The following is a 56,970-nucleotide window of genomic DNA, read 5'->3' on the forward strand; positions in this document are numbered from 1 at the left end:
TGAAGGGCCGGTATTGATGCCCAACCACAACTGGGAGCTTGATGAAATTCTTGAGGGAACGGTTGCCTGGGTTTTTATGATATCTGATTCGACTGAAGCTTCAGTTAGAAAGAAGAAGATGAGACATTCTTTTGAAGTCTCACCAAATTGAAGAACATTTCGAACTCTGTTAAAAAGAAAAAAGAAAAGAAAAAGAACCAAAACAGGCCCCAATAGAGAATTTGGGAAGCTGTGTATCATAAGAATTTGAGTAATCACATTTTTTTTTTCATAACGCTTCAAAGAAATTTCATCACTGTTTTTGTTTTGTCTATGTGGAAAGTGTATAGTAATATGATTGTTTTGTTCTTTTTAATTAGACTCTATATCTCAATATAAAATCAAATGACGCAAAATGTAGGAGAGATAAAGAACGTCATTTTTGTTATTCAAATTACGTTCAAAAGTGTCAGGTTACATAAAGAACACTACTAATCAAGTCATCTTTACTTGGGGTTAATTTTTAGATTTCTAGAGTCTCTAGGCAGTAATTCGATTATATCGGGTCCACTACGAGTGGGTTACTGTGTATTGTTTGCCTCTTTCTACTAATTTATTAAAAAAAAAAAAAAAAATCCTTATAAGTGTGGACATTTACCAATATTCATTTTCTTAGATATTTTTCATATATGGACTGCCAACATATAAAACCTTAACTGAAACTTCAAGCCTCATATCGACTAAAAGCAGTTGGAATCAAATCAAAGGGACAAAGGAAAACCAGGAAATCTAAACGCAAGGATAAAGCTAGAAGTGTGCTGGGAGCACATGCTACTGCTTGCCTTATATATATATATTAATTCCTGGCTTCTTGCTTTAACATAATATTTTGGCAGTATGATTCCTCCTTTTTTCGTTATTAAGTTCTACTTGTCTGGATTAGAAAAGTGAGGTACACCGTAGTAAAAGAGATTCCTTCTCCAAGCTCTGTTAGGTTATGGAAGAAAAAGAGAAGCATGTGTTACACAAGGAAAAGAACTTGTTTTACAATTTTCTTTCAGCATGGATTATTATATATATATATATATATATATATATATATATTGACCAAAACAGAATGGTGTGATTACATTAGGATAAATGCTTAAAAGGAATCTGTGTAAGTTCTTCTCAATTTATATCATGGTTAACAAGATCCTGTGTAACTTTTTCAAAGTTCATCTCAGTGAAACCCCCGAACAAACACAACATAGTTTAGGTGCGTTCTTATGCGATATTGATGTTAAGGGAAAACTTGCTAGCCGCGTTAAATATGTAGAACTAATTACGTAAAATAGGCCGATGTAGCTCTCTTCCACCGTTATTTTAGATACCATCCAGTTGTTCTATAAAGAAGTGTGCTTTTGTTTCTTTATTTTCATGTCTGCATTAAGGATTGTCATTTTTTGGCTATTTGACGTACTTCTTTCATCTCTAAATTTTTATTATTTTTTTTTAGAAGAAACGATGAAAATGCATTAATCATAAAAGTTGGTTACAATCTTGAAACGAAACATCCTCTAGAAGAGACGGGAGAATGATCAACAACAGTAATGGGAAAATAAGATGAACCCCCAACGAGACAACCGTTGCGCCGGTTTGTTGCCTTCACAGAAGTTGCGGGAGTAAGAACAACCATATAGCTTTGAAAAGAGGAGAGAAACATCCGAGCCCGTAGACAAACCGAAGATGAACAGCAAAATCCGGGTTGGACACCCACTTGAACAAGCTGGAAACACTCCAAAAGAGAGGTATTCCAGGAACAAGTAATCGGGTCAATCAATTATGAAACATACCTCAAAGTTGTAGGAGACCACATGGAAACAACGGTCTGGAATTATGAGGTCTTGGGCTCTAGGCATCCAGACCTCAATCTAGATCCACCCGACGAGATTGGATCGAGTGGATCGCGAAACGACCAGAATGTGAACATTCTCGAAAAGATGAAGATGGAGAAGGAACTCGCTCAGCTGCGAAAAAAAAACAAAAAAAAGGTGCTCTGAGAAACCTGTAAACAAAAGTGGTAGGAAAGTGAACAAGAACCAATTGAAGATTCAAGCGATGAAGAAATAGAAGAGGAGGGCATCAAGAAATCTACTCGTGGAGGCTCCGAAAATTCAGCATGAGGAAGTTCAGGATCCGCGCCAGAGAACGACCAAAAGAAAACCAAAAGAGTTAAAGATGAGCTGGAGGTCTCAGATAGAGAAAATGCTGAAAGAAGTACGAAATGCTATTCCCGGAGAATTGACCGCGGCCGCTACAAGGAAATAGGGAAGTTCTCATTCATCGAGGAGATTCTCAGCGTGGAAAAACAACGCAAGTTCATGACGCCCGTTTTCTAACAATACGACAGAACCACTGCCTCGGTAGTTCACTGAAGGAATTGTGTCCTAAAACAATCATTTTGATGTAATGATCATTGTAATTATTATTAATCAAAAGGGCAAGTTTATTGTTCATTGCTTATATTTAATATTTGATTGAACAAGGTCCAAGGAATATGAGTTAAAGAGAAAGTAATCTAAAGAGTTAGATGTGTGAGACCTTTACTCTTTCACACTCTTATCCTAAAAGGTTCCTAGTCATAGGATTATCACTTGGACATTGATAATCCGGAAAGACTAGCACATACTATGTATGCTCAATATGGAGGATGATATGTCTCTTGTCATTTGTGTGGAGACACTAATACAAGTATGTGGGTGCTCTTAACTTAAAGAGTACACTGAACGCGATCATTAGAGTTCTTGTATGGAGTCTTACTTACATGTCAAACTTGAACTCTAAATTGCAATAATACAAATTAGTCCTTTGACCTGAGACACCATAGTTGTCTTATGAGTGAATGGATTATCTCTTGATGATGCAATAATATTGTGTCCCTTAATGGATATAATAGATGCATTCATTGGTATAATCAATTCGGTCATGGAGACATGTGAGTGTACAACAAGGAATCTCTATCCTTAAGTAAATAAGGTGTATGTTCAAAGATGTGATTCAATGAGTCTTTGGCCAAAGCAATGAATGAGATTAAAAAGGAGTTTCTAATCACATTCTAAGAATCACATAAGAATGAAAATCACATTACGGGGTTGACATATCAATTCCATACCCCAATAATGTGATTTAGAACATCGTGTTAGAGAAGGACCGTATTGTATTGTAATTCCAATTAAATAGGTTCTTTGTCATTCTACATTAACTAGGGTAGTCATGATATGTTGCAAGACGTCACTCATGACTTGTGAAGTCCCCGAGGATTAATAAACATTTATAATCCTAATAACAAGGGAGAATCAAAAATGGAGTTTTTGATTCGTAAACAAAATAGAATGGTTTCTATAAACTTCACTGCTTTGTTAATTAGAACCTAAGAGATCGCACACCATATAAGTGGATCCTTGAGATTGTATATGAAGAAGATTAAACAAGAGTTGGTTATGACCAAATAATTAATTAGATTTATTATTTGAACATAATTAGGAGTTTCGGGTAAAACCGAACCTATTGGGCCTAAACGATTGTCGGGTTTTTTGGTGTGGACTTGGGCTTCACTAAATGAGATTTAAATGAAAGCCCAAGACACATTTTTAGTGCCCAATAGAATGTATGGACCAGCCAATATATTGGCTTTATGAAAGTCAATATTTTTCTTTTAGTAATTGGATTTATTTCCTATTATATAAAAGTGAAAGCATGGATATAATAATAAGTGTGTCTCCACACTATTATTTTCAGATTTGAGAGAGAGAGAGAGAGTTCTCCCTTGGTCCATTACAAAATTAAAGGAAAGAAGAACACTTGCATAATTTCTTCTTTTCTTTCATCTTTCTTCATCTCTTGATTCACTTGGTGAAGATCCTTAGAGGCCATATCCTTTTGTGGCTCTACTTGTTACATCAAGGAGAATATTACAAGCACAAGAAGGAGTTCTTAATTCAAGGTGCTTCAAGGTGGAGGAAACACACACAAGGAGAGATCAAGGAGAGGAACTTTGGTGGTTCACTTGGATCGGATTAAAATCACGCTCTAAGGGTGAGTAGAACATAAACTACCTCTTTGTTCTTCCTTACTATGCATGCTATGTTTATATACATATCACAATAAGCCAAGATCATGGGTTAAAGGAATGGATTTTATGTTTAGTTAGTAGTTTAATGGTTAAACTAATTCCGCAGTAATTAAAAAGTTTTGAAATCCATCCATTCCTTCAATTGGTATCAGAGCCATTGGCTTAATTTTGGTATGTTATAAACATGGCTAAGTATATTGGTTGATGTGATTTTCTTAAGCTTAGAGTAATATGTAATTTAGATCATAAAATTTGCTTTATCATAAAAGTTATGAAGCATGTGATGTAAGGTAGATTTTATGATAGCAAGAAAGGTTTCTAGAAATTACATGTAAGAAGTGGTTTAAGTTTTAGGAAACTTTGATGCATATAAGATATGTATTAAGGGATTCTATATGTTTCTTAATTAAGGTGTTAATCTTAGAAACATATTAGATTATATATGCTTTAGGGTATGCATGATTTTTGGCTTCAAAGATGAAGTAAACAAATGTTCAATGGAAGAACACAAAGCTGGAATTTTATTTCCAGCTTTGGAACATGTTTAAACTAGTTATGAACTAGCTAATTTTTCATGGTGTTTGCTCTCACTTTTGATGCATAAATTCATGAATTGAAATTTATCCAATAGTTAGTGATGACATAAAATCATTTCCATGATTCCCTCACCAAATAGTTGGTAGAGTTAGTCATCTTTACTATTAGTTTCTCTAAATTACCCACCAAAAGTTGGAATGAGATAAAAGACATGTCTCCCTAAATCACTCACCAAAAGTTGGTGAATCATGATGTAAAACATCATCCCCTAAATCACTCACCAAAAGTTGGTGATGCATGATGTAAAACATCATCCCCTAAATAACTCATCAAAAGTGATGTGAGGCATCATCCCCTAAATTACTCACCAAAAGTTAGTGATGCATGATGTAAGACATCATCCCCTAAATCACTCAACTAATTTACTTGCAATAAATTAAAGTAATTTAGTGGTTAACTTATTTTGATGGAGTTAATTATGCTTGTTTAATTAACCTTATTAATCTTGGTTAATTAAAGGATGATTATGGACTATGGCCTAATATAATTGAGCATGTGATTGGCCGACTATTCATTTTGAATGAATGTGGTTATGTAATTAAAGTAGTTAATTCATTTGGGTTATGTAATTAATTTAATTAATTCATTTGGTTGTGTAACTAAGTAGTTTATTTAATTTATTCAAGTTTGATTAAATTTAAATGGGAGCTTGTATGCCCCTTATCCACTCTTGTAATCGAAGATGGATGCACATGAGGATGATCCAAAGAAGAAGTTTGAAGTCATCTAGCCTTGAAAGAAGTTCAAGTGCAAAGTGTAATAGCTTAGCTTAGTTATTTAATTTTCGTAATCATTACGCGTAATTAAAATCAACCACCCAAACATGACCTTGATCCAACATATTGGCTCATGTTGGATCAAACAACAAGTCCATAATCATCCTATGTGACCTATTATAATTGCACGTTCATTGCACTTGATCAAGTAATTTTATACTTCCCATGATTCCATTTGAAAAATGTTTTTGATGAAATCAAATTGTTTTCTGAAAAAAATTAATGGGAGTATTTTATTATAGATCAAGTATAATGAATGTGTGATTGCATTAGGATCAAAGCAAATGCAATGTGATTGTTATTAATGAGATTATTAAAGATGAGACCTTAAAATTCCCTCAAAGTGATATTAAGTTGAAAAACGAAGAAGACATTATGAATGCTTCTTTGTGGCCTTCCAACATTGTAATCTCCTATTAGATGTTCTTGCATGTGAATATCATTCCGAACGGAGGTATTTCTTGCTAGGAGGGTTAAACAGAGGTTATTCAACATTTGATGTTGTAAGGTAGGGACAAATCTTGGTCAATATTCTATTATGATGAGATTTAATTTTTGATCTCTATACTTACATGAGATGATGGGTATAGCTTAACTAGAGTAATTTATTAATATCCTATTATGGTGAGACTTACTTACTTTAGAGGCCAAAGTTATGGATATTCACATTTGATGTGATTGGATAAGAGTATCCTCTCATGGAAATTAAGTTGACCTATAGTTCCATTATGATGCGGTTGGCTTAATGAAAATGAGTCTTCCATACTCACTAGGAGTTTTAGTTTATGCTCTCGAATTCCTTGAGGGATTTGGAATTTGTTAAAATAGTGAGAGGATGCCATTTGATTCTTAAGACCCGAGTCACTTGTTTTTAAAATCAATCTCATTTATTTTATTTTATGTTATGTAGATTGCAATATGTCAGGACATCCTAGCACCAAAATTCTCAATGAAAATCGTCTTGAGGGCCCAAACTTTAATGACTGGCTCCGCAATTTGAAAATTGTATTGACATTCGATAAGATCGCTTATGTCTTACAAAATGCACCCCCTCACACTCCTTTGGCTCAAGATGCAACCGATGAGCAACGTGTTGCTTATCAAAAGCATAAGGATGATGACACTCAAGCTAAATGTGTTATGCTTGCATCCATGAACTCACAACTTCAGAAGTAACATGAGAATATGGATAGCGCCAGTTCTATATTACTCCATCTCACTGAATTGTTTGGTGAAAGAAATAGAAATGTGCACTTCACAGTAGTCAATGAGCTTGTCAAGACAAAACAAGTGAGGGGTGCACCTGTGCATCAACATGGTCTAAAAATGATAGGCCTTATTGAGCAAATTCAAGACCTTGGATTTGCACTTGATGCGGAGCTAGCTCAATATCTTCTTCTAACCTCCCTAGATGATTCATTTTCTCAGTTCATAATGAACTATAATATGCAACAAATGGATCATACCCTTTTTGATCTTCTCAATATGCTGGTAACAGCTAAGAAGCAAATCAAGAAAGAGAGTGGGAGTGTGGCCTTTGTCGCTTCTTCTTCATCCAGTAAGTCCAAAGGTAAGGGCAAAGGGAAGAAGAAACAAGTGATAAAGCCTAAGGGAGCAGTCCAAAAGAAGAAGAAGAAGGAACAAAAGGAACCAAAAGGTATTTATTTCTTTTGCAACAAAGATGGGCACTGGAAGAAGAATTGCAAAGCTTATCTTGCATCCTTGAAGAATAAGTCTTCAACAAAAGGTATGATCAATGTGATTGAATCAATATTTACAGTTAATAATACTTCCACTTGGATAATTGATTCAGGTTCATCTCACTATGTTTGCACTTCGTTGCAGGACTGAGTGGGAGCAAGGAAGCTTAAAGCTGGAGAAATCACCCTACGTGTAGGAAATGGCACAAGAGTTGACGCCAAAGCCGTGGGGACTTATATTTTGAAGTTACCATCAGGAGATACATTGGAGTTAAATAATTGTCTTTATCTTCCTATATGTATAAAGAACCTTATCTCCATCTCCATGCTTTTGAAGGATGGTTATAGAGTAGTTTTTGATAAACTAAGTGGTTTTGTATCTATTAATGAACGTGTGATATGTCATGCTAATATTATTGATGGTCTCTTTCATCTAGCTTTAGATGGTAGTATTAACTGTATGAAGGAAAATGCTTTGGGATCTAAGAGATCTCGAGAAACGGTTAACCCCATTAAGATGTGGCACCTTAAACTTGGTCATATTAGCCAAGATAGAATTCACAAATTATCCAAAAATGGATATTTAGAGTCGTTAGGATCTGATCCCATGCCTACTTGTGAATCTTGTCTAAAAGGCAAAATGACCAAGTCTCATTTTAGTGGACAAAGAACAAGAGTTAATGAACTCCTAGGCCTAATACATACAGATGTTTGCGGTCCTATGTCCACTATTAGTAGAGGTGGATTCTCATACTTCATAACCTTTACCGATGACTACTCTCGATTTGGTTATATATACCTTATGAAGCACAAATCTGAAGCCTTTGAAAAGTTCAAAGAATTTAAGAATGAAGTTGAGAAACAAACCGACAGAAGTATTAAGGCTCTAAGATCCGATCGAGGAGGTGAATACTTAAGCAATGAGTTTATTGATTATCTCAAACAAGAAGGCATTTTTTCTTCATTAGCTCCTCCTGGAACACCACAACTCAATGGTGTCTCTGAAAGGAGAAATCGAACTTTGTTAGACATGGTTCGTTCCATGATGAGCTATACTGATTTACCTATATCCTTTTGGGGATATGCACTTCAAACAGCAATTTATTTGTTGAATAGAGTGCCTACCAAGTCCGTCCCTCTTACACCATATGAGATGTGGCATGGGAAGAAACCAAGTCTCAATCATATTAAGATTTGGGGTTGTCCAGCTTATGTCAAAAGACTAGAAGCAGGCAAGCTTGAAGCTAGATCAAGCAAGTGTTTATTTGTGGGATATCCTAAAGATAGTTTAGGATATTATTTCTATCAACCTGAAGAACAAAAGGTGTTTGTTAGCAGGAATGCCACTTTCCTTGAAAGGGACTACGTCCTTGATGGAAATGTTGAGCAAATGGTAGAACTCAAGGAAGTGTCCAACAAGCCACAAACTAACACTTCATTTCCCGTTGAACAACTTCCTGAACCAACTATAACACAAACTCCAAGAATATCTAGTAGGATCCGGATACCTCCCAAGAGGTATGGTTTGTGTCATGAAAGCCTTGGGGAGTTAAATCTCCTTGGTGACAATGAAAACCTGCATGATCCTTCTAGTTATAATGAAGCAATGTCAAACATTGACTCAAAGAAATGGCAAGAAGCCATGGAATCCGAGATTGACTCTATGTATAACAATCAAGTCTGGACTCTCGTTGACCCTCCACCTGGTATTAGACCAATTGGAAACAAATGGGTCTTCAAGAAAAAGATAGGCTCAGATGGTAAAATAGAAACCTACAAAGCTAGGTTGGTGGCAAAGGGCTATAAGCAAAGAGAGGGCATTGACTATGAAGATACGTTCTCTCCTGTTGCCATGGTTAAATCCATTCGGATATTATTTGCTATAGCTGCTCACTATGATTATGAGATATGGCAAATGGACGTAAAGACTGCCTTTCTGAATGGCAACCTTGAGGAAGAGCTTTATATGGATCAACCTGAAGGCTTTGCGTTTAAAGATGACATTCATAAAGTGTGTAAGCTTCATAGGTCCATCTATGGACTCAAGCAAGCTTCAAGGAGTTGGAACATCCGTTTTGATGATGCAGTCAAATCTTTTGGTTTCACACAAAACATGGATGAACCGTGTGTTTACAAGAAGGTCAGTGGGAGTGCTCACTACTACACAGAAATAGATTAATGGCGTTTGAAAAACGTCATTAAATGTATTTCATGGCGTTGAATCCCCAGACGCCGTAAATACCGGTGCCGTCTTTTCCTAAACAGATTGATGGCGTTTTAGAAACGTCATCAAATGTATTCCATGGCGTTTTGAAAACGTCATCAAATGTACGTATTTCATGGCGTTTTAAAAACGCCATCAAATTTTATTCCATGGCGTTTTCAAAACGCCATCAAATGTATTCCATGACATTTTGAAAACGCCATCAAATGTATTCCATGGCATTTTAGAAACGCCATCAAATTTTTTTCAGTTTTTAAAAAAAAAATTATATATATTGATTTTTTGATTAATTGCAAAAAATTAATTGTCCTATTGGCAAAAAATATTACACATTACAATGACAAAATTCTAATGCTATGTACATTTGAATTAATAAAACATAAAATACCCACTCTACAATACTCCATAATGCAAATTTTATTGTTCCTCTACAAATTCACGCATATGTTAGCTAAGATAAAGAAAAGACAGAAAGATTACAGAAGGGTAGCTAAACCACAGTATATGGAAGTGATGGAGATTAGCAACTGCTGCGTTATTATCCATATCAATTCCGTCATGGCTGCAGGCAAGTCATTCTCTGAACTGCAAAAATGATAAAAGAGAAGAATTACAGAACTTGTCAATGTTAAAAGTAAAGCTAAATAAGAGGTAACATGCACTGCTATTTCATAAGTCCAAAGTATTGTCTTAAAAGTATATGTCCAGAATATTTCTAAGTGTTAATAATGAATACCAGTAACAAAAATGATCAGAGCCAACCTCAGACAATCTTCAGGAATCATATATTGTTAAAGGATGTACATCATCAACAACCTGTATCAAGAAAAATGCAGAGTTAGTCACCCAACAAAAAGATTAAATGCATTATTTCATTATACACTTCTATTCCTCGACTACACAGAATTGTATGATTTCATATCAAAATCATCATATAAGTAACAAGCAAATATGTATATCATATGGCCCATGGTTGTTGTTTTCTCTACAAACCTGCTCAAGTGTTAACAAGAAATCCAGATAAGAATGTCAACCATAAGATAAAATTTTGGTATCAAATAAACAATGACGTTTCAGTAAAAAAACGTCATTGAATGTACTTTTCATGACGTTTTTCATAAAATGCCATAAAAAAAATGTCATTAAAAGTACTCTTCCTAGTAGTGGCTGTTGTGTTCCTTGTACTTTATGTAGATGACATCCTACTCTTTGGGAATGATGTAGGAATGTTATCTTCAATTAAAGTTTGGTTGTCCAAGACCTTCCTTATGAAGGATCTTGGAGAAGCTGCTTATGTACTAGGAATAAAGATCTATAGAGACAGATCAAAAAGATTAATTGGATTATCTCAATCCTTGTACATAGACAAAGTGCTGAATAGATTTCACATGGAACAATCTAGGAGGGGTTTTCTACCTGTCAGACATGGCATTCACCTTTCTAAGAAAATGTGCCCACAAACGATTGAGGAAGTGCAAAAGATGAGCAAGATCCCATATGCATCTGCAATAGGGAGCCTCATGTATGCGATGCTATGCACAAGACCTGATATCAGTTATGGCGTAAGCATAACTAGTCGATATCAGTCCAATCCAGGTTTAGAACACTGGAATGTTGTTAAGAATATCCTTAAGTACTTGAGATGGACTAAAGATTTATTCCTCGTTTATGGAGGTGGTGATTTGCAATCAGAGTTGCAAGTGGAAGCATACACAGACTCAGATTTTCAATCTGATGTGAATGACAGAAAATCCACATCAGGGTTTGTCTTCACCTTGAATGGAGGTGCAGTAAATTGGAGAAGCTGCAAACAAAGCGTTACTGCAGATTCCACTACTGAGGTAGAATACATTGCAGCTGCAGAGGCTGCAAAGGAAGCAGTTTGGATGAAAAAGTTCATCACTGAACTTGATGTTGTTCCTACCATTGAGTCACCGATTCCACTTTATTGTGACAACAATGGGGCAATTGCTCAAGCCAAGGAACCAAGGTCTCATCAAAAATCCAAACACATCGAAAGACGTTTCCATATCATAAGGGAGATTGTTAATCGTGGAGACGTTAACATTCTCAAAGTAGCATCTGTTGATAACATATCAGATCCATTCACTAAGCCTTTATCACAAGCAAAGCTAGAACAACATCTTGAGAAGATGGGTGTACGTTTCATGGGTGATTGGGTTTAGTACAAGTGGGAGATTGAAGGAATTGTGTCCTAAAACAATCATTTTGATGTAATGATCATTGTAATTATTATTAATCAAAAGGGCAAGTTTATTGTTCATTGCTTATATTTAATATTTGATTGAATAAGGTCCAAGGAATATGATTTAAAGAGAAAGTAATCTAAAGAGTTAGATGTGTGAGACCTTTACTCTTTCACACTCTTATCCTAAAAGGTTCCTAGTCATAGGATTATCACTTGGACATTGATAATCCGGAAAGACTAGCACATACTATGTATGCTCAATATGGAGGATGATATGTCTCTTGTCATTTGTGTGGAGACACTAATACAAGTATGTGGGTGCTCTTAACTTAAAGAGTACACTGAACGCGATCATTAGAGTTCTTGTATGGAGTCTTACTTACATGTCAAACTTGAACTCTAAATTGCAATAATACAAATTAGTCCTTTGACCTGAGACACCATAGTTGTCTTATGAGTGAATGGATTATCTCTTGATGATGCAATAATATTGTGTCCCTTAATGGATATAATAGATGCATTCATTGGTATAATCAATTCGGTCATGGAGACATGTGAGTGTACAACAAGGAATCTCTATCCTTAAGTAAATAAGGTGTATGTTCAAAGATGTGATTCAATGAGTCTTTGGCCAAAGCAATGAATGAGATTAAAAAGGAGTTTCTAATCACATTCTAAGAATCACATAAGAATGAAAATCACATTACGGGGTTGACATATCAATTCCATACCCCAATAATGTGATTTAGAACATCGTGTTAGAGAAGGACCGTATTGTATTGTAATTCCAATTAAATAGGTTCTTTGTCATTCTACATTAACTAGGGTAGTCATGATATGTTGCAAGACGTCACTCATGACTTGTGAAGTCCCCGAGGATTAATAAACATTTATAATCCTAATAACAAGGGAGAATCAAAAATGGAGTTTTTGATTCGTAAACAAAATAGAATGGTTTCTATAAACTTCACTGCTTTGTTAATTAGAACCTAAGAGATCGCACACCATATAAGTGGATCCTTGAGATTGTATATGAAGAAGATTAAACAAGAGTTGGTTATGACCAAATAATTAATTAGATTTATTATTTGAACATAATTAGGAGTTTCGGGTAAAACCGAACCTATTGGGCCTAAACGATTGTCGGGTTTTTTGGTGTGGACTTGGGCTTCACTAAATGAGATTTAAATGAAAGCCCAAGACACATTTTTAGTGCCCAATAGAATGTATGGACCAGCCAATATATTGGCTTTATGAAAGTCAATATTTTTCTTTTAGTAATTGGATTTATTTCCTATTATATAAAAGTGAAAGCATGGACATAATAATAAGTGTGTCTCCACACTATTATTTTCAGATTTGAGAGAGAGAGAGAGAGAGTTCTCCCTTGGTCCATTACAAAATTAAAGGAAAGAAGAACACTTGCATAATTTCTTCTTTTCTTTCATCTTTCTTCATCTCTTGATTCACTTGGTGAAGATCCTTAGAGGCCATATCCTTTTGTGGCTCTACTTGTTACATCAAGGAGAATATTACAAGCACAAGAAGGAGTTCTTAATTCAAGGTGCTTCAAGGTGGAGGAAACACACACAAGGAGAGATCAAGGAGAGGAACTTTGGTGGTTCACTTGGATCAGATTAAAATCACGCTCCAAGGGTGAGTAGAACATAAACTACCTCTTTGTTCTTCCTTACTATGCATGCTATGTTTATATACATATCACAATAAGCCAAGATCATGGGTTAAAGGAATGGATTTTATGTTTAGTTAGTAGTTTAATGGTTAAACTAATTCCGCACTAATTAAAAAGTTTTGAAATCCATCCATTCCTTCATTCACCTCAAGAAGTTTATGCAGCAGATGACCACGAAGACAAATGACGAGAGACTTTTCTGCAAGTTTTTTCCCTCGAGCCTAATTGGCGAAGCAGGAACATGGTTCCACGACCTAAAACCCAGATCCATCTTCAATTTCAAACCACTGAGGGAGTCTTTTATCTCTTATATAATACTTCTGCAATAGAAAACGCAATAAAACATGGCAGCCTTATTCATGGTGAACAGAAAGTGGGAGAAAGACTTAAGATGTTTTATGACCATTTTCGGGCCGAGCAAACACAAACAGATGGGTGCACGTCTGAATACCTAGTGGTGGCATTCCGTGAGTGACTCCTTTCCAGCTCACAGAAATATAAGGATCTGGTAAGAAAATGAGTGAGGTCTAAACGCGGATAGTAAGAGAAATCAGGCTTGAAGAAATAGAAGCAGCACATGCCGCCAGAAGCATAGTGGTAATCGCATCTCGGGCGTAGGAAGAACCGTTCGAAGTTCGAGCAGAACAAAATAAGCAATGGAACCAAAACTGGCGACGAGAACAAATCACGAATGGGCGAGTATTTCAAACAGACCAGGTTCACGATAACTCCAGCAGCAATCCTACTTGCTCACAAGCACGAAGGCATATACACAAACCCTCCACTGATGCCAACAAACCCAACAAAACGAGACTGATTGCGATACTGCGAATTCCACGAAGAGTACTCCCACACTAACAATCAGTGCCGGAGCCTAAGGCATCAAATCGAGGACCCAATGAAGCAAGGAAAACTCCTCCAATACAGAATCCAGGGTAAGGAGAAAATCAATCCAACCCCGCCGGTTAATACGACTCCCCCCAAGAACGGGCCGATATACGAAATACTAACTATTCATGGAATACCGCTTTCTCCAGGAGAGGACGAAACTAGATTATGATCAGAAATCAGGCAGGCAGAGAAAATCAGGAGAATCTGCAAAGTTGAAAGAGAAGTGAATGAAGAGGCACTACCATACAACGAACCAGTGATAAGCTTCTCCAAACAAGATGTAGTCGGTGTCCAATTCCCGCACCAAGAAGCATTGCTAATCTCCGAGCAGGTCGCCAACTGGCTTATGAGAAGGATGATGGTCAACGAAGAAAGCAGTGCTGAGGTGATGTTCCTAGCCGCATTCATGCAGCTCAAGCTTGACGACAGTTATATCAGACCCAGCTAGGTGCCACTTACAGCTTTCGAGGGGACTGAAACATGACCGGTAGGGGTGATCACAATGTTGGTGACCACAACGTGAAAAACAGTTGAGATTGAATTTGTCGTCATTGACAAGCCATCCTCATACAACGTAATTCTAGGAAGAGATTGGATGCACAAGATGGAAGCGGAAGCTTTGACCAGATATCAAGTGTTGAAGTTCCTATCCACCGAAGGAAACAACATAACCTCTGTCCAACGAGATCGACTTATATTGAGAAAGCTTTACACCATGGAAATCAAGAGAAAGAAGCATACCGAGGGCGATCGCCTCGAACATTATGAAGATTAAATTATTTTCAGCTTTTAATTGCATTTCGGTTTTCAATAAAAGGCAGCGTCATTATTTGTGATGGACAGTGATTCTACCTCGTTGTATTTCCCTTATATTTTATATTTTTGTTTATATTTTTGTATGTAATAAGCATTTCATGGAATAAATTTTTCTTTTGACAATTCAAAATTATCAGTCCTCGCGACATAAAATCAATAGTCATCGCGACATTGAACAGAATCAGTTATACACTAAAATCAAACGCTTAACTTAACCCTACAAGATGTAATCATTAGCAATATAAGCAAGGATCGTTCGATGCCAGAGATTAAGTGTAACAAATTTTATCACACAAGATAAAGAAAAACTAAATTAAACTAACTAACACACAAAACAAATAACAAACAAAAACAAACTAGAGGAAATCAAAAACGTAAGAAAGGGGAAGAGGAGAAAAGATGACGAAATCTAAGGAAAAAGAAAACCTAAAAACGAAAACAATGTTTTTGGGGTTTTTGGTTTTAACGAAATAAAAGAAAAACAAAAAAAAATTCAATTTTTGGTTTTGAAAAGATCAAGGGATGAAGATGTTAGAAGCTCAGTTTTCCACCACCAATTGTACTCAAAACAAGTTATGTATCCTAGTTCCAATTACTAAGGTTGTGAAACAAAAATCAATCAAGAAACAAGTCGGAGCATATCATGTCTTTTTTACTACCCTTAATTACTTAGACTACGTGAACAAACAATGGCTATGTCTATCAAACATGCAATCAATGTATAGAATGGTATACTATCAACAAGACAATTAGTGTCAACATGTTTAAAGCATTAAGCACATATAGAAGTTTGATTCATTATAGAGTTGCATCCTAGTGTAGAACGCCTATCTGCTAGCATGCTCTTCTAATTGTTTGTAACATCAACTTTTATCCAAAGCCTTTACTCCTTGTGAACAGAGAAAAGCAGACGAGTAGGTGAATTGTTTCTAAGTCCTAGCTCCAATCTAAAGAACATAAACATATAAAAGTTTTCATGTCAAGCAGAATCAAACAATCACTCTCACAAACCAAGTTTTTAAAACTAGAATAACATAAGAAAGAGTTTATCACATAATAAGGGGCTTCAAACCTTACCCCTAACAAAAAAAAAAAAACTAGCCACACATAGTTTTGAAATCAACAAATAAAAACATATAAAATTGTTTTACAAGAAGAGTAAAATTGTAAAAAGTGTAAAACAGGAGGTGAAGGCCACGACTACTTTTTGGGATGCCTTGGACGCAAGAACTCTTTCAAGGTGCAAGATCACAGCTATAGATGTTAATGATGGTTGATGGAAGTGCATGGCTTGCTCTTGGAAGAATCGGATTTCAAGACTTGTGAACTAGGGATTTTATGGAAGAGAAAGCTTTGTAAGGTGGGTGTGTTGAATTGTGTTGTAAAGGCCTCTATTTATAGGAGACACCAAGCCCTACTTTCCTTCCCCAACTTTGCTTGTAATTTGCTTCCTTAGTTACTTGAGGTTTTCTTTGATTAGTGTACAAAATTGGAATTAATAAATTAATTCCAAGTCATAAAAACCAAGTTGTAATCTTGTAGAATTCTTCAAAGACTTTTCCTTGATGTTTATGGCATCATAGACCTTCCAAAATTGCACAGCATTGCTACCAATTTCCCTAGTTGGAATAGTATTTGATTTCTTCTCTTCAAGCTTCTTTCTTGGACTAGGATTGACTTGTTGCCGCCATGTTTCTGGATGGTTCTTGACTCCTCTATGCTCTATGATATCATGTCTTCTAGAATGATCAATCACCTTTGAGTAAAACTTCCAATAAGGTCACGGAAAAGATCTCCCAAAATGCTATCTGAAAAGCTGCCGGTTTCTGGCTTCTCGAGAAGCCTACTTTGACCATGAATTCATGCTGCTTCAATGACGTTTCTGACCAGATCTTGGGCTCCTGTTGTACTATCTTGTATTCAAGTAACTGCAAGGGTCCCCTCGAAAAGTTGCAAGAAAAGCACTCCAAAACTCAATCCAAGGAGCTAATTTTGAACTTCCAGTTTTCAGTTTTGCAGCAACTGTTTTGCACGTTAATTTTCATGAGCTTCCTTTATAATATTTTACCAAATGAGTGATCAAACCTCATCCTTTGAATCTGTACTTCATGTTTGCTGACTTTATTGTTCCATTAAACCTCCATTTTCTCTTAAATTGCTTCACAAAATACCTAAAAAAATAACAAAGTAAAAGAAATAGCTAAATAAAATGTAAGGATTAAACAATATAATCGTCTCATTTTATGCTCATATCAATCAGTCATCGCGACATTAAACCGTTAGTCCTCACGACATCAAACAAAATTAGTCCTCGCAACATTAAACCATTAGTCCTCGCGACATCAAACAAAATTAGTCCTCGCAACATTAAACCGTTAGTCCTCGCGACATTAAACAGAATTAGTCCTCGCGACATTAAAAGAATCAATCCTCGCGACATTAAACCATTATTTCTTACGACATTAAACGGAATTAGTCCTTGCGACATTAAACCGTTAGTCCTTATGACATTAAACAGAATCAGTCCTTGCAACATTAAATAAAATCAGCCCTCGCGACAATAAACATAATCAGTTCTCGTGACATTAAGCCGTTAGTCTGAGACATGAAACAAAATCAGTCCTTGTGACATTAAGTAGAATCAATCCTCACGACTTTAAACCATTAGTCCCCGAGACATTAAATAAAATCAATCCTCGCAACTTTAAACCGTCAGAGCCCTCGCCATAATAAATAGAACGTGTTCTCGCGACATCAAACGGAACATGTCCTCCCAAGTCGCAACATTAAAACAGACTGTGTTCACGTGACATTAAACAGACCGTGTTCTCACGATTACACGATATTAATCAGAATGTGTACTCGCAGATTTAAAACAATACTCTCTTTGGAGGCGGCGTAATACAAGTGTCCTCGCAGACATAATACAAGTTTCCTCACAGACATAAAACGTATCCTCGTAGTCATAAAATAAGTGTCCTCGCGGGCATGCAAAGACTTGTTTCATTCAAAAACCATCAAATGAATTTGATGAACCAGTGGTGCGCAAGGTAAAATTGGTTACCTTTCGGTGTTTGCACCTCGTGCAGAAAGGAAAAGGGGGCACATAGGAGAATCATGTCAAGACAGATTATGTTGAAGGTCTTATCATGAGGATCATGCAAAGGCGAATCGCGCAAAGACAAGCAATGTAAAATCCAACACAACAGCTGGGGGAAAAACATGAATAATGTTAGTGAAGTTCGATAACGAGTGCAAGAGATTTTTCTTTCTAAAATTTTAGACCAAAAGGAAAATGGGGCATTGTGAGGGTGAAAAACTTTGAGAATAATTTTAGTAACTCAAAAGGAGATATCTGGTTGAGGTGGAAATATTCGATCGAGGTGGGAATATTCGGTCGAGATGGAAATATCTGGTCGAGGTGGAAATATCCAGTCGAGGAGGGAATATCTGGTCGAGGAGGGAATATCTGGTCGAGGTGGAAATATCTAATCAAGGCGGAAATATCCAGTTGAGATAGAAATATCTGATCGAGGTGAAAATATCTGGTATCAGAGTTTTAGGTTGTCAGATCCTGTAGACTTTGTTGAGTGAGATTGTTATGATGGGTACATCTATTATTTCGTTTGGCATGTGGAAATTTCAAGGACGAAATTCTTATAAGGTGGGGTGATTGTTACACCCTGTACCCAGAATTACTGGTTTCATGGTCATTCGGAGAGCAAACAATTAGAATCTTCACTTTTACTTTCATTTTGAACGTTTATGGGACTCCAAGTTTGACTTTTTCTATGATTCTCTTTTTGAAACTTCCTGCGTGAAAGACATAGAGTACGTATATCCAGTTGAGGCGGGAGTATTTGGTCGAGGAGGGAATATCTAGTCGAGGTGGAAATATCCGGTCGTGACGGAAATATCTGGTCGAGGAGGAAATAACTTGTCAAAGAGGATCTTGATAGGACGGAACCCTTCAAGGAGGATCTGAGTGAGGAGAGATTTGCTCAAGGAAATATCCGAGTGAGGTACCCCCTTTGAGATACAATCTATTCGAGGCACAATCTCTTCGAAGAAGAATCCTCTCAAAGTGGATCCGAATGAGGCAGAATCGGTCAGCAAGTTATTAGCTCATTCGAGTCTGAAGCAAGCGGAAACACTTTCTCACATTGTCCAAAGAGGGGTGTCATTAGTCCACTCACGCATGACTTGTGGACCAAGCACACCACTACATGCACTAGTTGGGATATTCGCTCGAGCTCGCATATAAATACTTAGCGGAGTAAACATTCGAGGTAAACAATCAACCCCATTAACACTCACTACAACTCAAACTATTGCTAACTTAGTCATCGGAGTGCCTTTTGCAAGTACCACTCCATTTTCAAGCCCGACTTGCCAGACACAAAATCAAACGTTGCTGATCAATTTCTCAACCACAAAGCTTTCATTTCCGCTCCAGTCAAAAGAAGTGGGTGAGAAAATCCTCTACAAAAACTTTCCGCACCAACACTTGAGTTATACACTTCCTATATCAACGATTTCTTTAAGACCTGGAAACCAAGCCTCTTCTTTTGTTAAAATGTCTAGTGGGAACTCCTCAATGCATTTTTGTATCAGATTATGCTTCTTTACTTCCAGATGTTAGAAATATCTTGCAAGTAGGGACACTAGGAAGTCCCAGAGCATCCAAGTCAATTTGTTCCCAAACATCATCCAGAATCACAAGAATCTTCTTGTCTAGTATCCTGGCACATAGACGATTTGCTCTTCCATCTAAATTCTCATTGTCAATAATCTTCATACCTAACTGACGAACAATCTTGCTCTGAATTACTTCCACGACTGGATTTTTCTTGACATCTAGGAGAATAACCACATCATCAAATAACATTTTATTTTCTCGAGCTTGCCTATAAACTTCTTTGGCAAGTAGAATTTTACCCACACCTCCAACTCCATACACCCCGATCCTGTGAGCATTAGAATTCTTCAGTTCATACATGATTTGCCTCACAGTTGACGTCCTTGACGGAAAATCCTGGTACGAGTCTCCGGTGGATACACTCGATCCCCTCCGGTAGAAAAGAATGTTCCGGAGAAGAATGTACTTGTACTGCTTGTACTCCGTCTCCCTCACGCATTCGGAGTAGGCGTCGGCGTCCGCATAGTACGTACTCGGCAATTTTTGAAAGAATTGAATCCATGCCTGTTGAATACTATCAAGCAAATCATGAGATTCAACTCAAGGAAGAAAACTAGGAAATCTAAAGGCAATACTTATATTTAGTTGGTCTTGCTTTTTCTAATTTAGTAAGTAGACTAAATGAACAATCAAACTAAAAGTTCGATGATGCAACCAACAAATTAACTGCAAGCCGGCCGGCCTACAACAAACCTGGAGGTTCAAGTAACAACAGAGAGTTTTTGAATAAGAATTAATAAGCTTGAACAAGTAAAAATAGAGAGCCGTAATACATTACACGAGAAAATCAAGCACACATGAAGTAGAGCAACCAGAGATTAAGAATGTAGTACATGTTAATATCAGGTAACAATGCCTCTTTTGCCGTGGGATGATATTTGGGTAGTAACAAAAATTAGGTACTGATCAGAGCAAATGAAATCAAAGGAGGTACCTTGTATGCCTCGTTCTAGAAGAAAATGATAACAGAATAGAAACGAAAACAACAGGGGAAAGTACTCTTTCAGTTTATGATATATCAAACGATGAAGAGCTATTTCTCAGTTTCTCTGGAGCTTGGGCAACTCGAATTCTAGATCGAATAGTATGGCACAATGGACGAGAAAGCAGCTCTCTGTTTTAAAGAAAAAGTTCAGGGCCTCAGATATGTGTAAAGAGAATCGAAAATAGGCCATCAATCAAGCCTAGTTCAAGTGTCAACCAAGCCACGTATGGGTGTATCAAAATGCTGACAGATGTAAACAACACAAAAAACGCTTAGCACGGACGAGCAAGGAAAGACTAGTCACTAACTGGCGTGTGGTAAACGGTAGTCTAAACAAAAGTTTGGTTCTCTCCCCGTCTCAGCAATCTTTGTTTCCTTTATTCTTTTGTCAATCCCGATTTCTTTCTTCACTGTTCCATCTTACTCTGAATCAAATCAAACCCAACACACTTGAATCAGAATTATACTTTTCGTTATGTGCTGGGTCTTAATCCTTTAGGAGCAAGTTAGCAGCCACTTGACTCCGTTAACTTTTAGAAAAAAAAAATCATGTGACAATGCAGTACTGTAGTCTCCTCCATCTGCGTCTTCCTCTCCCATCTGACAATCTGCTCCATAGATCGTCAACCCGAAAGAGAGCTCATCTATTGACAATTAACAAGATCGTGAAGAAAACACAGAACCATAACAAGAATTGGTTGATTTCTCTTCATTATGCTAGAATTAGTTAGTAATGCCTTAATGACCTTATCATATTCTCTACTTACATCTCAGCTCAAACCTCGGTAAAATGTTTGAGCTGATCTTTCTCCATCCGTTTGCTCTGCTCTTGTAAACGATACAAATAGACATAGATTACATCGGGAAAGAGCAAAGGGCTGGCCTGGTCAATAAAAATTGCGGCTGGTCAATTCCCCTAGTGCTAGCTACTGCTATCAATTAATCTGAGGTTGACTTCCTGCGATGTCTACTTCTGTCACTACACAAAATTGTGGAGTTTCCTCCGCCTTCTGAGTCCTCTATACGGCCTTTCATATCTACATCAAAGTTTGGAAACAAGGAAGGTGCAACCACGTCTGATGAACGCCTGAATTGGCTGTACGGATTTGTTCCTACTTGACCAAATATGTAATCAGAGAGATCTTCATTGCTGGAGGAGTCCTTGGTGCTCACGGTGCTACAAGAACTTGCATCCGAGGAGCTGAAAATCGATGAACTCTCACTTAATGAATCCATAGCAGGAACTCTGTACATGGAATGAGATCTCCAATCATCTGGATCTAATGATTGATTGCTTGAACCATCAAAACTCATCCTGTACCACTCTCTACTAGACTTTGGTTGTGCTGCAGAACTATTCATACTTGGAACCGTGTATCTCAACTTGGACTTGGTAAGGCTTGAAGGGACTGCTTCCGAGTTCCTTCTATTGGATGTCCCAGCATGAGAAAGGGCGTTACTTCCTACCAAGGGTGGGGGTCGTGGAGAGCGCCTAGAAACATCAAAAACGTAAGGTGTTTGTGCCAAAACAAGAGCAGAAATATGCTGTAAACTGGAATCATCAAGCATATTACCTTGCATAAAGAAGCATGTATGCGCCTTCAGATAAGACCCTCTTTAATTCCACGGGTTCAACCTACAAGAGCATATGTTTAAAAATACATAAAAAAAAAAAACATATCTAGTTAAAAATCATCGTTCTTCAAATGTTTTTTTCTTTTTTCCAATAATCAGGTCAATTTCATGCACATAGATGATAACTAGAAGCTTCCATATGGCCTCTCACCGGCCAAATGTTGGAGTTATGCTTTCCCAGACCAATATAATAATCAACTTTAGGCAACTATGGATTCGAACAGTGCGAAAGTTTTCCCACAAAACAAAGAAATAAGGTTGAGCCCAACGGCAAAATCAGAAATGTACAGAGAACATACCGAGCTGTCATTAATCTTGAACCAGTTGCCTTGACTATTCTTTACATAACATATATAATGGCCTGAATATGCAGCATTCATAATATCCAGGTGAACAACGACGGCATAAAGATTGTACAAAGGAGATTTATCACTTGTTCTGTCCATGTATGGTGACAAGTTGAGAACCTCTGGAAAACGTACTGACTTATCCAGCTTCTCGAAGTTTCGAGACTGCAGCCATTGATGATATAAGGCAAGCATTAACATAAAAAAAACACAGATAAAATCGCTACAACGTGGTATAGATTAAGCACAGTTTAAAATTAATGCAAAAGAATTAATTACCTGAAATCGCTTCAACACTATTGTAAGAATATTTGGTGCCTCTAGAACTGTAAGTTTCTTTCTGGCTTTCTCATAAGATTTACACCTATACAAAAGTTGGAGAGAACATACAAAAAAAGGATAAAAAGTATCAGATAAATAGAAAAAGAAAAATTCTTACCAACACAAGAGAATAATTTATATGTGTGCGTTTGTGTGTGTGAGTGTGAGTGTGTGTGTGTGTGTGTGAACCCCATTAGCCCGGCTCAAAACAAGCAAGGTGTGCCAAAAAGATAGCTGCAAGCCCTGATATTTATCTCGGGATTTCAAATAAAACATATAAAGGGAACTGATAATAATAGAGACCTTTATTATAAGCTGACCAACTAAATCACTAAAGAAGCAATATGCGAGCAAAATACAAACCTGTTACAATGGAACCTATTATCTCCGTCCAAAGTTTCAGTAGCAGTAAATTGTGCAAGAGCCTCTTCCAGAGTTCCAATTGCCCCATCAATTTCGACAGTAAGATCCATCATCCGCTCAAATTGCTCAGTTTTCCCGAGGCACTTCATGCACTTTATCTGACAATCACAATCATGACATCCCAAAAGGTTTTACATTTGTAAGGGGACAATGAAATCTACACAAAAAATAATATATTTTGACAAAATATTTGCAACTGTAAAACCTTGGATCGAAGGTGACCTCCAAAGGTCATGCCTACTAGAGTTGTTTGTTCTGCCAAAGGACCAATAGCCCCAGCTTCCTTGAGGCAAACAGATTGCATGGTATCAACTGCATACCTGCCATTTTAGCAAGTCAACACATTATACAAATCTGAAAGTGAAATATATAACATAACTTACAAGGAAAATTCATTTGGTTGAATGTATAGCTGGCTTACCTCAAAAACTCATGAGCATCTTCTTCCTTCCCATGACCAAGATGGCTTCCAATTTTATGTATTCTGGATAAGATCCTAATCGGGGACAGTGAAGACTTCCCTTCCCTTGCCTTCAGGAGCAGAATTTCAAATTCACATATAAAGCACCAGTCCTTTTTTTGACCTAGAATACAGAATAAAATGGTTGGTTGAAAGGAGGTTAAACACATGGCCCTGATAACTAAACTGGCTGCAGATATAAACATTATATGCATAGATATACAGCATTATGAATAGAGACTTACATGCTCTAGAATGGAGTCCTTGAAGAAGATACGAAGTAAGAGGCTGAGTAAATGCTAAACACTGTAGCACAGCATTAGCATAACAGCTGAGAAACCCAAGGAAAAAACAGTTCAGAAGAACATTCGTATATGCTTTCATGTCTACAAGGTAAGCACTGACGTCAAAGTGTGATAGCAAAACAAAAGAGAAACCCATAATGAAATACCCTTTAAGAGAAAGTTAGCTAGAAAAGCTATTGATCTCAAATTGAATTAATTAATGGAAAAGCGTGAATCATTTAACCTCCCTGAAGTCCTTAACTAGAAAAATATAAAAGTTTCAAAAGAAGAGACTTCATACAAGGATATACATAAGCTAAAACCGATTACACTCTAAGCATAAAAATAATTTTAATTCTCTCTTAATATGTTCTGTGCCAAAAGAACTCTCCACATCACCTGTTCCCACAATTTGTCAGGCCAAATGGGCAAAGATCCACATTGTTGTAGGAGTACAGTTTCACAAATAGCTCATATGGAAATATTACCTGCCAATATAATATCATAACAGAATTGGTATCTGACCAAGAAAGAGAAAACTATTAGGTAAAGGAAACAATACTAAATTGAGTATAACCTTGAACTTTCCAGCAATCCCATTTTCAGGACCTGAGAGATTGGATTTCAGCTGTTTTGAGGATTTAAACTGCTGCACAACTTTCTTCATGGATGTCTTCAGACCATTACAAGCATTTAGCGGCAAGCTTGGGATACTACCAATTTTGGCAGGCAAGGCATGATAACCGTCAACTTTTTCAGATCTATAACTGGAATCCAGTAACCCTCCAGTGGTTGAAGATGGCCGGCCATTAGAACCACTATTTGATAAAGGTCCCTCTTTACGCTCATCTTCCCTGTCACTAGTTGACAACCTCTTGGACTTAAAGGCATCAGTAACTACCTTTTCTATTGAAGTACCCCTTCTAGTTGGCTTTTTACCAGCAAAATTTGCAGGCTGAGCATCAGCAGACATGTCTATCTTAGCTTTGGCCAATTTTGATTCAGATTCTACCTCTTTATCATTGTGACTGGATTTCATCTTAACTAACTTATTTGCAGGTGAAAAGTTATCTCGACAATTTACCAAATTAGTATACTCTGACATATTTCCAAGTAGATCAGGAGCAGTACCATCAAAAAGAGGTTTCTCTGCTCTGTCAACACTGACATGATTAAGAATCTCACCCGAAGAGGTGTCAGCTCCAGTACCAGATGAAGTGAAGCCATCCCATGATATGGTACTGGGTGAGGTTGCACTGGTATGTGCACCTATTCCACCTGCATAAGGGTTAATTCTATCATCATCACCCATCGTTAATGAACTTCTTGAAACAACAGAGATTGTCATTGTATATCTAAATATTACCACGATGAAGCACCGCTTCCCCGTCTAAATCACTGTTGTGTTGCACCTCCATGGTGCCAATCGAAGGTCGGCATTCGTCCTTGTGACCTTGTCTCCAGTGAATGATTTGACACTTCCCAGAACTACAACCACATTTTCAAGTGAATAAAATGTACATGTAATAGTCCGAAGCAAATACGAGTTCAACTACATGTGCACATCAGCTCAAAACATTCGACCAGGCGTCAACCAAACCCCAAAATGTGATCCTCTAGGGATCAAATAGAATACAAAGTTAGTTAACACGTTCATGTTTAGTGACTGTGTTCAGCAATCAAACAGGTACCTAATCTACACCTCCCACTACTCAATTCCAAATGAAACCGCAACGGCAAAATCTTTTCGCAACGGCTACCTAATCTACACCTAATGAAATCGCAACGGTAAAATCTTTTCGCAAATTGAACTGTGATACACAAACATCACACTAACCGCAAACAATTCCATTTCTCACTAAACTAAATGTGCAAGCATAAATGTTCCCAAAATCAATCTATCCAAAAGCAAAGAGAACTAACCAGTATCTAACACTCTTGCATTTCGAGCACCGCATGGTGGTTTGGGAATAACATACAGCACAGTGAAACGGACTGGTCACCGGCGCCGCCACCGGAGGAGCAGCAGCATACATAGCCGTGGTGGCCTGAAACTCGGCCATTGCGGCCTCCTCGGAAGCCATAGCCACAAGCCTCATGATCTCCTCCTTCTTCGCCACCGCATTCCTCCACTTGTGGCGAATCACAAAGAACGCCGCCAAAACGACCCCAAACAGTAGCCCCTGAAACCCTAGAATTCCGAGGGCCGGCATTGGGGGAAAAAAAAACTCAACGCTAAAGCCCTAACCTTTATCCGGCGCCGAGGATCAGACCGGAGCAGAGAAACCCTAGGATGGCGTTCCTGCTATACATAGATCCGGCGGCCGCGGCCGTGGCGGGGCGGTGGTATGGAGAGGAAATAGGGGAAATTGGGAGGGGCAGAAATGGAATTTGAGCGAGATTGGGAGTGGGAGTGGTAGTGGTGCTGGTGGTGGTGATTGAATTGTGATTGAAGCATCTGGATTTGGATAGGTGGTGAGGTTAGAGAGAGAAAGTGATGAGAGAGAGAAGTGGAGGGGGGGAATATTAAGTCGGGATCGCAGTACTAGACAGTGTCGGGTGTCGACGATTTTTTTTTTTTTTTTTTTTTGAAAATTGTCAGTGTGATTTTTCTCCCTCTCTGTCTCTTTGTCCTGGCCCGGTTAAAACCCCAGCCCGCGTTTTTTTTTTACCACGTTGAGAATAATTGGAGGGTTAATTGTGTGTGCTTTTAATAATTTGGTCATGGGGTTTTGAGTGCGTCATTATTACTTTTTTACCCGTTTGAGATGGGGGGGCCCCGCTTGGACTACTGAACTTTTTGATCTCTTTGTTCTTTGGCTAAAAGGGGATTTGAGATGTTATATGGATTGACTTGGAAGAATAGCAAAGGATGGTTTGATCATTTGATGGAGAATATTACTTCAAGAAATGATTTTACTGAAATAATAAGTTATCATTGATAGGGATAGATCATTGCTAAAATATTCGAGAATTTCTCTATTTGATCATTCTCTTTTATCTTATTGTTACTTTTCGATCGTATATATGACGGTGTATTCCAAAATTTAGCTCATTGGTGTTGTACTTAGCACCTCGTGTATGTGATTGTGCTATTCTTCGACCCTTTTTTTTTTTTTTTGTGGCATTATGGTGACCCTGATTAGTGGTCCTCTGCATTTCAACCTTTGGTTAGTCTCAAGTCTACTCCTAGTGATGCTTGGTTTGTTTATCCTCATTTTGCAAGCGAGTGTCTAGGTTTGATCAGATGGTTTGTTCTAGTTTAGTCTAGAGTCCACTCTCAATCGTGGTTGGTTTGCAGCCGCTACCTGTTTGTTTCAGTGGGTCGAAAGTGTATTTATCTTTATTATTGCTTCGTTCTTCTTCAAATCAGAGGTGGGTTTCTTTTGTGGTGATGCAAGTTGACAATATGTAAAATGTTTCGTTGTTGAATTTTATGATCTGGTGGGTAATTTTCCGGCTACTGTTGTTTTGCGTGCGAATGTTGGGTTTGATTTGACAAATTGTTATTTGTTTAGTTAAGGTGTCCCATTTTTGATATCAAATTTGGCGGACCTTATTTCAAATTATGATAAATGATCCAAGTGGGTTTGGAATTTGGGATCTAATTAAATCTAGTTCTAGAATTCGAATCCTCCACGGATCTGACTATGGGATATGGCGGTCTGGTTTATGGGCTCCAATTTGAACCAAATTTTCATGCATTTTGGGTTGGAATTGGGATTTTCTGGACTAAAAATATGGATCATTGGTTCATGTACTTCAAAAACAGTCAAAATTGAGTTTTTTTGCATGAATGAATTACTTCTTTTTTGTGTGGATTATTATATGATTTATATAAGATTATTTAGTCATCTATGGTGTTACTAAGAAGATGAAATAAAAAATAAAATAAATTAGGGTCATTCCGAGATTCAAACAAAATTCTTTCCAACTAAGTAGTTTTGTTTTATTGTATTATTTTGAGCAAAGAACAAGGTTCTACCAAACTGATATAGATCACGATCAATCAATTGTATCCCTGAAATTCACTATAATGGGGTAGATAGAGGCATGTGCTTGGTACGTATCAATGAAAGCTCTGCCCCGCCCACCCAAGAGCTGGCGCTTATGTAATGTCATATCAGGGTGCAAATATATTCCATCAAGCGCACAAGGTCATCATAGAAGAAGACAAGTTAAATGTAATCCTTGGTACCCCTCTTGCAAAGTTACTCCTTCCTGTTCAAGATACCTGGATACCAGAGGGAGTAAAAGCCAGAAGGCAGAAGTTGCTGCTGCATTTACTTCAATTGAACTCATTGAATGTCTGATTGCATCCAAAACGAACTCTTTACTGGAGCCATTTTAAACACAACAAGCATCTGATAGCCAAGAGTACTACCCTAGAGCATAATTTTTTTTTTTTTTTTATCTTAGCCACGAGGTCATTTGAATTTGTATCGATCATCTACAAAAGAACTGCTATAATGAAGAAACAACAATATATGCCAGCAAGTTTCAAAATGCCAAATTGACATTCATATTCGGCGGTACAAAAAGCAATACTGATGGAGGATGTATGTAACTAGCTACTATAAAACGCATATTCACTTTTTAAGAACAGCATGCCCATTTGTACGTTGATATGGTTTTTTGTGTGTTTTGAGCTTGGAATCCCCTTTGATATTTAGATGAATTTGTACTTCCCTTTTTCGGATACCATATACATTATACAGTCACTCAAAATAATAGTAGCCACTGTTTCTGCACTAGTTTATCGCTCGGTTGCTAGAATCAAAAGATAACCTACTTGATAACTGGAAAAGAAAACACATTCTCTGCTAGCTAGGTCATATTGATCGATCTTCTCAATATGCCACTATGTTATGAAAATGTCACCAGAATACCAGCTGACTAATTTAAACAGATCAACAAGCACAATTATCAATCATCCATGATTCCATGATATGTATGTACTGGATTTGTATGATCATCAGCAGCTTCTTTAAAAACAAAAAATCAAAAAAAATTGAAGCCTTCACTTGAATAAGTCACACTAATGCAATTCTCAACTAGAAAAAGAATTACTAATAAGACCGAATTCAGATAGAACTAAGCGCGTGCAACTGCAATACAGTGCTGCATTTATATGAAGTCGATCTGAACTCCACAAAAGAACATCAGGTTCTGCATCTTATAGAACACACACTGAATCAATTTCTCTATTGCTCACTCTGCTAATGTTCTCTTTATTAGCTAAACACAACTCGATATTATTGATCAAACTCATTCCCTTTCTTATGCTTTTCTAAATAGTCCAAGAATGTGTCCATGTATCTATCTTGAAGCTCTCTGTCTCTGAATGTTGCACTAAATTCCTTAGCCCCATCCCTATAAGCCTTTCCATCCTCCTCCACCATAACCAATTTCAGTGACTTGGCCACCGAATCCCTCGTAAACGATCCACTCTGCTCATCTCTCGGTACTTCAATTCCAACCTTCTTGTCCCAAAGCCTAGCATTTAGCCCTTGGTCAATTAAGAAAGGAAGCATCATAAGAGGACGTCCATAATAGAGTCCCTCTATGATTGAACTCCAACCGCAATGAGTCAAGAAACCGCCAATAAACTTGTGAGCCAAGATTTTGGGCTGAGGTGCCCAAGTTCTCCAAACAAGCCCCCGGCCCTCGGTTCGATGCTCAAACCCGTCTGGTAACTTGATCTACAAGTTACCATCCCCTGAACCACTTGGTAATTTCCTTAGTACCCAAAAGAAAGGCAACCCAGAAAGTTCCAATCCCAGAGCCAATTCTGTGATGTCTTCTCGACTTGGATTCACTTCAGTTCCTAACGCAACATAAACAACAGTCCCCTTCTCTTGCTTGTTTAACCAGTCGTCAATTATAGTCCAGCTCTTATCCTCCTTGTCTTCATCAGATTGCTCTACTATCGGTGGCAGTAACCCCACTGGAAGCACTAAAGGTGTTGGATGAATTATATCCTGAGCCAAATCCAGCCACTCACCCTCGATCTCTTTGCAACTTTGAACTAGATAGAGTTCACAATCTTTGATCGTCAACTCACAGCGCAAAAAATCCGAAATGCCCGAAGGGTTTTGTACAGTAGCCTCGAAAATTTTCTTGGCTTCGAATGGCCTAAAAGCCAATTTGGAATTAGGAAAAGGAACCCACTCGGGAGGGACAGTGAAATCTTCTGGCCGTGTTCTAGGATCATAGCGCTCTTTTACATCAGGTGCTGTTGGCCCCAAGGAGCATACAAAGGCAGCGTTGAGGATGCTGAAATAGGCTCGTGATATGCCTAGCTTTGTAGCTATTGGTGGCAACCAATGAGGGGAAAAATCATGAATAATCCAATCCGGAGTATGAGTTTCTAGAAATTCATAAATACCGGCTTCAAGTCCATCGTGAGCTAATTTGAGGTATGGAATAATATGGTATGGGACATCCATGGTGGCCTCTGCGTTTTCTGGGAGGTTTTCGACCTGTGGAAGTGGGATTTGGACAAGATTGATCAAAGGGGTTAAGTCTGTAGGGATTTTGGGGAGGCGTTGGATGTTTCTTGGGGTGGAGATGAAGGAAACCTTATGCCCTCTTCGAGCTATGCACTTCGCAACCTCAATAAATGGTGCTATATATGTGACCAAAGGCTAGCCATGGGAACAAGGCTATGTGAAGTTGCTTAGGAATATCAGTGGCGGAGCTCATGTTGATGAGTTGGGGTTTGGCCGCGCACATTATGCATTTATGCTATCGATCTTCTTGAGCTTTATAGGCAAAACTGTTAAATTTGTAATCAGAGAAACGCTATCATAATGTAGTCATAAATTTTTTATCTCCTTTGGGTTAGTATTGAACACTAGGACGCCAATACATGCATGTACGAAGAAAACAGAAAAAGAAAGTAAGGCCAATCACCATTAATGTAAGATCACATAGACCAATTACGTTGTATGATAATGATACACATAATACTGTCCAATTTTTCTAAAAAGAATTACAGTATTACAAAAACATGTTCAATTGGAAATTGCTACGAAAATTACAGATGATGAGTTGCAGCTGGCTAGTGGGGCTGGGGCCAAATAATTGCTGGCTTTGCTGGCTGGAAAGTTGATGGAAAAGTTGATGAAGGAGGGCCTCAGTTATAACTTTTCACAGTGACATATATAATCCATGTTTCCTAGATGCATTGATCTTTAGGCAGTGTTTCACACTGTTTATGAAGTGTGTCAATTGGAATCTGGAAGATTTGATCATCATTCTTGAAAATGTAGCAGCACATTTCTACTATTTTACAGGAAGACAAGTGCTGTTAGTAGTCATCATCCAAGATAAATATCTTACAAACTTCTACATAATGCGATGCAATAGTTAAAATGCAGGGTTCAATCGAATCAATAGATTATGAATTAGATGCTTAAATTCTTTGATGATATTAATTCGGGGTTACTCTAGTTATCGAGTCATTAAATTTGAGTTTTGCACATGTTATTTTGGATCCTCACATAAGAAAAGGTTTAGAAATAGCTTGGATTTTTATTAAAAATTGCTAAAGATTGTGCTATCTTTTGAAAGTCAACTAACATCAATGGAAGCCTCAAGAAGGGTTTAAATTTCTTTAAAATTACCGAAATTTTTATAGTTTGATCTTTCATTTGATCAATATCGGAAATATACTAAAAACTAGTTTTTAAGTATCATATTCATGATATTTATAGAAATTTCAATCGGCACTCGAAATTTCTATTGAAATTCTTCTACATTCAAGTACCAAAATTTTCACTTGCATCGAAATTTCAAACCTCAAGTATCTTTTCTTTTTTGGTAATTGATGATTATTAGGCTCTCGTATCATCTCCAATTGTGGCGATCTAAAACAGATCGATCATGGTCAATTTTTTTTTTTTTCAGAGAAATAGTTAACTAATATTGAAGTTCAGCGAAATCACACATAACGATCCGCTCGTTAGACTAGTCAGATAGAGCCGCTACCGAAGCAGTCCAACCTTTTAACTACCGATGTAACACATCTAGAAATTACCCAACACTACCTATAAGAGATTAGAATTGCGCAACAGTGTAGATACTCCTAGCGACATTTTTCAAACCTTAGAACTTACAAACTCCCAACCCCTCCTTCCCAAACAAAACAAAAGAGGAATAATTCTTACAAAATTAAAATTGAAATTGAAATTATCAAATTGAGTCCAAGCCTAGATGCCCAATTCTCTAGCCTAATGACTAATAGGAAACCCTAACCCTGATCGTGTTGGTTGCCGTGCTGCAGTCACCACCACTCCGTCGTAGCTCCGTCCACCAGTCCTACCAGCCATCCTCCACCGCGAAGTTAGCCACCAACTCATCGTATGCTACCATCTTCAATTCGAGCCACCAGCAGAGCAACCCTTGCCGCAAGACTCGATCCATGTTCCTATCCAATCCTGCTGACCCTCACACCACCATCACCTAACGCCACAACCACCCACGATCCACGGCCAGCCAGCATCATGCCTCCCTCACATTGCAAACTCCCCTAACGATGCATGTTGCCTCACCATAACCCAACGAACCACTAGTCGCAGAGTTCACAGCAGCAACACCAACACCTATGCAGATGTCAGCAGTCGCCACCACCTGCAAATCATATCCAACCTCTCGATCTAGAGCAACCCTGCCACCACCAACACCATTCTCATGGCAAACCTCCTTACCCAAACACACCCAGCCATCATCCTCGACAGGGAAAAAAGAGTACAGAAGGCAAAGCCTACCAACACGACCACAAAAGGAAAGAGCAGTTGCTAGAGGCAGCAATCCAACCATGGTTACTGCGCTCTTAACCCTAATTGTAAGACTTGAAAACCCGAGAGAGTTTCAGTCCCAAACCCTAGCGGACTAGGTTTTTTTTATTAATTTACAAAATTCTCATTAGAGTTCCCAATGATAGAGCAGTTGATTAATTTTAGAAATATTTATTATGAAAAAAAATTCTCTCTCTCGCTAAAATTTGAAATGATTAAATTTTTCTCTCTCCTGAGATATATGGCGGAGTAGGCCTCGTCAACGGGTCGGGCCGGGCCATTTATAGCGGGCTTGGAGAGGGTCGGGCCGGGGCTTACTACATTTTTAAATAATAACGGGCCGAGCTTTATTGTAAATCACAATATCCATGCCCGTCCATATAAAGCGGGCTTTGCAGGCTTTTTCAGGCTGGGCCTTGCGGGCTTTTTCGAGCCGGGTCTTGCGGGCTTTATTTACAAATAAATCTTTAAAGATACTAATATTTTTTTTAAGGGGTTTGGAACTCAGTCTAACTAGGAGGCTCATTCCCACGCCTGGTTCAATTTATTGAAATAAAATGTAGGAAAATACAAAGTGTAGGGAATGGGGGACTATAACAAAAGTCTAAAATCATTCCCAATTACAACTTAGAACAAAAGTAGATTATTAATACACCATTACACCACCTATGAGTTTTGATACCAACAAATATAGACATATGGATACAATTTACAAGCACTTGGGTGATAAATACAACTTCTTTGAGTTATATCTACTCAAACAATTGGGGGCTGCAAGCTTCAGATCTGCCACATGCAATAAGAAACCCAAAATTAAAAGCTAAGAAATAAATTGAACTCAATTCTTAAACTTAAAAGCCAAGAGTAACCATCCCAGTTAGTCTTCAGAAAAAACATTTAGGAAATAAGCCTACTTCTAGTTGTACTACTTGTAGAATTATAACTTTGTAAGCAACACAAATTTTGTTGTCCCTCCACATATATAAGCAAATTTCTGGGCAATAGGACGTGGAAGCTTCCAAAGCCAATTAGAAGTCGGCCAATCAACAATGACCGGCTATGGATTCTTTGACCAACTACCTTGCACTTTCCCATCAAACTAACATAAATGCCTATACTGTAAGGGTAATAATGAAGACAAAACAAGTGAACACGATACCTTCGGGACTCTGAACTCCACCAAGCTAATTGGCATTGCAACAAGCTGCAAGTTTAGCCCCCTGGTGTAATGAGTTTAAATGCAGTTAGGCGAAGCACACTTTGACATCTTTTCAATCCAACATTCTAGCCTCTCAGTAGCTTTTTACAAAGTCAATGAGAGACTCGTTCCAGGCTCAGTAATTCTAACCCACCCTATGTCAATTTTTTACTATACTCAATCTATTGAACATCATTAAACTACTGTACGTCTTATTAAGCCAGAAGTCCAGAACATCCCGGATAAATATCAGCCCTTATATTATAAAGCCCCACACAAACATTACGAGTTTTTCATTTGTAAATCAGCCCTTGCAAGCTGCTAAACCATTAGATAAAAGCTGCACTGTCAACTTGTCTTGTTACCTACACTTTTAAATAAAGATTAAAGAACCGGCAAACATGTCTTGCTAAACTAAAAATAAAATAATAGAAGCAATGAACGAATAACAATGTACCTCTTCATCAACCTCATTTTCGGAATCATTTTCAGCTTCGTCTTTACTATATATTTTCCATCCAATCTGGTCGTGCTGCTCTAATGAGCCTTTTTTGTTCAGCTAGCTCTTTTTCACGCATAGCCTCTTGCATCCTTAATTTTGCTAAACTCCAATCTTTCAAGCAAATCAATGCCTCTATTGTATTTGGACTCAAGCTGGCCCTTCTCTCAGATACAATTCTACCTCTTGCACTAAAACCATGACTCTGATGCTACAGTAGAAGCTAGTAGAAGCTGGAATTGTTAGCAAATCTCTTGCCATGAGAGAAAGAACAGGGTATAATGGTTGATTTGCTTTCCACCAAGCCAAGACACTAAATTGATTATCATCATTAACCTCAATAGTTGGTGAATCAAAATAAATTTGTAAATCAGAAGAACTTGTAGAGGAAGTATATGAAGATCGATGATACCTTTGCCCTTTTCAAACTTTGCATTGAGAAATTACCAACAATAGGCAATGCTATAGAACCAGGAGCTAATCAAGACCCATGCATTTTAACCATTCTCCAATAACAAATAACTTAAATCTAGGATCCATTACTTAAAGAAAATGCATAATTATTTTTCATAATGAAAAAAGTATGCATGTAATTTCAATAGTGGACTTTTAGAGACAAAAAAAAAAAAAGAGAGAGAGAGATAGAGACTACAAGAACTCATTTTTTAATAATATTTTCATCATAGGAGAAATGAAATCGCCACTAACTAGTTTTTCCGACGAAGTCGTGACCGTTAGATGTGATCAAGGCGGGAGAAGTATGGTCATGGTAAAAAATGTATATATTTTCGTCATCGTTTTAGCCTCGATCCACGTGATCAACTCTAAACCTTAAATACTCATCAAACTAAAATGCTTGTAAACCACTCACTCGCAACTTATTTACTCAATCCTATCAACCCATGTAAACAATTTGATACGTTTATCTCCCTGTGATTTGGCTCCCCGTAGGGAAGTATAAGCATATATTGGGTTAACCCCTTTGACCAATATGAAAACGAAGGCCGATAGAGTTAGTTTTTTTACACGGTACCTATTTATACGTGTTAGATACATGGGTAATGCCAAATCGATCGATTTTTAATTTGTATTATTTGGATCACACAAAATTCTTATATGCCTACTAGTGTTGCATAGCATGTTTATTGGTTGTGGAGAAAAGTATACCTTCCAAGAAAAAAGTGAAAGAAATAGAATGTGACAAATTTGACTGTTGGATGCGATCAAGGCAAGGAAACATGTATATGGTTAAAAATTGACATGTTTTCGTCATCGTTTCGGCCTCAATCCGCGTGGTCAACCCTAGATTCTAAATACTCATCAAACTAAAATGCTCGTAACCACTCCCTCGCAACTCCTTTTCTCGATCTATCAGCACTCACACTCTCGCGAGGACGAGATGTACCAACCCATGTGAAAAGTTCAGGACATTTATCTCCCCGTGAGTTGGCTCCCCTTATGAAAACATAAATGTATATTTGGTTGACCCATTTGACCAATATGAAAACGAAGGCTGACCGAGTTATTTTTTTTACACGGTACCTATTAATACGTGTTAGATACATGGGGAATGCCAAATCGATCGATTTTCAATTTGTATTATTTGGATCACGTAAAATTCTTATGTGCCTACTAGTGTTGCATAGCATGTTTATTAGTTATAGGGAAAAGTATAACTTCCTAAATGAACAAGATGGACGAAATATAATTCAGCAAATTTGACCGTTGGCTGTGATCAATATGAAGAAATATGGTGATGGTAAAATTTACATGTTTTTGTCATTGTTTTGGCATCGATCCACGCGGTCAACTCTAAACTCTAAATACCCATCACACTAAAACGTTGATAACCACTCCCTCGCAACTTCTTTTCTTGATCCTGCAATGCTCACACTCTCGTGGGGACGAGGTGTATCAACCCATGTAAAAAGTTCGGGACATTTACCTCCCTATGATTCGGCTCCCCTTAGGGAAGCCTAAATGTATATTGTGTTGACTAATTTGACTAGTATGAAATGGCAGGTTGACCGGGTTAATCTTTATACACGACACTTATTAATACGTGTTAAATACATGGGTAATGTCAAACTTATCGATTTTTAATTTTAGATTTGCATATCGCTAGAAATACCTATGTGTCTACTAGTGTCGTATAATTAACTTGTACATTGTTTATATAGTGACAAGGAAAACCGACCGTTGGATGCAATGATTGAGATACTTTATGCTCATTTTCAAAATATTATCCGCTTTCGACTTCATCTCAACAACGATCCACTCAGTCAACTATGATGTCTTCATATTACTAACACTAAAACACAAATTGTCAATTTGTCATTAATATTATGAGAGCACTCTTCATTACCATTTCTCATATGGTATACCTAGATTACCCATGTACAAGAACTTGAGAGACTCGATATTCACAGTTAGATTTTTTTTTTCTTGAAAATATAGTTAGTTTTCTAAACACTTAAATTATATAATTAAAATTCAATCAAGTCAAAAATCCACTAAAAAAATTAATTTAATTTTGTTTTTAATTTTTTAATTTATAATTTTTTTTCTGATTTATTTTTAAGTAACTATTGTCGTTTAAGAACAATAACTAACAAATTTAAATTAACAAACTCAGTTTATTATAAATTGGAAAAAAAAAAAAAAAAGGAATGAGGTGGCTCGATCTTGAGCTTCCACCCTGCACAATTCTTTGTGTCTTAGCCACCGCACCACTGTTGTAATGTGTTAATATGTGTGCTGCCTTCTATAGCTATTAAACATATCAGTGGAGGAGTTCTCACCACTCCCTGTTGTCTTCCCCACATGCTTGCTTAGTTCTCGATTCCAGACTCAAACCCCAAGCCAAAGCAAATCGATCACCACATACCCAGAAAAGCTCCAAGTTAGCCGAAGGCACCACATTTATGCTTAAAGCCCAAAACCACTTCTGGGCTTTCTTCTTCATTACCCATAACAGAGACCCAAGTCTTTGCATTTTACCATTTTCAGTTTTAGTCATATTATATTATTGGGTTTTTTGTTTGTAATTGTTATTGAAATTTAACAAACACCTCTTAGTTTTGGTGGGTTGGTAATTTCCCAGCACAGATGGAATGGTTTTGATTCAATTCATGGGGAGATTCCTGAAGCTTGTCGTGCTTGAAATGTTTGAAGTATTTGGATCTTGGGATAATTATTTATCTGGTGGTCTTACTGATTTCACCAATCTTTGGTGTTTTTCAATCTTGGATCGAAACAGTTTTCGGGTTTGCCTGGTTTCTCTACTTGCCAGCCGTCTCTTAGAGTTTTGAATCTGGCTAACAATTCTGTGGTCGGAGGCATATTGACATGTTGCTTCACTTCAAGCTTTGCAACATCTAAACCTCTCAATATTCAATCATTTGACTTATGAGATGTCTCCGACACTTGTATTTTTCAGAGAAGCTTCTTCTCTGAGACTTGAGTAACAATGATATATCCAGTGGTCCTCTTCCGAGCAAGGTTGCAGAGACAACAGATAAATCCGGATGAAGCCCATTGAAGGGCACATGAGAGGAGGTGGCTAAGTTAAAACTCATTTACCATGGACGTAGAATTGACGTAATTGCCCCTCCGTTAACGGACGTCTTTGGCATAGCATACGCCCGGCGTAGCCAAGAATTATGCTTGTCATCAACCTTGTTTCGAGAATTATGATCTTGAGTGAACTAGGATTGACTAGGAGAAGCGACAAATGTCGGAGAAAGTTCTAAAAAAAATGGTGTCGTGGTCAAAGGTACTATTGCGTTGCGTTAGGTTTCATATATGTTCCTTCCTCGCATTGTAGTTTTGTATTCTTTTTTATTTTAGAAAACCTCAACAAAGGTTAATTTGAAGTCAAAAACCGTGCCCAGTAAATTTGACCGGCAAAAAAGAGATGCAATATAATCATTTTTTTTTTTTAACAATGGAAGATACGAATCATTAAATATTCCAACAATACATATGAAAGAAATCAATAAAACAAACGAAAAAGCAAATCAAACAACTGGGGGTATAATCGGTTGAGGTGTCACCCCTCTAATTCATTGACTTTTTAGATTAATTCAAGCTATATCTGAGTTTAGAAAAGGAATAAGTCAATGAAGAGTGATGATCCCTGAACCAAGAATGGGATTATCGGAGTAGATATAATTGAAAGGATCGAAAATTAAGTGACTTATTTATTAGTACACAAAAGAACTTTTATTTGATAATACCAATAGTATAGACTAATACATCGATCCAAGAAACCGCTGATCGAGATTGCATCCTCAAACGTAGAACAGACTGTAAATTGTAAATTACCAGTTGAGGAGCTTATTCATATTCAGATAGCTAGCTAAGCTACATAGTATACCTTGCCCGAAGCCCGGCAATCTGTTTTTCTATTACTGAGCGCGCAACTTATCACATTTGTTGCCTGGTGATCCAGACAGATTATCACTTCCCTTAGTGTGTCACCAAGGGCTGTCCTCCTGCACATGATTAAAGGAGTATTGTTACTCCCGATTTTCTTTTGGATTGCGGTTACAAGCTGAGTCATAGTGTATGATGTTGCAGTACCCGGTTTAATACCACTTTGATCAAGCACTGCAAGGATGTCATATTGGTGCCATAGCTGGTGTCCTTTCTCAAAGTAGGACCTTTGAGTGAAAGGTGGTACACCTGACTCTACTGCACATGCGCCATGCTCTTCATACTCATGCTCCCAGAACTGCATATTGTTGTTTTGTGTTAACACGGACGGCCATGAGTTTCCCAAATCCGTCTGCAGAGGTGTCATCTGAAAATAAAAGGTACAATTAGAAAAACATATCGCTAATTTGTCACAAAAAAAAAAAAAACTATATATGTCAAATATTTACAAATACACACGCACCTGCGCCTTATGAAAGGGGTTATTCGTCAGTGCTTTCCTACAACGGACATGTATATTGGAGAAGTTAGAAGGCCATATTCCATGTACATGAAACTTGGTTGGGAGAGGTGAGATGCAATAACCTTTTGATTCGTCATAGCAAACTCCAGGTGGGTACTGGAGTACAAATTGCATGTACTCGTAGGGTTCAGCATTTGAAACGTTGAGAACTTGTACAAATACATATACTGATAGAAGGATAATGAAGTTTGAATTCTTCATTGCAAGTGGTGTGGAGCTAGGCAAATGATAATGATAATGATTATGAGATTGATCGGGCTAGCTGGTTCTTTGATCAATGGTGTTTATATAGGACAATTGTAGCTAAAAAAGGTTCTTCAATATGTTTACGACTTTACATAAATGTATTTATATAAATCCATGCATTTTTTTTTTTTGAAATAATAAATCCATGCATAAAATGACTAGGACTAGTTTTAATCTGAAACATTAATTGTTGTACCTAATTAATTGACTCATTTGTACCCATTAAAAGTGTGTATACAAAATTAGTAATAAGTTAATGACGTCCTTTCTTGCATCATGCATCGTAAATCCGTATATATAATAATAAGCGTAATGTCTTTATTTACTTTTTTTTTTTTCATGACTAACTAAATTTTTTTTTTTGTATTTTTGGTTGACTAGCAAAAATGAAGAGAGATGTGCATATATTATTAAAATTAAGAATTTATTTCTTCTTATATGATCAAGCAAGGTTATAAAGTTTATAAATTGAAATCCTTGCAATGATCATTAAAATCACTCAAAAACTGACAGGAATACTGACTGCAACTGAGTAATTCTAGCATCTACTGCATGGAAAAAACACATCCTGGACCACTCAAAAACTGTAATATGATCAAGCAAGGTTATAAACTATAAAGTTTATAAATTGAAATCCTTGCAATGATCATTAGCAGTTACTAATTTATATAGTTCCGGCCTCGTCATCTTCCATTCTTCCACTATTGAAATTCCTTCCTTGCAACAGACTTATTGTCCGAGTAAGGTCATTGATTGTGATTAGAACTTCATTTGACAAGGAAACATAGGTATTGCCCTTTTTAGTAATTAGAAGCATCATTTGAGTACCTCAATATGTGTGTGTTAGTGTGTAGAAATTCATACTTATTAACTTTTTAAATTTTGCTTTTTTGGTGGTTGCCTTGGAGAAATGGCGATGATAAATATGGGAGGCGGGTCACATGAAGGGGGGTGAGGGAGGACTTTTTATGCTCTTTTCTGTGTTTTTATTCAGAATTTAGATTCTAAATTTATAATTAGAACCTAGCGGTTCCTTCTTGCATCGGTAATTACTCTAATTTGAAGCTGATCGATGTGTAATTAGAACCTAGCTAGCGGTTCCTTCTTGCGTATGTAATTACTCTAATTTGAAGCTGATCGATGTGTAATCCATCTGGTCTTTCTCAATTTTCTCTATTTGCAGATCCACTTAAGACCGCAAATCTTAATGAGTAGATTTGTGTTTCCTTACTTTCATTACTCAAATTTTAAAGTAATTTAGCTGGTAAACTTATACCAAAATAAGGAAAATCCAATATATAGCAATGGGGTTTAGGGTGTTCCACTTGGTCATCCTCCATTAACTTTCTCTCTGTGAAAATGATGGAAAGCATGTAGCCAACAACTCATCATGACTAAGGAATCATGACGAGTAGTATAGGATTAGGAAATGCTTTATATATATTTTGTTTCTTTGTATATCAACATTAATTTTAGAAACAAATTTGGATAAATGGCATCCCTTTCAGACATTTACAACAAGCATATCAGAATATTAATAATGGAAGAATCATCTTTACCCTAAGTAATAATATATAGGTCCTTATTACCACTCTTACTCGACTCCAACCATTATCAGTTCATTCCTTCTCAAACTTGTAATTCTCTCAACTGCTAATTACCAATAAGGTGAAATGCTTTGGTGACAGGACAAGGGGAGGTCTTGAGGCGGCATGGGTGGTGCCTCACACTCAAGGCCGTCCGGTGACGAAGTGAGGCCTAAGGCAAAACTTAGAGATCTTCCCAATAATTTTTTCCATTGAAAAAAAAAATGTCAGCAAAGCAAAGTTCAAACTAAATCATAGTATATTATATAAAGAAAATAAAAAGTAACAATGCTGATAAAGAACAATATAGAACCTGATTTTTTAACTACAAAATTTTGGACTTCAGGCCTTGACGGTTTGTTACAATTGTATCAACTATCTAAATTCTGATTACGAAATTAGAACAGAGGATGAAATTCAAAATTTAGTGAGAGGAAGAGAAAGATTGCTTCTATGCGTCTATGAGTGTCTGTCAATGGTTTATATAGACATAAAAGAAAGAAATGTTATTGTTTGTCTTTGAAAGAATCAAAGGGGCATTAAAAATTCGTGTTTCAGCAGCCAACGTTTCATTTTTGCCCAAATTGGTGAAATTGAGAGCAAAACTTTTGGTTATCTTCTTTTCGAATCCCAGAGTGATGGAGAAAGAGGAAAGCTTGGGGTGTTTAACTTACAAATACAAAAGAAAAGGAGGAAATTTTGAGGCCTTATGGAGTCACGAGTTTGATTTTATCACCCTCGGCGTCGTCTTCTACAGATTGCAGTTTTTGTGTCTTTTTTTTTTTACTATCCTTTTTTTTTAACATATATATAAGCATTTTGAGATGGAGTCCTTCCCCAAACTGAGGCCCAATTAAGGCCACCGCCTGGTTGCCTTGGTCAAGGGACGGCTCTGCTCACACTAGGTCGCCGATTCCGAGAGGCCTCCGAGCTGGTAACTTATGTGTATATAATGTTAGAACTATATTGGGCCTATCAGTATCTAAGCTTAAGTAAACAAATTTGATTAAAATCTTACTCCAGTTAATAGGAGATATATAGTAATATAAAACCTAAATACCTAAGTTAAGTATATCAACTCTTTGGTTAGGATTCATTACTTAGGGTACAAGTTAGGCCTATGATTGAATATATGATACATTAGAGTACTTATTAAGATGACTTGATCCTTAATAGATATCTTTATGGGAGGACTCTTAGGGTTGATATTCTAATAAGTCTAAGATCCTACTCAACTCTAGGGTGTGTATTTTGAGTATGTCTAGGACAACGTATAGGCTTGACCCCCTCTAATTCCTATGCTAGAATCCTCAATTTCGTATTCGAGGGGTTATAAGCATGGTGATTTACACTTATTGCATGATTGCGCAGGCGGATTGCTTAGTAGTTTAATTCCCGATCTTTACGCCGATTAGAGTGAGTTAGTGACCCTTGAACTGGCTTTAACTCTCTCTAATTAACCGGCACATTAATACCGAAATGAGAATATATATATATATATATATATATATATATATATATATATATATATATATATGGTCCTTGAGCCTTAAACTGCCTTGGATACGACTACCGCCAAAGTGGGAAATTTACATCTACATTAGATTAGCTTCCGACACATAAGGTTTGGGTGAAGGAGCCTCTCTAGGACCTGACATTCTCATTCATATTGTTTACACTTTTATTAGTTTCTTTTTATTGGTTGCGTTACATTTCATTACTTTTTTGTTAATTTAAAATCAACTCTAAAATATTGAACTCTTCGATTCATTGTAAATAACTACTACTAGGCTCTTAGTTTTGATTAGGTTTTTGTGAAAACCAAAGCCGAGCATTGCTAAGCCTTGGTGCCTTACAGTAGAATTTTTGTTTATTTATTAATTTTTTTTGCATGCTAAGTGTCTTTATTTCCAATTAGCCAAGGAGTGTGGTTTAGCCACTAGTCCCCGTGGTACGATAATTTTGGCATAATATTTCCCTATGTTGCCGATGATACGTACACTTACGTAAATGTGTATCAAGTTAGTGGACCCCGCAAGGCCACTTCGGATTTCATTGTGAAATCCAGAGCGTATCATGTCATTGCTTAGCTCTATTTTCCCATCGCAACCGCCCAACAGGTACTTCGTATTCAAATCACGAGCGTTGCTCCCCTCCTCTCCATCTGCCCAGGAACCACCCATCAGAGAAAGAAGAAGAAGAAGAATCCAAAGCAAAGGTGCCGCCACCAATTCAAGATCTCTTGATCAAACCCCACGAAAGGGAAAGCATCCACTATCATGGATGAGATGCTAGATTAAAAAATTGGAATTTCAATTCCAACCCTAACAGAGCGGCTACTAGGGTTTTATTAACTAAAGTGAAAAAGGTCCCTCTACTATAAGATGTGTGTTTAGAATGCATGTACAAATAAAATGACTAAAATGAAAAAGGTCCCGCTACTATAAGATCGATGTGTGTTTAGAATGCATGTACAAATAAAATGACTAAAATGAAAAAGGTCCCTCTGCTATAAGATGTGTGTTTCAAATCACGAGCGTTCTTCTTCACTTGTAGGAAAAAGTTATTAAGATGTGTGTTTAGAATGCATGTACACAGGGCCGGCTCTGAGGGCTACCCGGAGACGACCGCCTCAAGATCACCGGCTTTCGGGGGCCTCTGAAGAAAAAGAAAAAAAAAAAGTTTCTTTACATATTTTATGGAAGTTATATAACTCATTTTTTTCATATATATGTGAATCTGTGTGTAACAATCCAACAATAATTTTTTCCTGGCAGCAAGGTTCGAGTCTTGCTGCCGCTGCACCTTTTTTTGAAAATATTTTTCTTTTTCTTTTGTTGAAAAAAAATCTACATATATTTTCAATAATGAACAACTATAACACTAATCGGATTAGAATTACAATTTGTCAACCTTATATACAAAACTACACTTATCTTAGAAAAAGATTAAGACTACATGGGAAAAAAAAAAAAAAAGACTTGTGAAGCCACATTTTCATTTTCCGCCTCGGGTCTTCATAATCTCAGGGTCAGGCCTGCATGTACATTACCTATTAAGATCTCTTAATCTGTTGTACAAATAAATTTTATTATTCTACTAGAATGCATAATGAATTACCTAACTTTATATTTTGTTATATGTTATATGTCCGTTCGTCTTAGGGTGTTTGGTATCAAAATTTTAGATGTTTGGATTTTGTATGTATAAACTTATATAGACATAAGCTTGTCATAACAAAAATATAAACAATTTAACAATCCAAAATCTAATTATACATATTCCAGGGCTCGAAGAAAAGAACAAAGATCATATTGAATCTAATTAAAGACATAACTACAGCATGAAGGGACACCGGAACATAGTACTCTTATATCGATCAGAATACAAGTTTTGTAATAAACATGAATTAAGAGACCGACCTAATGAAATGGGAGGGCATATTCAGCAACTTTTTCCCATGATTTGAGAGTTATATCTCTGTAGTCGATTTTGTACACTGCGAGTTGAGATATGGTGAAGCTCAAGCTGGAAATGTTTTTATCTAGAGTGCTAACTTTTTCTAGAGCCATTTTCCTCTCTTCTTCTGTCAGACTCCCGTAAAGGAGACTCAAATATGGCCTACCAGCTGCAGGGGAGGAGAGACAAATTACATGTTATATGATAAAATAAGCACAACAGCTATGGTCCATTTCAAAACTAGGCACTAACTCTGAAAAACAGTTACCGAGAAAAGCAATTCTACAATGAAGGGAACTTACGGTTATAGAAACCCAAATGTGCACTGCATATGCGAGTTATACAGTCTAACTGGAAAAAAAAAAAAAAAATCAGTTCATGTATTACTACTCAGTGTATAAGAAAAATCAGAGTAATTGAATACTTAGGCTCTACTAATACCTAAAAACAGAAATGTGCATAAATGAAAAGGTGCGTGAGATCTCCAAATCAAATATATTGTTTCAAATTAGAGATGTATACCAAACCGGATACCAACACTCAAAAATTCATATTAATAAAGACAAAACAAAACATCATAGCAAGAAAATTTAAATACCTGACTGGATACTTCCATTGATGAATCAATGAGTAGGGAAACACATTGGTGATAAAAATTGCTGGTAACCACTAGATTAACTTTTGCTTGGTATGCACGAAAATATTTAGAAGGAAGAGATCTAAATTTGTTGAGCACATCTTCATACGTCATACGAATAGACCCCACAACAGTGATATGTGGTTTGATCTCCGGCCCACCGAACTCAGCCCTGAGACCTTCCATCAACTTCTTGATCCTAAAAGACACATCATTCGGTGGGATGGCCCATATTGAATATGAATGCAATTCTCTGTCCACTATGGAAGGACCGGATGGAAAGTGCGTGAGTGGAGAAAAGTTCACCTGTAAAATAGCATGAAACATCAATAATCTGAATGTAAGGTATTTCCAAACTAAAGATAAAATTTGAACATCCTTATTGGTACAAATTTATTCAGGCATTCGGATAAAAAGGAGAAGAAGAAAAAAAAAGAAAGTTAAGTAACTATACCGCACTGGAATTATTTCTGCTCTCGAGCTTGTGGGCTCCCAAGACTGAAGCTATACTTTTCACATAGACAACAGCTACAATGTCATCCGACTCGTAATAACGAGTAGAATAAGGCGTGTTTTGAATGAGAGTATCTTTTAGCCTTTCGCTACCAAGGTCATAGGAGAGTACAAGTTTCATGAAATCATTTATAAAAATCTCATTGCTATTCAAAAATGCCAATGGTTTCTCTGTGGGATCAAGAGTCAAGTGTTTCGTCCAAGCACCCTTCGGACCACCAAGCTCATCCAGCACCCATATTACAAAAGAATATTCATCTTCAGGTTTATAACCTTGAAGTCCAACAACCAATACAAAAAGAGCAGGGGATTCGTTCCACACTCGAAGTTCCATACCATCAGTGTTGACCCAGGGATGATACAAACACTCAGGTAACATGATATCATGAAATACCTCATTCTCAATATCCAACAAAATGATGACCGGCCCAATGAGGTCCTCGTATCTATCAAACGCAACCAGTTCCTTATGTTGCTCATGTCCTAACCAATAAAACATTTGCTTGAATTGAATCTGGAAACTTTCGGGCCTAAGGACAGTGGTTTCTGTTTCGAAAGCATTGGTGTTGATCTTTCTCCAAGAATCAGTACCCAAAGTGTATATTGCAGCCTTTGGAGGATTATAAATATCATATCCATCATCCCTCATTTCTGAAGGAGAAACTAGTCCAATGTTAACAACTTTGTATTCGTTCAATTTAGGATCATATCCAAACCCCTGAACATACCTGGACCACACATCTTCAAACCAATCATCATCTGGAAGGTATGGAAAGGGGGGAAGAAGCTTGAATTCCTGAATTGCTGGGTTCCATAAAAGCACCTGAAAAGATTTAACTAGAAGTAGACAGATGATTCCATTGCAATGCCCTACGATATGAACTGCTTCGCCTCTAGTCTTTAGACTCATACAAAAAGGAATTTTGATGTCCTCGACACTAGAGACAATAATGCTGTCCTCACCATTATCAATATCATCATCATTATTGCATAAATTAAGCAACGAAAACACTAGCTCTTCTTCTTCTTCTGCAGTCTCATTAGCAGTGTCCTTGGAGACTAAACGCTTCTTCATAAGGAGCAGACGCTTGGAATTGGAATTGGAATTGGAATTGTGATAGGAGAGGTGCTTAGCTACGAACCTGGGATCGTTGATCAGCGCATACCACCCTTTAGAGGCGCATTTGAATCGCATCAGAGCCTTGGGAGGCAGAGTTGACAGGATTTTCTCCACCAGATCTTCATCAACCTCTGTCATTTCTGCCACGCCCTTTCCTCTTCAACCTCTTCAATTAAAAGTTATAAAAGAACAAATTCATTACAATAGATCACAATGATGATAAAAGTCATAAGAACAATGGTGCACAGAGAATTGTTAAACGAAATCGGATCTAACTATATAGAATTACCTTAGTCCTTAACCTGAGAACTAGAACAAGAGACGGGGAAGATATGATGGCTGCTGGAGCGGGAGATCGAGAGATATTAGCGATGGAGACTTGAGACTCGGAGTCACTGAGACTTGAAACAGCTTGTGAGTTCTGATGTTGTTTGCTACATATTTATTTCCATTAGGTTTTTATTGTACTTTTTCTTTTTCAAAAAAACAAGGAAAATAAAATAATGCCAACGAAGACATGAGTTGGATAATTCTAAATACAGTATTAGGACAAAAACCTAATGACTTTCTTTTGAAAAACAACGTGTTGTTATTGACTTTCTCATGTGCTATGGGGATATAAAACAAACTCTACATACTAGAACAATTGGATTCTGGGTCAAATTAATACCCAGAATTATAAGTTGTGGGTGTTAAGTAGGCCTAAATAGGCACCATCCAAATACAGTGGGATTTCAAATCCAGCAGGAGTCCAGGAGCAAGGAAGAATGTGATCCCATGTTCCATAAACAGCATGGTTTTTGGTGTCGATGGTAGTAAAACCAGTGAGATTTCCTGTATCTGAGTCCCACAAACTCATCCTCTCCCCATAGGTGGCCCAACCAACCCGGCAAGTAAAAATTGTTTTTGTTAAGCTCAACTGCCCCGTATGATGATTTTCCATAGTCGACGTTGGTAGTATATATTCATCTCAAAACAGATATCTCTCATAGGATGAGAAGACAAAGCGAGGAAAAGAAGAGATGTAGCACGAACATGATGTAGAAAGATATCTCCATTGTCCTTTCTTTTTGGTTGGGTTGGTTTGGAACTTCAGAGAGAGAAAGAGTCGTAACAAGTTGATGTTATATCATGGAAGGGGCTCAAGACCTGAGTCTCTATCTATTTTTTTTTTTTTTTTTTGAGAATAAGAATCCTTTATTTAAATTAACCAAGATTACATAATATGAGAATGACCGGTGGTGGACATGAACTCCCCACTCTCCTCCCTAAAAACCGAACTAGTTACGGGTCCGTCATCAAGAATGACATCCATGAGCCAAAAGAGCCCAACCCCTAACCACCTATTTCGCCCAACCTCACAGGCTACAGATAACCCCAAGAAACTCGATAACACCCCATAGACAACCGCTAGAGAAGCCAGCGCAATCTTCCACACTGCGTCCCAATGAAACCAGACCACGTGCACATTGACCATAAGATAAAATCAAAATTAAACCAACTCGTCCCCAGGAAAGACACCACATCCATGGCACCTCAATTTGACCCAACCCTAGCTCAAACGAGTAGGGACCAAGTATTGACCAAAGTAACCTAACCAACAACCTAACTAAAAACAAGACTCTAACCAAAAGAAAATAGTCGCCGCCACAGTACTCCTCACCCTTGTCATCAGGTGACCCACCGGCAGGCCACCACCGCAGCCCTATGTCTTCGAGCTCCCCAAGTCGAAGGTGCCTAAACCATACAGCAAACCACACCAAATCTATCACCAAGAACTCGATGAAAGACTCACTGTGCCTTGCTGCGGCCATGCCCAGCAACTTGAAAGCCCAGATCTACCGCAGCTGCCACCTCCGTCTAGCGACCCACTGTAGATTAGAAGCCAGCGCCATACGATCCATGGTATACCGCCGCCATGATCTGGCCTCTGACCACTTTCTCCACGCCGGCCACCACTCATCCATCCTCCACACCGACAACGCCACCTGAGAGAATCGAAGAAGAATACCCAGCCTTGACCAGCAGATCGAAGAACAGAGCAGGACCCCTGAGATCCCAAGACCCCGTCCGGCAACACCCGCCACTTGTCGATGAAGCAGGGAGCCCCGGCCGACGCGGGGGGGCCGCCGGACAGGCTGACAACTTTCGTTAACTCTCTCCAACCCTAGTTCTGTCCTATTTTATTGGTGCTCGCACTTAAGTCTCTATCTATGTGTGAGATTGTATAACATTTATTATGTATATCAGCTTGACTAAGAAAGTAAGAAGTCATTTCCTTACTAGGATGAGTTCTGTTAAATTGTATTAGGGGTGTGCAAAACACGGTACAAACCGGCCTATGATAGGAGCATTTTTATGCAACATTTTAATAATTATTTCCTCATATTTTTCTTAATTATTTCCTTTACTTAATCATTTTTAATTTAGTTTCTATTTTCTAGGTACCTTGGAATAAATGACAAGGAAATGAGCTGAAATGAAGAAATAAAGTTTTCCTGGTCCAACTAGGAATCCCAGTCAACGCAAGAATCCTGATGGGCTAGGAAACCTGAAGGCATTAGGAGACCACATGGCTTGAAGATGACGTTGGAGATATTATTGGGGAATTAAATCTGATTTTGCATGGGAAATTATGGAGTTAATGTCAAAAATCAAGAGAGGATCAAGGATAATGACGCCATGGAGAGATTTAAGGGAGAAAAGGTCCAAAACAAGTCTGGATTCATTCCTATTTTCACTCAAGATTATTTTGGCCGATAGAGTTAGTTTTTTTACACGGTACCTATTTATACGTGTTAGATACATGGGTAATGCCAAATCGATCGATTTTCAATTTGTATTATTTGGATCACACAAAATTCTTATATGCCTATTAGTGTTGCATAGCATGTTTATTGGTTGTGGAAAAAAGTATACCTTCCAAGAAGAATAAAGTGAAAGAAATAGAATGTGACAAATTTGACCGTTGGATGCGATCAAGGCAGGAAAACATGTATATGGTTAAAAATTGACATGTTTTCGTCATCGTTTCAGCCTCAATCAGCTTGGTCAACCTTAGATTCTAAATACTCATCAAACTAAAATGCTTGTAACCACTCCCTCGCAACTCCTTTTCTCGATCTATCAGCACTCACACTCTCGCGAGGACAAGATGTACCAACCCATGTGAAAAGTTCGGGACATTTATCTCCCCATGAGTCGGCTCCCCTTATGAAAACATAAACGTATATTTGGTTGACCCCTTTGACCAATATGAAAACAAAGGCTGACCGAGTTATTTTTTTTACACGGTACCTATTAATACGTGTTAGATACATGAGTAATGCCAAATCGATCGATTTCCAATTTGTATTATTTGGATCACATAAAATTCTTATATGCCTACTAGTGTCGCATAGCATGTTTATTAGTTATAGGGAAAAGTATAACTTCCTAAATGAACAAGATGAACAAAATATAATTCGGCAAATTTGACCGTTGGCTGTGATCAATATGAAGAAATATGGCGATGGTAAAAAATTTACATGTTTTTGTCATTGTTTTGGCCTCAATCCACGCGGTTGACTCTAAACTCTAAATACCCATCACACTAAAACGTTGACAACCACTAAAGTTCGGGACATTTACCTCCCTATGATTCGGCTCCCTTTAGGGAAGCATAAACGTATATTGTGTTGACTAATTTGACCAGTATGAAATGGCAGGTTGACCGGGTTAATCTTTATACACGACACTTATTAATACGTGTTAAATACATGGGTAATGTCAAATTTATCGATTTTTAATTTGGGTTTGCATATCACTAGAAATACATATGTGTCTGTTTGCCTCAAAATCATCTCGACTCAAATTAGTAGCCGAGGGATTTGAAGTCCAATTGTCCTTCTTGATACGCAGGCGTGCCAACTCGCGGCCAATTGGCCAAGCGAGGTTTTGATAAGATTTGCGCTTGATCTGACTTCTTTCAAGTGACTGTGGGCCGAGGAAGGAACCGTCTCAGCCGCTGGGTTCTCTTGCCTTTGTTGCAAGGACTTTCGGCGTCTTCACAGATGTTGTTTTTCTTTTTTATTTTTTGATGTAGGTTGCAGAAAGTAAAGTGCGAAAAGTGAAAGAACAAGAATCTAAATGTGAATTAATTAAATTGCATGAAATTTAAAGAGACTGAAGAGTAAATTGCAGGAAAGATAAATTGCAGAAGGTAAAGAAAGCGATAAAAATTAAAGTAGGATAGAGAAAGAATGAAAAGATTGATATTGTAGAGAATTTGATGTATTGATTTTGAGTTGTGTTGGTCGGGGACCTCTTACAATGAGCTAGATGCCTCCTATTTATACAATTACATACATGATATTTAGGAAGGAAAGAAAAATTAGATTAAATGAATATTTCGGAAATTAAATTAAATGAATATTTTGGTCTTAATGACCGAAATGAAGATATGTTCCATATTGCTTCACTCCTTAATCGAAGCATAATAACCTTCTTCTTGTGGCGCCATTAGAATTAATTTGCTCTTAATTGTGCAATACTGTCTCCGATGCCCTCAAACTCAATAAAATCTCGGCATTAATTATTCTAAACAATAAGTATCGCCGTTATTTTCTTTCATTCTCATTTCTTCTCTAAAAGTTAATATCTAATAAAATCTCATAAATATGAAATTTTATTGAGTATCAACAATAAAAGCACCATATTTTCTTCATTTATCAGCCAAAGATTTAAGGGCCGATTTACCAAATTCAGGTACAAACAGTGTCTACTATTGTCATATAACTTGTACATTGTTTATATTGTGACAAGGACTTTTCAAAAATGATAGAGTAGGAAGTTGAATTTCATCAAACCAACCGTTGGATGAGATAATTGAAATATGTTATGTTTGTTGTAAAAAAATCAATCAATTTCATCATCGATTTGACTTCGATCCATATGGTCAACCGAAGACACCTTAATCACACTATTTATTAATTACATTCCTATAAAGGCATCTAGGGAGATATCTTGGTAGGGTTAGAAGTCTTTTTGCTCCACAAAACTCGGAGTGAAAAGTAGGATTTTTTCGTTGGTTTTCCCTCGTCCGGCCGCGCTATAACGCTGGCGAAGGCTCTTTGCCTCGTCAGAGTATAGTAGTTGCATCTGGGCGGGATCTTGGAAGTTTCTGGTGGTGTAGGATGGTCGCAGGCGGGACTTTTACTTCATCTGTTTATGCTGCTGGGATAGTAATGGCGGTGCATCTACATTGGGTGTGGTTGCGGAATCGTGCTTGGCTAGGTCTTCCTAGCCCAAATGTTTTGGGTTTTGACCAGGGTTGGAGGGCTTTTCGCCGGTGGGGTGGCTGGTGGTGTCAATCTCTTGTGCCTTGGCGGGTTAGCCTTGGTGGTCTAGATTTGAACTGTGGACCTAGAATGTTGTATGCAGTGATCTCCATGGGAGAGTGGTGGTGGAGAACTGGTGCTGTTGGTAGTGGAGGGATGGTACTAACATTGTGTTGGTGGCAGTCTTCATGCTGCCAGTGGTGGAGGTTTGGTGGAAGGCTGGGAGGGGAGGAGACTGATCCTGAACAGTTGGTACGAGGAGGTTTTTTGCGGTTCATATCTGACGTGCGAGAGGTTGACGGCGTTCACACTACTCCAACGACGAAATCCAATGGTAGGCCGGTGTTGGTTTCTTGGCAAAAGGATATGGTTTGTGATTGTCTTATTTTGTTTGTTATTAGGTTTTGGTTTTTAGGTAGTTTGGTGTCAATAAGTCCCTACTCTGAGTTTGGGTTGTTCCCTTATTCTCTTGAGCTAGGGTTGGGTTTAGTTGTTATGCAATGAAAATGGTGTCATTCCCGGGGACGATTTGTTTTAAGCTTGGTTTATTTTAGTTGTCAATTTGCTGACGAGCGATCCTTACACGTGGTCTGGTACTTTTTGGACAGTGTGGAAGAGGGCGCAGTCTTCTGTGCGGTTGACTACAAGGTATTTCCGGGGATCTCAGGATTATGTGAAATTTGTAGCCTGGGAAAGGGGCGTAATGTGGTTAGAGTTTGGGCCCTTTGGCTCGATGGTACCTGTAACCGCGATTGTACTTGGGTTTTTGGTCTATGTCTCCCCCAATGTATGCTTTCTGATTGATTAATTGAAGGTTTTTTCTTTTCTTAAAAAAAAAAAAAAAAAAGGGCAACCCCATCAAGATATAAGACATTTAGAAAACCGACCGTTGGATGCAATGATTGAGATACTTTATGTTCATTTTTAAAATATTATCCGCTTTCGACTTCATCTCAACAACGATCCACTCAGTCTACTACGATGTCTTCATATTACTAACACTAAAACACAAATTGCCAATTTGTCATTAATATTATGAGAGCACTCTTCATTACCATTTCTCATATGATATACCTAGATTACCCATGTACAAGAACTTGAGAGACTCAATATTCGCAATTAGATTTTTGTTTTTCTTGAAAATATAGTTAGTTTTTCTAAACACTTAAATTATACTAGCATTTCTCCACACATGCTCTGCATGTGCAAGTATTTTTTTTTCTTCTGAAAATAAAAAAGTAAACGGTTATTGTAGAGAAGATATAATGGGAGAGAAAAGTGGGTTGTGAGTTATATTTTTATTTATTTTTTTAATAAAAATATATTTTATAAATGTCATAATTGTCCTTATGATTTAATTAATTCTCAAAGTTTATTAATTTTCTAGGGTCATTTCTATCAAAATTTTAGATTTTGGCTAACAAATCATCTTCTCTTAATAATAGTATAGATAATTAAAATTCAATCAAGTCAAAAATCCAATAAAAATTTTAATTTAATTTTTTTTTTAATTTTTTAATTTATACTTTTTTTTTCTGATTTATTTTTAAGTAACTATTGTCGTTTAAGAACAATAACTAACAAATTTAAATTAACAAACTCAGTTTATTATAAATTGGAAAAAAAAAAAAAAGGGAATGAGGTGGCTCGATCTTGAGCTTCCACCCTGCACAATTCTTTGTGTCTTAGCCACCGCACCACCGTTGTAATGTGTTAATCTGTGTGTTGCCTTCTATAGCTATTAAGCATATCAGTGGAGGAGCTCTCACCACTCCTTGCTGTCTTCCCCACATGCTTGCTTAGTTCTCGATTCCAGACTCAAACCCCAAGCCAAAGCAAATCACCACATACCCAGAAAAGCTCCAAGCTAGCCGAAGGCACCACATTTATGCTTAAAGCCCAAAACCACTTCTGGGCTTTCTTCTTCATTACCCATAACAGAGACCCAAGTCTTTGCATTTTACCATTTTCAGTTTCAGTCAAATTATATTATTGGGTTTCTTGTTTGTAATTGTTATTGAAATTTAACAAACACCTCTTAGTTTTGGTGGGCTGGTAATTTCGCAGCACAGATGGAATGGTTTTGATTCAATTCATGGGGAGATTCCTGAAGCTTGTCGTGCTTGAAATGTTTGAAGTATTTGGATCTTGGGATAATTATTTATCTGGCGGTCTTACTGATTTCACCAATCTTTGGTGTTTTTCAATCTTGGATCGAAACAGTTTTCGAGTTTGCCTGGTTTCTCTACTTGTCGGCCGTTCCTTAGAGTTTTGAATCTGGCTAACAATTCTGTGGTCGGAGGCATATTGACATGTTGCTTCACTTCAAGCTGTGCAACATCTAAACCTCTCATTCAATCATTTGATCGACTTATGAGATGTCTCCGACACTTGTATTTTTCGGAGAAGCTTCTTCTCTGAGACTTGAGTAACAATGATATATCTAGTGGTCCTCTTCCGAGCAAGGTTGCAGAGACAACAGATAAACCCGGTCGTAGAAGATGAAGCCCATTGAAGGGCACATGAGAGGGAGGTGGCTCAGTTAAAGCCAAGAATTATGCTTGTCATCAACCTTGTTTCAAGAATTATGATCTTGAGTGAACTAGGATTGACTAGGAGAAGCGACAAATGTCGGAGAAAGTTCTAAAAAAATGGTGTCGTGGTCAAAGGTACTATTTCATATATGTTCCTTCCTCGCATTGTATTTTTGTATTCTTTTTTATTTTAGAAAACCTCAACAAAGGTTAATTTGAAGTCAAATACCGTGCCCAGTAAATTTGACCAGCAAAAAAGAGATGCAAAATAATCAATTTTTTTTTTTTTTTTAGCAATGGAAGATACGGATTTTTTTAGCAATGGAAGATACGGATCATTAAATCCAACAATACATATCAAAGAAATCAATAAAACAAACGAAAAAGCAAATCAAACAAGGATACTGGGGGTATAATCGGTTGAGGTGTCACCCCTCTAATTCATTGACTTCAGATTAATTCAAGCTATATCTGAGTTTAGAAAAGGAATAAGTCAATGAAGAGTGATGATCCCTGAATTCCAAGAATGGGAGTATCGGAGTAGATACAATTGAAAGGATCGAAAATTAAGTGACTTATTTATTAGTACACAAAAGAACTTTTATTTGATAATACCAATAGTATAGACTAATACATCGATCCAAGAAACCGCTGATCGAGATTGCATCCTCAAACGTAGAACAGACTGTGAATTGTAAATTACTAGTTGAGGAGCTTATTCATATTTAGATAGCTAGCTAAGCTACATAGTATACCTTGCCCGAAGGATCTCGGCAATCTGTTTTTCTAATATTATTGAGCGCGCAACTTATCACATTTGTTGCCTGGTGATCCAGACAGATTATCACTTCCCTTAGTGTGTAACCAAGGGCTGTCCTCCTGCACATGATTAAAGGAGTATTGTTACTCCCGATTTTCTTTTGGATTGCGGTTACAAGCTGAGTCATAGTGTATGATGTTGCAGTACCCGGTTTAATACCACTTTGATGAAGCACTGCAAGGATGTCATATTGGTTCCATAGCTGGTGTCCTTTCTCAAAGTAGGACCTTTGAGTGAAAGGTGGTACACCTGACTCTACTGCACATGCACCGTGCTCTCCATACTCATGCTCCCAGAACTGCATATTGTTGTTTTGTGTTAACACGGACGGCCATGAGTTTCCCAAATCCGTCTGCAGAGGTGTCATCTGAAAATAAAAGGTACAATTAGAAAAACATATTGCTAATTTGTCCAAAAAAAAAAAAAAAAAAGCTATATATGTCAAATATTTACAAATACACACACACCTGCGCCTTATGAAAAGGGTTATTCGTCAGTGCTTTCCTACAACGGACATGTATATTGGAGAAGTTAGAAGGCCATATTCCATGTACATGAAACTTGGTTGGGAGAGGTGAGATGCAATCACCTTTTGATTTGTCATAGCAAACTCCAGGTGGGTACTGGAGTACAAATTGCATGTACTCGTAGGGTTCAGCATTTGAAACGTTGAGAACTTGTACAAGTGCATATACTGATAGAAGGATAATGAAGTTTGAATTCTTCATTGCAAGTGGTGTGGAGCTAGGCAAATGATTATGAGATTGATCGGGCTAGCTGGTTCTTTGATCAATGGTGTTTATATAGGACAATTGTAGCTAAAAAAGGTTCTTCAATATGTTTACGACTTTACATAAATGTATTTATATAAATCCATGCATTTTTTTTTTGAAATAATAAATCCATGCATAAAATGACTAGGACTAGTTTTAATCTGAAACATTAATTGTTGTACCTAATTAATTGACTCATTTGTACCCATAATTAAAAGTGTGTATACAAGTTTAATGACGTCCTTTCTTGCATCATGCATCGTAAATCAGTATATATAGTAAATAAGTATATATAATAAGAGTAATGTCTTTATTTACTCTTTTTTTTTTCATGACTAACTAAATTTTTTTTT

General features: G+C 37.4%; 3 protein-coding genes and 1 pseudogene across 5 annotated transcripts; all 4 read right to left on the bottom strand.

The window, feature by feature from the left end:
• Positions 1 to 21,368: 21,368 nt before the first annotated feature.
• LOC133723330 (ubiquitin carboxyl-terminal hydrolase 17) lies at positions 21,369 to 26,668 on the bottom strand. Of its 2 annotated transcripts, none has more exons than XM_062150151.1 (12): positions 26,077 to 26,668; positions 25,523 to 25,641; positions 24,731 to 25,431; positions 24,553 to 24,641; positions 24,115 to 24,200; positions 23,831 to 23,993; positions 23,615 to 23,729; positions 23,350 to 23,507; positions 22,945 to 23,029; positions 22,618 to 22,830; positions 22,258 to 22,319; positions 21,369 to 22,175 (listed from the first exon to the last, which is right to left on the bottom strand). In XM_062150151.1, the coding sequence occupies exons 1-12, from the start codon at positions 26,364 to 26,366 to the stop codon at positions 21,623 to 21,625; spliced, it is 2,634 nt and encodes an 877-aa protein (XP_062006135.1). In that variant the 5' UTR covers positions 26,367 to 26,668; the 3' UTR covers positions 21,369 to 21,622. The 2 variants fall into 2 exon arrangements, with proteins under 2 accessions (XP_062006135.1, XP_062006128.1); XM_062150144.1 differs by having other exon boundaries at positions 25,520 to 25,641.
• Positions 26,669 to 29,177: 2,509 nt separating this feature from the next.
• On the bottom strand, positions 29,178 to 31,005 carry LOC133727553 (putative UDP-rhamnose:rhamnosyltransferase 1; annotated as a pseudogene).
• Positions 31,006 to 38,929: 7,924 nt separating this feature from the next.
• LOC133739562 (ribonuclease S-4-like) lies at positions 38,930 to 39,750 on the bottom strand. Its single transcript, XM_062167346.1, has 2 exons — positions 39,552 to 39,750; positions 38,930 to 39,455 (listed from the first exon to the last, which is right to left on the bottom strand). The coding sequence occupies exons 1-2, from the start codon at positions 39,723 to 39,725 to the stop codon at positions 39,012 to 39,014; spliced, it is 618 nt and encodes a 205-aa protein (XP_062023330.1). The 5' UTR covers positions 39,726 to 39,750; the 3' UTR covers positions 38,930 to 39,011.
• Positions 39,751 to 44,369: 4,619 nt separating this feature from the next.
• On the bottom strand, positions 44,370 to 47,599 carry LOC133727554 (putative F-box protein At3g17480). 2 transcript variants are annotated; one of them, XM_062155148.1, is made up of 6 exons: positions 47,462 to 47,599; positions 45,994 to 47,338; positions 45,501 to 45,845; positions 45,205 to 45,253; positions 44,866 to 45,071; positions 44,370 to 44,480 (listed from the first exon to the last, which is right to left on the bottom strand). In XM_062155148.1, exons 2-5 carry the CDS (start codon positions 47,308 to 47,310, stop codon positions 44,866 to 44,868), a joined length of 1,917 nt encoding a protein of 638 aa, XP_062011132.1. In that variant the 5' UTR covers positions 47,311 to 47,338; positions 47,462 to 47,599; the 3' UTR covers positions 44,370 to 44,480. The 2 variants fall into 2 exon arrangements, with proteins under 2 accessions (XP_062011132.1, XP_062011131.1); XM_062155147.1 differs by lacking the exon at positions 44,370 to 44,480 and having other exon boundaries at positions 44,707 to 45,071.
• Between the last annotated feature and the right edge of the window lie 9,371 nt (positions 47,600 to 56,970).

The sequence above is a fragment of the Rosa rugosa genome, chromosome 1 (assembly GCF_958449725.1).
Source record: "Rosa rugosa chromosome 1, drRosRugo1.1, whole genome shotgun sequence".
NCBI lineage: Eukaryota > Viridiplantae > Streptophyta > Magnoliopsida > Rosales > Rosaceae > Rosa > Rosa rugosa.

What these genes read in the sequence shown, in the direction of transcription:
- LOC133739562 (XM_062167346.1), bottom strand. Translation starts at nt 39,725, where the DNA reads ATGCAATTTGTACTCCAGTACCCACCTGGAGTTTGCTATGACGAATCA. An exon ending in ACCCCTTTCATAAGGCGCAG is followed by an intron (nt 39,456 to 39,551) that starts GTGCGTGTGTAT and finishes TTTTATTTTCAG; the next exon opens with ATGACACCTCTGCAGACGGA.
- LOC133723330 (XM_062150144.1), bottom strand. Translation starts at nt 26,366, where the DNA reads ATGCCGGCCCTCGGAATTCTAGGGTTTCAGGGGCTACTGTTTGGGGTC. An exon ending in GATGCTCATGAGTTTTTGAG is followed by an intron (nt 23,730 to 23,830) that starts GTAAGCCAGCTA and finishes CTAAAATGGCAG; the next exon opens with GTATGCAGTTGATACCATGC. An exon ending in TCAAGATTAATGACAGCTCG is followed by an intron (nt 22,320 to 22,617) that starts GTATGTTCTCTG and finishes ATGCTCTTGTAG; the next exon opens with GTTGAACCCGTGGAATTAAA.
- LOC133727554 (XM_062155148.1), bottom strand. Translation starts at nt 47,310, where the DNA reads ATGACAGAGGTTGATGAAGATCTGGTGGAGAAAATCCTGTCAACTCTG. An exon ending in GCAGAAATAATTCCAGTGCG is followed by an intron (nt 45,846 to 45,993) that starts GTATAGTTACTT and finishes GCTATTTTACAG; the next exon opens with GTGAACTTTTCTCCACTCAC. An exon ending in CAATGGAAGTATCCAGTCAG is followed by an intron (nt 45,254 to 45,500) that starts GTATTTAAATTT and finishes TTTTTTTTCCAG; the next exon opens with TTAGACTGTATAACTCGCAT.